This window comes from Silene latifolia, chromosome Y, assembly GCF_048544455.1.
Source record: "Silene latifolia isolate original U9 population chromosome Y, ASM4854445v1, whole genome shotgun sequence".
Lineage (NCBI taxonomy): Eukaryota > Viridiplantae > Streptophyta > Magnoliopsida > Caryophyllales > Caryophyllaceae > Silene > Silene latifolia.
Window position 1 is genome coordinate 213,752,014 of NC_133538.1, and position 72,089 is coordinate 213,824,102.

The 72,089-nt window shown below is 39.7% G+C and overlaps 3 protein-coding genes and 1 non-coding gene across 4 annotated transcripts; 3 read left to right on the forward strand and 1 right to left on the reverse strand.

Moving 5' to 3' along the window:
* The first annotated feature begins 3,265 nt into the window (after positions 1-3,265).
* Positions 3,266-3,338, forward strand: TRNAK-CUU (transfer RNA lysine (anticodon CUU)). Its single transcript has one exon. It is a non-coding gene; the product is annotated as a tRNA-Lys (tRNA).
* Positions 3,339-3,626: 288 nt separating this feature from the next.
* On the reverse strand, positions 3,627-10,079 carry LOC141633768 (protein HHL1, chloroplastic-like). The gene is made up of 5 exons (XM_074446180.1): positions 9,587-10,079; positions 9,364-9,501; positions 9,161-9,247; positions 4,332-4,379; positions 3,627-4,020 (listed from the first exon to the last, which is right to left on the reverse strand). The coding sequence occupies exons 1-5, from the start codon at positions 9,866-9,868 to the stop codon at positions 3,886-3,888; spliced, it is 690 nt and encodes a 229-aa protein (XP_074302281.1). The 5' UTR covers positions 9,869-10,079; the 3' UTR covers positions 3,627-3,885.
* A 5,787-nt stretch (positions 10,080-15,866) lies between these two features.
* LOC141630044 (uncharacterized) lies at positions 15,867-34,052 on the forward strand. The gene is made up of 6 exons (XM_074442933.1): positions 15,867-15,999; positions 31,665-31,960; positions 32,126-32,138; positions 32,286-32,354; positions 32,831-33,047; positions 33,554-34,052. The coding sequence occupies exons 1-6, from the start codon at positions 15,867-15,869 to the stop codon at positions 34,050-34,052; spliced, it is 1,227 nt and encodes a 408-aa protein (XP_074299034.1).
* Positions 34,053-41,226: 7,174 nt separating this feature from the next.
* Positions 41,227-42,352, forward strand: LOC141630046 (uncharacterized). Its single transcript, XM_074442934.1, has 3 exons — positions 41,227-41,519; positions 41,715-41,823; positions 41,957-42,352. The coding sequence occupies exons 1-3, from the start codon at positions 41,227-41,229 to the stop codon at positions 42,350-42,352; spliced, it is 798 nt and encodes a 265-aa protein (XP_074299035.1).
* Positions 42,353-72,089: the final 29,737 nt, after the last annotated feature.

Consider the following 72,089-nt stretch of genomic DNA (forward strand, 5'->3'; position numbering starts at 1 on the left):
GGATGAGATGGGTTGTTTATATGGGTTAATTAGAGAAAAATCCGCCTTAATCATGCTTTGTTGACATGTTTAATTATGTCATGAGATTATTTGTTGGATTAATATTGTAAATGATGAAGTTGGTAGAATTGTTGTTGTGAAATATGTCTTAAATGGTGATTTAGTATGTGGGTATGTTGAGATCTAAGCTTTTGAATGAAAAAGATGAAATCTTTATGTTGAGTTTACCTTATTAAGTCTTATTTATGAAAGTGAGATAATTTATAAGAGTTGTATGTTGTTGATTATTATTTTAATTGTATAATTGAAACTTGAAGGTTGATTTTGTGTCTAACAAGGATGTTGGAGCAACTTTGGTAAAGATGGTGGTGTGGTTGTTGAATTTCTCACTTATGAGGGTGATATTTAAATTCTGGCGCAAATAAGCCGAGGCTCATCTTTGACATACTTTTTGAGAAGTGTCTTTTGTTGTAAAGTTTGAGCTTCAACTCATTGTGGACAACAATTATTTTAAGGTTGTTTTCTTATCAAGTGATTATGTACTTGGTTAAGTTAAGTGTTTCTATACGTTGTTTTCCATGATTTACTTCATATGATTCTTAATCTTGGTTCTAATGCTTATGAAAGGTTCGGGTTTGGTTTGTTTACGTTTCGCCTCGTGTTTCGTATTAGTTAATTCATTTGTTATCGCTTGTTCCATTTTAAGCTCCAGTGACATATAAATATGAAATATAATGTTTATTCATGTTATATAAGAATGAAATGGTATTGTATACTTCATATATGAGTTCTTACTTTTTCATGGTCGAATATAATCTTTATCAAGTTTCAAGTATGAAATGCTTATCTTGAACATTTACTTGTGTTGAGTCGTATTCTCATGGAAATGTCATTATGCTATACATTCTTGCCTGACTTGTTTACGCCTCTCTCGGGCCGTTCTGCCGAGTTTGGTTTACCCGTGCCCTTATCCTCCCCTTTTGTGCCGTTATGCCAAATTCAGGGTACTCGGCTTCCGTTCTATTGCGCGAGTCTTGGATGCGAAATGTTTATCGCATGCTGAATCGGGTAAAGTACATCCCGAGCGTCTAATACCAAGTCTAGGCCGAGACCGTACTATGATCGTCGTCCGGTCGTATCAAGAAACGTTCATCTTGAAGATTCGGTATTAGGCTTAGGCTAGGACCGTATTATATTAACGTCATCCTACCGAGAGGATAATGGTTTCACTTACTCTTTCCGCCTTACTTGTGCCGTTCTGCCAAGTGTTGGTTAACTTATGCTCTTTCCGCCTCTTTCGTGCCGTTCTGCCGAATTCGGGGTACTCGATTTTTGTTCTGTCATCGAGTTTTGGATGCGGGTTGTTCTCCCGCATGTCAAATCGGGTAATTGTGACCTCCCGAGAATCTGGCCAAGTTTAGACTAGGATTATATATATTATCGTCGTCCTACCAGGAGGAATTGAGTCTTAGAGAAGTAACTCTCTTGCTTGATTATGGTCATTGGCATATTTCTTTCTACATGAGAGTTTACGTCTTATGTGGTTGAATGTAAGAGTCTTGGTCCTATCGGACACTAAAGGTGAGATGCAAGCCTTTTAGTTGCGATATGATCGTCGGGATTGATGATCCCATCCTTTCTTATGGTGAGATGAAAGCCATGAGTGCGCATGTGCCGTTAATAGCCACGTCCCGTGCAATGTTTGTTAAAGTATTTCCAAAGTAATGGCTGTGGTTTTCAACTATATGTATTGCGGTGATTGACTACTCGTTTATCTATCTCACATGACTTAAGTACTAGCTAGTTTTGTGTAATTTGGATAGTTGCATATGTCACATTTCATTGGAATTCGTGCTTGTGATTAACTAACCCAATATATGTGCCCTGCTTTACTTCACTTATTTAAATATACCTATGGCATGATCATTTGCTATTATATCTTGCTTTCTCTTATTATTCTAATTAACATGAATGATCCCATGCTTATTTGTTCAAGTGAATTGTATCCCGTATTTATTATGCCTTGCCTTATTTGAGTTCTTTGTTATGTCCATTTTGATATAATGTGGTTGGGAGAACCTTGAGTTACTCACCACTGACTGTGGCGTTCATGTTTACATGAATGACCGGTGATAGTGTTGTTTCTTGCCGGTGAAGACGTGTGAGCTAGCGAGCGTTGTACTTACAACGATTGACCTTCCTCGTTGTAGTTTAGTATTATACATAGTTTTTATATTTGAATTTTATTTAGGGATTAAGATCCCGCTCATCTTGCTAAGTTGTATTTTGTATAAAAGCTTTATTAAAACTCAACTTTTTGGTTTGCATAGTGACTCCACGGTTTTCAATATCAAAGTTTTTTAAAACATCGCTTTTTCCGCTGCAAAGTTTGCATTTTCTTTTCGTAGAAATCCGGGGGTGTCACAGAAGCAAGGCTGAGTGCACCACTCAATCGCTGTTTTCAGAGAGAATTTTTAGAGAGAGAAAGAAGAGAGATTACCAGAATCGTTAACATAACAGTCTTACCAACTGTAACATCTGATAGTTTTCGCTGCAAATTCACGAATCTTATTCTCTGTGTATAGTTTTGTATGTACTTAGTATTATGTATCCAAATGTTGATCGTGATCGAGTGGAGGTAGGAATAATTTGTGATAAGACCTTATTTAGGATTATAGAAATCGACATTTTAATTTTTTATTTTTGTAAATACAATGTGAGTTGTAACAGATTTATAATTTCTAGGTAGAGACGTAGATGACAAAGCATTAAGTTTGGCATGTGAAAGTATGTTTGCACTCGAATTATTCGCACAGTCAAAAATTTGGATACGTCGATATCTGATTTAGCAATTTTATACACCATGTTCACCACATCTCTGAATCACCCATAATCCAATGGTATAGTCCAGGAAGCAATCAAGAGCGTAATTTGTATTTATTTTTTTCATTTGCTTTTATTATTAGTAGAAACGACACTAAAGTGAGTGCATTTAGTTTGCACTCTAAATAATACTCCCTCCTATTTACTATATTTTTCCCCTTTTTTTTGCATAAGAAATAAGGAAATGAATTTGGGCCACACAAAACACACTGACCCACATGCAAATAAATTTGAACCACAAAAATCTTTCAGAAAAGAAAATAGGAAAGAAAACATGAATAATTCATTTTAGGAAATAGGGAAGACAATTGAGGATCGGAAGGAGTATTTTGTTCACTTGAAAAATGTATTTCACTAACAACCATCTTACTAATGCGCGATTGCCTGTCTACCTCAGCTGGTAGAGCGCAAGGCTCTTAACCTTGTGATCGTGGGTTCGAGTCCCACGGTGGGCATTTCGCGTTTTTGTTTATTGGAGTAAGAAACAATATTATGTTCTTGTTACCAATATTTACAACTCGGTTTCGTTGTGTAGTGTGTTATCACGTCAGTCTAACACACTGAAGGTTCCGTTTCAAGCCCGAGCGAAGCCATGTTTTTTAAAATTTTGGGCTGACTATCGTTTTTGTTTGTGATAGTAGCTTTTTTTTAGCATTGATTACAACTTGGTTTTGTTTTGTGGTATAGTTGGTTATAATGTCCAACAACCAAAGGTCCCCGGTCTGAGCCGGAGCGAAGCCACATTTTTCAAAACTTTTTTGACCAACTTTTGAATTACGCATCATTTGGGTTCAGTCAGCATACATCATCCTTTGAACGAGGTAAAAGAGTGAAAAAGGAAAGACATTTATCCATCCATATATCAAAACAGCTTCTCAATTTCATGAAATTACAAATGTCCAATACAGAAAAAGCCTGGATATGACACCTATAATAACCACGCTATGGAGAGAGCCACTCGGGTGTTGTTACCAAGTCCTTGCATTTGTAAACTAAATGCACTCACTTCGATGTTTCTTCTACCTCCTCAGATGACGCTGTGTCTAAGGATGTCAGGTTTCCGAAGGATTCCTTTGCGTCTCCAAAGAAATCTTTGACCTTATCCACCACCGTTTTCAGCTGATCAGGGGTTGGCAACTGGAAAGAACAAGTGACATTACCATTAACAATGATTTCAGCACTTAGAAAACGAAGGGTGAGGAGAAATTCTGACAAAGCTAGCAACAGTCGATATACATTACAGTAAGACCTCTTGGAACATACCAAAGTAACAGAGAGCAAGTGAAAAAACAAATTCTTCACAACCATTCTTATAATGTCTAGTCAACCTTTCACAGTTCACACCATGATTCTAAGCTATCTTGTGAGTAAACATTTTCCAAGTCACGTTGTACTGGCAAGAAAACAAAAGGTGTAGTAGACTTGAGTTAAAATAAAGCCAAAGTTACCTCAATAACGTTCTTTGGAGAAAGAGCAGCTCTTACATTAGTGCCTTCCTGCATTTAGCAAAAGAAGAATCAGACAATTAGTGCGTGTATAAACACATCCTCTTTACTTCATAGACAGGACTGCTTCAAGAGCATTGGATAAATACAAGAGGAGATAACATATATTAAGAATAAAACCGAGTCAATATCATCTACCAAGATCGAGTCAACAACTCCAACAAACTCGAGTCCTAGCTCGAGTCCACTGCCTTAACTTCCTCCTTATTTTACTCTTCCTTTGTTAGTCAAATGTATCCCATTTTTGTGTATTTAGTTAGCTTAACTTTAGGCCTTAGTTGTTGCTCTTTGTAACTATATATATCTGTGTCTTTGTATCCTTTAATCATCACTATTAACCATAACAATTCATCATATACTTTACATGGTATCACGAGTCTAACGATCCCCACGATCAACACGATAAACATTTCTCTTGTGAGTTCCGAATCCTATACACGTCCCTCCTTTCATCCCCAACCTCTCCTTTTCTCAATGGCTCATCAACTCCAACTCGCTAATGCCGCTGACATTTCGTCAATGGCGTTTTCAAATCCGTGCTACCATGAACGGTCTTCAACTATTCTCGTTTCTTGATGGCACTAACCCACCTCCACCCCTAACGATCACCCAAGAACCCGTTGCTCCTGTTGCTCCTGCCACTGCCCCTACCACGACTACCAACCCCACCTACACCACATGGTATCGCCAAGATCAACTCGTTCGTTCTTGGTGCTCTCACGGGCACTCTTTCCTCTCCTATTGCCGACCTTATTGTCAATGACACCACGTCCCATAAAGCATGGTCCAATCTCCTCCGCACATTTGCAAATTCGTCCCGTGGCCATCGTCTTCAAATCAAAGACCGTCTTGAGAATATCTCTCACACCGACGACATGTCCATCACTGATTACATGACGTCGATTAAGGCTTGTAGTGATGATCTTGCCAAACTTGAACATCCTATGGATGTTGACGATATAACTAACAAGATCCTTAATGGTCTTAATCAGGAGAAATATCGCTCGGTCATTGACGCGATTCGTGAGAGAGACAACCCGATTTCCTTTGAGTCTCTCCATGAAAAGCTTATTCAACACGAGCTCCGCCAAGCAAACCACTCATGCCGTCTCCTTTTCTCCATCCGCTAATGCCGCCTCATATCGATCCAATTATCAAAATCGCTCCAATTATCAACCTCCTTATCAAAACAATCAAAATCGACAATCCTACACTCCAAAATCCGCCACCAACAATACACCCAACTCGAGTCAATCCACCTACAAAAATCCGTAGAAAAGACGTTGTCACTTCTGGAATACTGTTGGTCGCGTTACCTCTGATTGTGGTGACCTTAAACGCCTCTATCCGGACGTTGTTTTTCCAACTCGCCAACCCCGTGGTCCTCGTCCTCAAGCGCATACTGGTGCTGCCTCGTCCTCTACTCCACCACGATCATGGGTCGTTGATAGTAGGGCCTCTCATCATATCACGGATGACTTGAATACTCTCTCCCTTCATACACCATATGAAAGCCCCGATGATCTTTATATTGGTGATGGGTCTCCGCTGCATATCTCTCACACGGGTTCATTTACTCTCTCCCCTTCTTCCTCTAAATCTCTAGTTTTCAATAACGTTTTTGTTGTTCCTAAAATATCTCGAAAACTATTTTCCGTCACTCAATTTTGTTTCGACAATAATGCTTATGCCGTATTCTCACATTCTTCTTTTTCTATTAAGGACATAGAGACGGGGGAGCTTCTTCTTCACGGGACACTCATTGATGGAATGTATGTGTGGACCCCTTCCTCGCCCGGGACAATCGTCGTGGCATCATCGTCTCGGTCACCCTTCCAACAAAATTCTTGAAGTTCTTAATTCTAGATTTAATTTTCGCATTTCTATTTCTGATGATTGTATTGCTTAGTCACATTAATAAAAGCCACCGTCTTCCGTTTTCCGATTCCACACTCGTGTCCAATGCTCCACTCGATCTTATTTTCTCTTATTTTCTCTGATTTATGGCAATCACCCGTCCTATCACCTGAGTCATACAAATACTATGTTATATTTGTTCACTATTTCACCCACTATATATGGTTACATCCGCTTAAACAAAAATCCGACATCGCTTCTACCTTTCTCAAATTTCGTGCTATTGTTGAAAAATATTATAATAAACCAATTCACCGATTTTATTCCGAGAATGGTGGTGAATTTAAAAAGATGACAAATCAATTACATATTAATGGTATAACTCATCTTACTTCACCTCCACATACACCCGAGCATAATGGCTTTGCCGAGCGACGTCATCGTCATATTGTTGAAACGGGCCTTGCCTTACTCACTCACGCTTAACTTCCGTCCTCCTTCTGGCCTTACGCCTTCACGACCGCTGTCTATCTTATTAGTAGAATTCCGACTCCTACTCTCCAAAATAAATCGCCTTATCTCATGTTATTCACCAAAGAACCCAATTTAAATAAATTGCATAGTTTCGGTTGTTTGTGCTTTCCCTGGTTACGACCGTACATTGCTCACAAACTCGAACCTCGTTCTATTCAATGTATTTTTATTGGGTATTCTCTCACACAAAGTGCTTATCTATGTCTCGACCCCCTACCTCTCGTGTTTATACCTCTCGTCATGTTCGATTTCTTGATGATCAGTTTCCTTATACCCGTCTCCTACAGCTCGCCTCTCCTCCCACCCCCTAGCCCCGCAGATTGGTTCACTCTCACCGTTCTCGTCCTCAACCCCACTTCATCGTCACCCTCCGTCCCTTCCTCTACCACGACAACTTCTCAATAACCACCCACTGCCCCCACTTCTTCCTCTACTGTTTCGCAGCCCCCGGGCTCGACAACTACTTCCGTTCCCCTACACAATACCCGTCTTTCTAACAACATTCGCAAACCTAATCCTAGATATGCCAAACTCTCCAATTTACCCACTTCTTATCCCACCCCAAACACCGTAAAACAAGCACTTATTGATCCGCTTTGGCGAGTTGAGATGCAAGAGGAATACGATGCTCTTATTCGCAACTCGACATGGACTCTTGTGTCTCCTGCTCATGCCCAAAACCCGTCATTGGTTGTAAATGGGTTTTCCGTCTTAAGTATAACCCAGATGGTAGTCTCAAGCAACACAAAGTCCGTCTCGTTGCTAAAGGCTTCCACCAACGCCCCGGTCTTGATCACTCCGAAACCTTTAGTCCCGTTGTCAAACCCACCACCATCCGTCTTATTCTATCCCTTGCCGTTTCTCATAACTGGACCCTTCACCAAATCGACATTAATAATGCTTTTTTACAAGGTACCCTCACCGAGTCCGTGTATATGGTTCAGCCATCTGGGTTTGCAAATTCCGACACTCCAAATTATGTAAGTTAAACAAAGCTATTTATGGTTTGAAACAAGATCCTCGAGCTTGGTACACCAAAGCTCAAAAATTATTTATTATCTTACGGTTTTCGCAATTCAATTTCTGACTCATCCTTATTTATTTATGATTGCTCTAATGTCCGTCTCTATGTTTTAGTGTATGTCGACGATATCATAATTACAGGTTCCAACAATGCAAGTGTCGAAACATTCATTCATGCCATCTCTCGTCGTTTTTCACTCAAAGATCTCGGCCTGTTGTCATATTTTCTCAACATGGAAGTCGCCCCTACTGCATCCGGTATACACATTAATCAAACGAAGTATATTTCCGACATTCTCACCCGTTATAACATACTTGACTCCAGTCCATCTACCACTCCCATGCTCTCGCATCCGCCTCTTTTCCGTGAACCAAACTTATTACTGATGAAAGTTCCTTTCGAGCCATAGTTGGGAGTTTGCAATATCTGTCCTGACACGGCCTGACATCGCCTTTCCCGTGAATAGACTTGCTCGGTTTCGTAATCCTCCGACATCGACACATTAGTCTGCCCTCAAACGGTTACTCAGGTACTTGAAGGGCACGCTCAATCAAGGAATTCATATCCGCAAGAACACTGCGTTCAATCTTCATGCCTATTGTGATGCCGATTGGGCTGGGGATCAACATGATTATGTTTCGACTACCGGTTACATTGTATTTATTGGCCATAATCCCATTTCATGGTCCTCCAAAAAGCAACGCGCCTTATCTCGATCATCCACCAAACCAAGGCTGAGTTTCGAGCTGTTGCTCACACCACATCGGAGCTGCTTTGGTTGAAATCACTTCTTTCCGAACTCAAGATCTCATTGCCTAAAGCTCCGGTTATATTTTACGATAATTTGGGAGCTACAAATTACTCGACCAATCCTATATTCCATTCTAAAATGAAGCACCTAGCTCTTGCGTTTCATTTTGTTCGAGAACAAGTTCAGCTAGGCACAATAAGAGTTCAACATATCAACGGTGACGATCAATTAGCTGATACTGTTACAAAACCGTTGGCTAGACCACGCTTCACTTCTCTTGCTATTAAGATTGGTCTTACTCTTCGACCGTCCATCTTGCGGGAGCGTATTAAGAATAAAACCGAGTCAATATCATCTACCAAGATCGAGTCAACAACTCCAACAAACTCGAGTCCACTGCCTTAACTTCCTCCTTATTTTACTCTTCCTTTGTTAGTCAAATGTATCCTATTTTTGTGTATTTAGTTAGCTTAACTTTAGGCCTTAGTTGTTGCTCTTTGTAACTATATATATGTGTATCTTTGTATCCTTTAATCATCAATATTAACCATAACAATTCATCATATACTTTACAACATAAATGGAAGTGGAGAGTAGAAACATTACAAGAATCTTGTAGCCGAATCTGAACTCTGTTGCATTCCGTAACATGCGATTCTGTTTCTGTGCTGTCTTAATAGTCTCCTTCTCATCCTGTACAATACTGACTTACTATCAGCAACATGTCTAGTTATTAACATATCTTCCAATTCATATTCAAATTTCAAAAATGATTTAAGCATGTAAGTTAGATGAGCAAAAGCACTTACTCGATAAACCACAGCAGCTATATTCCTGGTAAGTGTGTCCTTGTAGATATACTTGCCCAGAAAATTATCTTTTGCAGCAACCATTATCTTTGCAGTTGTACCACCAGTTACTAGATTAAGCGGGTACCATAGATAAACCTGTTCAATTCATGACTCAATAAAATTCTATTACCTACAAGACTAATATGAAATGACAAAAAGGGAAGAAGGAAAGAAAGCAAACATTGGCAGCACGGATGAAGATGACAAAGCGAGGATTGCCATCATCTTCAATCTTAGGCAAAGGAGGAGGAGTTGGAGGTTGAAATTGACGAGTCATCATTCCCCTTTTACCCTTGGCTACAACTACAAATTGCAAAGGTGAAACTACCCTTTGAGGTTTTTTGGTAATGGAAGAAGAGTGTAAAGAATGCCTGATAATGGAGGTAGCACTTTCATCACTTGTTCTTGAGTTTAACTTCATGGGAAGTCTAATTAAGGGGTTTAATGACATACCCACCTCCATTTTTGGACTAATTGACTTATCTCTTTAATTCTTTGCTTTGGTTTTTGTTCTTGGGATTAATAAGTATACTAAGTTGTGTTGTTGCCATTCTTGTTATCTCTGGAGGTGGATAGCCTGACAACTCACCCAAATTCTGCTTATCCACATTCCACACCCTTTTTAATTTTCTTTGTTTTCTTTTGCACAAATTTTCTGCAATTTTTGAAGTGGTGCATTTTTTTTTTTTTTTCAAATGAGACCGTTCCATTTTCTAAAAAGATAAAAATAAACCGTCTTATAATGTGAGTCTAATGTGAGTCCGTCTTTCTTAAGTTTTTGTGTTTTATAATTTGTAATGCTTAAAACTAAGACATTTTTTTTCCGTAGTTTATTTCGCAGTACACTTTTTTACTCAAAGCATTACCTTTTATACACCATTTTTCATTTGCATATTCGTAAGTAAAAACCAACCAAATTCTCTCAATTGTTAACCTTAAAACCTCTCAAATTAAGCAGATTCATTAATTATGAATGATAACTTGGGGTGAACAAGTTTTTAATCCGTTAATTGCATAATTATGAATCAAATTAATTCCTTTATTTTAATTTTTGGAAATTTTTAAATTTATGGTTCGTGTTATTTACAAATTATTATTCATGTGTGGTTTCGTGGTGCTAGGAATAGGGATAACTTTGTGGGGTGGAGAACGGCAAGGGAGGGTAGCGCAAGCAAACGACGATATAGGTGTCGCGGCAAGAAAGGGCTCGTGTGATGTGAGTTACAGGAAAGGGTGGCAAGAGAAGGAAAGGGAGGGGATGGTGGGGTGAACAGTTTCAAGGGAGAGTGAAAACCGCTTACTAGTGAGTGAGGAGGGAAGGTTGCCTCGCTTAGGGCGAAATATAATAAGGTCCACATTGTTATGACTTTTAGACAATTTCCTTATTATAACTGTAACACCCCCATTTACCAAAGTGTCTTACCAAGGCCTACCTTAACAAATGGAAGTTTTTCCATCTTGGTTGTTCGAGGTAGTACATATCAAAGATATCATAATGAAACGTTTATGAATATAAAATAAAGTTTAAGAAAGTTACAAGTTCCAAAACCCAAAATAAGTACAACTCAACTAAACAAGTGAAAGTCTAAACAACAGCGGAAGCTAAAATGTGATAGTCTCGCAGATGTCTCGTACAATCCCGCAACAAGCTCAAACATCAATACCTGCTAGACATCTCCTCACCATCCCCAAATGGATCACCGTAGGTTTTGCAACAACAGAAAAAGGGGTCAGTCAACTGTACAATAAAACATGCTCTAACAACACAATAACCAACAATCTCAATCCTGTAACAGTATAACTCCAGCCTCCAAGTATCACTATCCGAGCCGTAGCCCAGATCTTCCAGGTAACCCATCGCAACAGGTTACCCACATCGCCAGTGGGAGACCGCAGCCTTCCCACCTCAGTCCCGCTCAGCGCAACGACCGATCCCAGATCATTAATGTGCACATCCCGCTTGTGATGGGAGCCACAAGGGGTGAACATGGAGGTGAAGACCATCTCCCGACAATGGCTTCATAATCAACAACAATAGTACCAAAATAACCAATCTCCACAATAATATCAACAACAAGAATCACACAATAACACATTATTTTAAATCAACCGTACAAAGACTGAGTAGGAAACCCTACCTTATTCGCAATTCTGCAATCAATCACACAATAAGGCTAGAATTGTTCTTCTAAGAAATCTCCACCTAACAATAATAATCAAGCAATTACTAACTATAATCATCAGTACTAGTCATTCTCAAGAACCAACCCAATTAGGGTTTATTGCCAGATGACTTAACGCAAAAGAGTAGAAATTGAGGACTTACAAACTGGTATGCACGCGAACTACGAAAATCCGAACACCAAAATGATAGATACTCGCTTGGTAGTTGATTAGGGTGATTAAGGAGTGAATTAGGTTGTAAAAATGATTATGAAATGTTAATGACGACGGAAATGATAAATATATACTCCTTAATCATTCTAATCAAAACCGTGGAAATAAACCCGTCAGACCAGGTACTCGGTCGAGTACCTGAAGTACTCGACCGAGTTCCTCGCAACTCGGCCGACTGCACCCAAAACAATATCCTGTCTAAAAGCATTCGACGACTTACTCGGCCAAGTACCTCCTACTCGACCGAGTGCACTGTGACCAGAATTTTTTGGTATTACAGTCTTCCCTCCATAAAAGCGAACTTCGTCCCCAAAGTTCACACCATACCTGATACAACCAAACATGACCCAACCTACTAACCATAAAACTCGAAAAGAACACCCAACTCAAAAAGGACACTAACCATAAACTCAACAATAGCCAAACTATGATCACACAACCATACCAACCTCAAAACACATGCCAAAAACACATGCGATTATCTCCTACCCCCCTTAAGAGACAAAGGTTATGACCCCATAACCAAACATTCCAGATAAAAAAGATGTAGATAACACTAATCATAGGGTTGCCACAGCTTATCAAATTTTGGCGCCGTTGCTGGGGAGGCAATAATTTTCTATTTATTTTATTTTAGTTTGTCTCATGTCTCAAGGAACCTGTGTTCATTGAGACCGTTTCTCACATTTCAGTGCTAGTTTTGTTTATGCCTAGGTGTTTCAAGTTTGAGCTCATACCATTTGATCCAGAACCAGAGAGGATTCTTAGAGCTAGACGAAACTTATAGAAGGAGATTTATCAAGCAGAAGACTTGAGTACGCTTGATTCAGCTTACGCCGCTTTTATTGTAAAAAATCAGTCCTTTGAAGAGGATACTTCTACTTCTGCCATTACTACGATCATGCCTACATTAGCTAGCTATTCACAGCCCACCCTTGCATACATTCCTAAAGGATTCAAGCTCCTTACCACAGACAATGGAACTTTTGAGATTCGTCCATCTTACATCAACTTGTGGAGCGAAACATGTTTGGAGGAGGAGCTAGTGAAGACACTGCTAAACATTTGGAGAAGTTCACTGACTACTGCTGCTCCATCCCTTTGACTGCTGGGGTAACCCAGGACCAAGTAAAACGGGTGCTTTTTCCTTTCTCTCTGCGACATGGTGCTGCGGAGTGGCTACGTGATTTGGATATGGAGGCTCATGTTGTTACAGACTGGAATTCACTGGCTCTTGCATTCTACAAAGAGGTATTTCCCTCCGCAGAAGACCAATGCTCTAAGAAGCCAAATTACAAGCTTCAAACAAGGTCCCACTTAAGATCTAAATGAGGCATGGGTTCGCTTCAAGAGACTAGTCCGTTCGGTCCCTCATCATGGTTTTTAGAAGTGGTTCCTTTGCAACCAGTTTTACGACGAGTTGTAAGATGATCATAGAGCTCTCCTTGATTCTTCTGCCAATGGGAGATTCCAGAACAATACTAATGATGATAATGCTTGGAAGTTGATCGAAGAGATTGATACACACACTGCTGAGTATGGTAACCTCAGAGGTAGTACAAGAGGAGGTGGTTCAGATAGTGCGATTGCAGATCAGTTAGAGGCTCTAACTGCACAAATTGTCGAGATGAGGACAGCCCAGTCTTTAGGTTAGCAGCAGACAGTCCATGCTATGGTTCAACAAGAGGTCCCTTGTGAGAGATGTGGTACTGATGGTCATAGTGCAGTGAGGTGTATGAGTACGATAGGGCAAATTCATGCCTTTCAATCTTTCAAGAAAGGTACCCTTTATTCTAATTTCTTCCCTAAAAGGAGTCATAATGTGCTCAATCCTCCCGTACGCAATGCATATATCATTCCTTAAAATCACGTAAATTAGCCACAAGGTACCTTTATCAGGCAAAACCAAAGAGGTTTGAATTTTAATCAGCAACAATTTCAACAGATGCAACCTCATCAACAAGCTCCAAATGATGATATGACGGAACTTAAAGCTATGTTGCAACAGAGTTTGATGATTCAGCAGAAGCAAACAACTAAAATTTCCGAACTTGTGGCTCATAGCCAGATGTTGGACACTCAGGTTACTCAGTTGTCTAGCCAAAACTCGCAAAGGCAACCGGGTGCTGATGCGTGTCTTTTATATAAGGTTTTTACCTCATTTTTTACACGCATTTATGTACTTTTTATGTAGCATCTAGCTACAAATACCCCCGAATATTCTACTTTGGTTCGTTTTATGTAATTTGCAGGAATTAACCGAAGAGGAGTTAAATCAAGCCTAATTTGTCCCAATTGCATGCATTCATGGAGAATAAGGAGCCGGAGCTTGGAATCTAACATTTTGGAGACGCGTGCGTTTCAAAGTCTAGCGTGCCTAAATAGCTCGATCGAGTGGTTTCCTACTCGATCGAATGCTTTATTTGCTCAGGGTTGCTCGATCGAGCAGTTCAAGAAGCTAGTAGAGGAGACAAAGCAAGAAGTGTTTGATCGAGTAGTTTATTTTTACTCGATCGAGAGGATTGGTGCATAGTTGCTCGATCGAGTGGTTTATTTCCACTCGATCGAGTAGTTTGTCCTTCTAAAGACATTTTCCGCCTAATTATTTTATGGGCTTTTGTAATTAGTCCATAGATTAGGTTTAGGATGGATTTTTCGTATAAGACTGAGGAGTGAACAACGAATCGGGGCTCTATCTCTTCTCTTCGTTCGTTTACTCTTTACTCTACCACTCGAGTTCTTGCTCTTTGGATTTTGCTCTTCTTTTATACTTTGCTAATGAGATTTGGATACGATTGGTACTATTGTTCTACTTTAATCTCTTAATTCTTAATCATTTGCTTTAATTCCTTCTTCTCTTTACTGTTATCATAATTACTTTAATTCGATTCTTGTTAGTTTTATTATCATTTTTAGTTTTAATTATCTAATTGTTGTTATTGTTAATTCGATGATGATGAGTAGCTAAATCCCCTCTGCTAAGACTAAAGGGGATCCATAATTATGAAGGGATAGTAATCGATTTATTGGGTTGATGCTGGTTTGGTCTTTGTTGTTTAAATGCTGCAATTAACGGTATCTGTCTAATTGAGTCGACGCAATTAGACATTTATATCTTAGTGATCCTTGACCTGGACCGAAAGGTTGGAAAAGGCGAGACTAGTAGCGAACAATAGGGTATTGTAGTTAGGGCGAAAGCTAAGCTATTCACGCTCTAGGGTGAATTGAGACCGAAAGGAGATATTCACTGCTCCTTAGACCGTATTTGCATTGACCTGAGACCTAGATTTCTTGACCGGATGAATATGGTGAACCGTCTGTCTTAGCTGTTTTCCTCTCCTTGGTTAATCTTTATTCTCTTTTTCTCTCTTCCTTACCCACTTATTAGTTTAGGACATCACAAATAAAAATCCCCCAATTCGGTTACCTTGACGAACTTTGATTAAGCTGACAATTTCCTACCTCTCTGTGGATTCGACCCGACTTCCCTAGCTATATTAGTTAGAGCCAGTTGGTATTTTTGACAGGTACGCGACAGACGTGTCAAATTTTGGCGCCGTTGCCGGGGAGGTGGCGCAATTTTGTTGCTTTAATTAAGTTTGTTTCTCGTCTCAGGGAATTTATTCCTTGAGGCTGATCTCATTTCTGCAAAGTTTTTATTAGTTTTGCAGGCTGTTCGGTTACTTTGTAAGTCTATTTGCTAGAATGTCTAATTCACAGCCATGTGGTAGATGTGGCACGGAAGGGCATGACCCTATTGGGTGCATGGAAAGTGTAGAGCGCGTCCTTGCTTATCAGAAGTAAAGCAAGGAGTTCCTTTTTCTCAGCTGTATGAAGAATTAAAGAATGTCTCTACTCCTTTTACGCCAGCGCCACAACCGGTTTCTTCTTCTGCAAATGAAGAAATTGCTGAAGTAAAATCCTTTGTGATGAGCATATCACAACAGTTTGATGAGAAGTGCAATAGGAAAGAAACGGTCATAGCGTAATTGAGGGAACAAGTCGCGCAGTTAACACTCACGAGTGACCAAGCCAAGCTTCTATCTACATGCAATCCAGTTGAAATGACGAACCTCCAAGTTGGCATTAATCATGAAGAGCCAAAAGAACCGGAAGACGGGGTTCTGATAGCTGAAGATGCCCTGGAGGATGATATGGATGATATGGATGAGTTTTTAGCTGAAATACTTGCTGCGTGTAATCAAGACACTCGATCGAGTGATTTATCTACTCGATCGAGTGAATCAATTTATCCCATCACTCGATCGAGTGAAAATACTGGTCGGTCGAGTAGTGCAGAAATTGAAGATGGTCGATCGAGTGATATTCTTACTCGATTGACTGAATTTGCTGAAGAAATCACTCGATCGAGTGATAAAGATGGTCGATCGAGTATATTTCAGTGTGAAACCACTCGATCGAGTGGTAATTGTGCTCGATCGAGTACCAGAAGTGGCGGAGATCCTATATTACTATCTAATCCCGCTACCGTGTCACCTTCCCCTGCTGTGGAGGTGTCACGCATTGATAAAGGTAAAGAGAAAGTTGCGGGTCCACTCATCATTGCTGAGTGCCCTTCCTAGGTCGTCGAAGGACGCAAAGATCGAGCGACTTGAGACGGTAAGTTTGTGGACGTTGTGAAGAACCTCAGGTAATCTTGTCCTTTTTACGAACTTGTTACTCAGGTACCTACTTACGCTAAGTTTATGAAAGATATTGTGACGCGTAAGAGAAATTTAAGTGAATTTGAGATGATTTCATTTATGGAAGAGTCTAGTAATTTGCTTTTAAATAAAGGTCCACCTAAAATGAAAGACCCGGGCAGACTTTTCTATTACCCGTATTATAGGCAACATGGTCATTGATCGGGCTCTTTGTGATTTAGGAGCCGGTGTTAGCGTCATGCCCCTTCTGTCTGCAAGAAACTGAACATGAGTCATTTTAAAGTGACTAACACTACCCTACAGATGGCTGATAGATCTGTTAGGAAGCCCTTAGGTGTCTTAGAGGACGTGCCTGTGAAAATAGGCAAGCTCTTTATCCCAGTGGATTTCATTATTTTAGATATAGCTGAGGACACCCGGACCCCAATTATCTTAGGAAGACCTTTCCTTTGTACAGCTGGGGCCGTTATTGATATCGGACAAGGGCGTTTGACTCTTGCAGTTGGGAATGACGCGATCACTTTCAGTCTGTCTAGTACTTTGGCTCGCCCAATGATAGAGGATACTTGTTATTCGGTAGATATTATTGACGAGTCTATCTATGATTTCTGGCCGGGTTCTTTTATGAAGGACCCACTAGAAGCCCTTATGCTTTTTGATGAGTGTGCAGATAGCCCAGACGACGATGACGTTGCGTTGGATTTGCTTATTGATGATTTGGATGAGCATGAGGGAGAGCAATTGGAACAAATGATTAGCACTCTTTGCTCCATTGAGGTAAAGGTACCGGAACGTAAGCCTCTCCCTTCTCATCTAAAATATGTTTTATTAGACGATACAGAGCAATATCCAGTCATTGTTAGTGCTAAGCTTAATGATGATCAGCTGACTTCTTTGTTAGCTGTACTTAAGAAAAACAGGAAAGCACTGGGTTATTCATTGGACGATATCAAGGGGATTAGTCCCGATATCGTATGCACGAGGATAGAGTGGAGGAAGATCACAAACCTTGCGAGATGGGGTCGGCACCATTTGAACCGGAAGATGCGAGGATGTTGTGATGGCTGAGGTAATGAAGCTGCTAGATGCAGGTATTATTTATTCTGTCGGTAATTCTAAATGGGTGAGTCCAGTACAGGTGGTCCCGAAAAAGGAGGGACAACTGTAGTTAAGAATGATAGAGATGAATTAATACCTACTCGAATAGTGACTGGTTGGCGGATATGCATAGATTACAGACAGCTGAATGCCGCCACCAAGAAAGATCACTTTCCCCTTCCTTTTATTGATCAAATGGTAGAAAGGTTAGCTTCTCATAAATTTTTCTGCTATTTAGACGGGTATTCCGGGTTCTTTCGGATCCCTATTCACCAGCACGATCAAGCTAAGACTACATTTACTTGTCCTCAGGGCGTTTTTGCTTATCGCAGGATGCCTTTTGGTTTATGTAATGCCCCTGCCACCTTTCAAAGGTGCATGATGGGGATATTTTCAGAGTATATTGAGTCTATTATGGAAGTTTTCATGGACGATTTCAGTGTTTATGGAAGTGATTTTTCTAACTGTCTGTCTAACCTTAAGAAAGTGTTGCAGCGCTGTATTGAGGTCAATCTTGTGCTGAACTGGGAGAAGTGCCACTTTATGGTCAACGAGGGAGTTGTTTTAGGGCACTTAGTTTCTGATAGGGGGATAGAAGTTGATAAAGCAAAGGTGGAAGTGATTCAGCAATTACCGCCTCTTGTTAATGTTAAGGGTGAGAAGTTTCCTTGGTCACACCGCTTTTATCACGGTTTATCAAGGACTTCTCAAAAATTGCTAAACCACTTACACAGTTGCTACTTAAGGATGCCCCTTTTGTTTTTACTGATGAGTGTCTTTCTGCTTTTAACAGGTTAAAGCAGGCTTTAGTCTCTGCGCCGATTATACAGCCTCCCGACTAGGACTTGCCGTTTGAGATAATGTGTGATGCCAGTGACTATGCACTAGGAGCGGTGCTGGGCCAAAGGAAAGACAAAGCTTTGAATGCGATCTACTATGCGAGCCAAACTCTAGATGAGGCTCAAGTGAAGTACACTACCACTGAGAAAGAGCTGCTAGCTATAGTTTATGCCTTAGAGAAGTTTCGTACTTACTTAGTTGGGTCAGAAGTTACTATTTTTACTGACCATGCAGCTTTGAGGCATCTCCTTGCTAAGAAGGAGGCTAAACCACGGCTATTGAGATGGATACTCCTTCTTCAGGAGTTTGATTTGCAGATTAAGGATAAGAAAGGAGCTGAGAACGTTGTAGCTGATCACTTGTCGCGACTGGTGCGACAAGAAGGGGAAGATTCTCTACCTATAGATGATTCTTTTCCTGACGATACTTTAATTGCTGTTATATCGTCTATTGTTAACCAAGAACCTTGGTATGCAGATATAGCTAACTTCGTTGTCAGTGGCAAGCGCGCCCGACCTTTCTTAGCAGAGGAAGCGTTTTACGTATAACGCTAAGCGATTATACGGGATGATCCTTACTTGTTTAAGGAATGTGCAGACGGTCTCTACAGACGATGTATTCCACAGTGGGAGGCCAAAGTAGTCTTGGAAGGCTGTCACTCCTCTTCATATGGTGGTCACCACGGTCCATCGCGCATCGTGGCTAAGGTACTTCAGTCTGGTTTTTACTGGCCTTCTTTGTTTGCTGACGCTAAGTCTTTTGTTTCAGCTTGTGATGCTTGTCAATGATCAGGGAACATTTCAAAGAGACATGAGATGCCACAAAACGGCATCTTAGAGGTTGAGGTCTTCGATGTCTGGGGCATTGATTTCCAAGGACCGTTCCCATCCGATAAAGGTAACGGGTATATCTTAGTGGCTGTAGACTATGTGTCAAAATGGGTTGAGGCAATTGCCTCACCTCATTGTGATGCTAAGACCGTGATAAAGATGTTTAAAAATATCATATTCCCCCGATTTGGTGTCCCTAGGGTCGTCATTAGTGATGGGGGAATGCATTTTAAAGAAAAGAAATTCACTTCTATTCTGTCTAAAGTTGGTGTCCAACACCGGCGTGGTTTGGGGTATCATCCCCAAACTAGTGGTCAGGTTGAAGTCTCTAATCGTGAGCTGAAAGAGATCTTGTCTAAGGTAGTTTCTAAATCACGGAAAGACTGGAGTCTTAAGTTAGATGACACATTATGGGCTTACAGAACTGCCTTTAAGACACCAATTGGTGCATCACCTTATAGGCTAGTTTATGGGAAATCGTGTCACTTACCTGTTGAATTAGAATGTAAGGCTTGGTGGGCAATTCGTGAGCTTAACTATGATCCTAAGTTGTGTGGTCAGAATCGTCTTTTGCAGCTGGATGAGTTGGAAGAGTTTAGGCTTAATGCCTATGATAGCTCGCTCATTTATAAGGAAAAGACGAAGAGATGGCATGACAAGCGAATTCTACCTCGGGAGTTTCATGTTGGGAAAAAGGTGCTGCTGTTTAATGCCCGACTGAGATTATTTCCTGGCAAGCTGAAGTCCAGGTGGAGTGGTCCTTATACGGTGACTGCTGTTACCAAATTTGGATCCGTGGAGCTCGAAAATTCCGAAGGTCATAGGTTCAAAGTAAATGGCCAATATGTGAAGCATTACCATGAGGCGAATGAAGCAAACAATCGTGTTGAAGTCTTGCACTTTGACGAGCTAGACGCGCCAGTTAATTGATGCCAGAAAGGTCGTGCGGGACCTCATAAAGCAGCGCTCTCCGGGAGGCAGCCCGGACTGTTTTATTGTACTCTTGTTGAATCTTTTATTTTTCTTTAGCTTTTTGTTGAACTTCAGACGCTGTTTTACGAACTCTTTATGCCTCCCTTGCTTTGAAATGCGTGTTTTGCAGGTTACTTCACTCGATCGAGCAGTTTTCTACTCGATCAAGCGCTTTTTGAGGTAATTATCACTCGATCGAGTGATATTCTTACTCGATCGAACAAAGCAGAAATCACGTTTACTCGATCGAGTAGTTTTTCTACTCGATCGAGTCCTTCCATTTGCCAGTTACTCGATCGAGCTGTTCCAAGTAGCTCGATCGAGCAGTTTTGTCTTCCAGCGGCTGTTTTACGTCTATTAAGCTACTGCTTGACTTTCTTTGACCTCCCATGTTCATGGTCGGTTTGGGGAGGTCCCTCCTTATGACGTTTTGTAAGTTTTCTGACTCCACTCCTCCTTTTCTTTTCAGTTTGCATTTCTTTCCCTTTTTTTGGTACAATGGGGGCATTGTACGGTTTGGTTTGGGGAGGTATGCATCCATATCTATGTCTGTCTACATGTTCTCTTGCTTTTTCGCTTGCACGTTTAATTATTTTCGCATGCATTGTTGTCTTATTTAATTCAAAAATCATACAAAAAAAAAATTCAAAAAAAATTTAGAAAAAATTTCAAAAATTCAAAAAATTCACGTTTAATTTGAGTCGGAACGTTTGAACTTTGACGCTACATTGAATCTTTACTTGAGCCTTGCATATTATTGACATTTAGTTGGCATGATTATATGCATGATCTACGAGTTTTTGTTTCTCTCTTATCTGAATGAATAGACTTGATTCATCATATCGGCAAGCTACATTACATTCTGAGGTTAGAGCTTTATAAACTGGTGATATTCATGACCGGTTTCATTTAGGATGTGAGTAGTACTCTCTTTAAGGCATGTAACATCAATTTTCATAAGCATGAGTCTAGTCTTCTTAATACCTGCATGCATTCGGTCTGTGGATGGTGACACATGTTAGGAGAGGCAGTCCCCTTTATTTCATTCCACCCATGAGCCCCACATAGCCAAATTGCCTTTTCGTCATATCAGCTACTTTCTATAATACTTCCTACCCTAGCCGAGCTAGCGACAAGCAGTTGTTGGAATGTTTTATTGCAATTTGGTTATTTTGTCTGATTTTCAGAAGATAGTGGAAGAAAAAAAAGGAATGAAAGAAAAAGAATTGTTGAAAAAAAAATGGAACGAAAAAAAAAAAGAATGAAAAAGAAAAAAAAGCGAAATAAGAAAAGAAGAAAAAGAAAGAAAAATCATATGGATAAGAAAAAATTGTATAATGATTTTCACTCCCATGTTCTATCTATACTTTATGGGGAGTTGACAAGTATTGGCGTTTAGTGAGTTTAGTGCATGGAATGTGCACTGTTTCATTTTGTTATATTGAGTATGAAGATGGGATGCAGTTATATTTGGATTCGTTGTTGCTAGCCTGGCTATTAACCCCACATATCCAAATTCATTTTAACCCCTTCTTACCCATTACCTCACTTACCCAAATGTAAGTCCTCGGCATGTGTCTTGGTCACTAGTATGGTTGGAATGCATATGTATGGTTGAAGAGACTTTATTCATGTTAACTGCATGCATGTTCTTATAGGTCGAGTTAGGTGAGTGTCTTTACTTCTGTCTATCTTTCACATATATACACACCTTGTGCCTGATTGAGAGTGACGAGCGGCCCGTGAGAGTCCGATATCTTTTGAATCTTGCAAGGTCGACGGTTCAGTAAGTTTGGAACATTCGTTTAACTCGTTTGCACTTCTCATTTGCCACTTTGTCAGTTATTGCATTAAATTGGTTTAGTGGGTGATTTGTAGCTGATGTGTTGGTCACGTTCCACTGTTATTTCTTAGTTGCATTCATATTTGCTTGGGGACAAGCAAAGGTTTGGTTTGGGGAGATTTGATGCGTGTCTTTTATATAAGGTTTTTACCTCATTTTTTACACGCATTTCTGTACTTTTTATGTAGCATCTAGCTACAAATACCCCCGAATATTCTACTTTGATTCGTTTTATGTAATTTGCAGGAATTAACCAAAGAGGAGTTAAATCAAGCCTAATTTGTCCCAATTGCATGCATTCATGGAGAATAAGGAGCCGGAGCTTGGAATCTAACATTTTGGAGACGCGTGCGTTTCAAAGTCTAGCGTGCCTAAATAGCTCGATCGAGTGGTTTCCTACTCGATCGAATGCTTTATTTGCTCAGTGTAACACCCGCAAATTTTCTAATCTCATTTTTTTTTCACTTTTAAATTATGAGATGTAATTTTAATCCTTCAAGTACGGATTTGATTTAATTATTTAATTAAATTCGTTTTATAATCGGTGTTCGCTCTTGATGCGTAATTTATCCTTTTTGACTCGGAATTTAATTCCGTCAAACCCGTAATATTTTGTAATTGTCTTATACATATATTATAAGATCAAAGTGATCCCTACATAATACACCCACCAGATTTTAGAGGCCATCTAGCTTGCCTCCTACATTTTATTTTATTGCAAAAACAACCCTAATCTATACCATAGTTCGGCCCCTTGTCTTCATAGCTTCCTTATTTTATTCTTTGGGTGAAATTTACCAATAATTGTGCCTTGTTGTCCCTTGCTTTGGCTGGTCACTTGCTCTATTTAAAGGACTCCATTTTCCTCTTCATTTCTTACGTACAAACTACTACAATTCATACTTCAAAGCTCTTGCAATTTGAATCAATTCTTCTACTCTTTTTACTAGTTTACAAGCTTGTTTTCCACCATAATTTAGGAGAAACATATCAAGAGAATTCATCCTATTCCTTTCCTTCAAAACTCTAATTGTTATTGGTAATCTCTTCTTTGGTAAGAATAGTAATAATAATAGTCAAGGTAGTTTTATAGTCATCATAGTTTTATTTCATATACTTAATCGTGACATATGGAGCAATATACCATATGTGTTTTTATTTTATAGGTTATCAAGAAGACTCTGAAGAAGACGAGTATTTAATCGACTCGGACCTTGACAACTAAGGTAACAAAGGACGTTACTCGGTGTTACCATATATTTGTTGTAGTTCTTTGGTATTAAGAACTTTGACATTTAGAGGACTTACTAATAATTTGGACTATAAATTGATAATAACTAATTTCGAAATTATGAGTAAAATGGCTATAAATTACTTTTCTGGAACATTTGACATATTATAAGTCACCATGAATTTTTATAGTAATTGTTTTGCATTTAAAGTATTTATTTCGTATTTTACATTATTGTTGCAATTCTTGCAAATATAGTATACTTGGATTTGTTTTAATTAGTTTTAAAATACTTATACTAATTAACAATTTATGAAATTTTAATATAAGGCTGAGACATTATATATTAAGGTTGTGTTAAATTTTTAGCCCTCGAAACCTTCATTTCGTAATTTAAAGTAAATTGGAAGTTTTAGTCAAAACCGAAATTTGTTGATAAACGATTCGACAAATCTGTTTGTAAAATTTATATCCCCTGTTTATATTTCGAATATTTAAAAATGTTGTGAATAAAATCCTGTTATTTTCAAGTCTAGGATCTACACAAAAAATTTCATAACATTTGGACGTGTGGTTTGATCAGAAGCAAATATTTGTGAACATCTATCCAGAATACAACAATTCTGTCTTTAGCTCAAAGTTTAATTTGAAAAACATATTTATCCTTCGAAACATAAGCTCATATTTTTCATGAATAAACTTTAGGATGTCTAGTATCCTGTAAAATTTTAATTTACCTCAAAATATATTCTAAAAGTCGATTTATAAATTAAGACATTCTGGTTATCATTTTATGACTAATTTCGCAAATCAATTTATATACCCCTGCTACTTTCGTCATTACAAGTTTATCAAAGAATAAAAGTTGTAGCTAAAACCTTCTGGAAACCATGAAAATTGACCTTGCATCATTTCTATTTTTATATATTTAATTATGAATTTTACCGTAAAACATTACATTTTTGTAAAATCTGTTTTTATGACTAAGTCTCAATAAAGGCCTAATTAATACATATCTTCATAAAGTACTTTCATTTAGACTTGATTTAAAGTATAAAGCAGTAGCTTTATCATATGTAAACTTCGAAATCATTTTATACCTTATAATTATACAGTTAAAGTTTTCACTCGAGATAATAAAAGAGTAAGTTCACTTACAAACCTTGAAATAAGATACTACCTTTTGGGTATTTTTGAGTTTGGAATATTTGGAGGGAAGGCAAGGAATAATAAACTGAGGTATACTATTTTCTTACCCCCATTTGATTTGTTACCCCGGGGCTGAGCAGGGTTCCGTTGGTACAGATTGTCGTAGAGTCATGTACATGTACTTAGACCGGGGCTGAGCAGGGTTAGATTATGGTTTGTGACTAGTGGGTTGGATCGAGCGGGGTCCCCAACAATTAGCACATGGTAGGTGAGCGGGGTCTACGGTTTTTAGCGATATTGCCGGACATGTTAAAATCTAAGCCTGAACTATATTATTTCCATTCTGTTGTTTGAGGAATTTTGCTGTTAAGCATGCAGTACGATTTGTTCTGATCGTAATTTTGATATCATATTTTAATTACTTTTGTTATAATACTTCAATCTATTTTGATATATTATTTCTTCTATACCATTTATATTGTGTAACATGGCTGGGAGAACGTCTAGTTACTCCCATGATTTGTGGTCATTATGTTTATAACATGACAGGTATTCTTATGGATGGGATATCAGTGTGAGAGCTAGCGAGTAGTCTGAAGATCCTACTCTGTTCTTTTTTTTTTTTCCTTTATGTTTTCAGTTGAACACTTGAGGATTTTTTGTTTTAGCCCTTTTTCTAGGAAAGTGGCATTTGTATTTGACCGAGCTTTGCAAATCTTCATAATTGAGAATTTTATATTCTCAATTTTTATCAGTTAAACTTTTATCATTGTGTTATTAATCCCGTTGGTGATTCCGCCATCGTTTTGCACTATAAATCTAGTGCAAAAGCAAGGAAATCACTGTCGAACGGGATTAATAAATACGCTGATAAAAGTTTAATCGATAAAAATGAGAATATAAAATTCTCAATTATGAAGATTTGCAAAGCTCTCATTAAATACAAATGCCACTTTCCTAGAAAAAGGGCTAAAACAAAAATCCTCAAGTGTTCAACTGAAAACATAAAGGAAAAAAAAAAAAAGAACAGAGTAGGATCTTCAGACTACTCGCTAGCTCTCACACTGATATCCCATCCATAAGAATACCTGTCATGTTATAAACATAAACTAACGATAAATGGGGGAGTAACTAGACGTTCTCCCGACCATGTTACACAATATAAATGGTATAGAAGAAATAATATATCAAAATAGATTGAAGTATTATAACAAAAGTAATTAAAATATGATATCAAAATTACGATCGTAACAAATCGATCGCATGCTTAACAAAAAATTCCTCAAACAATGTAATGGAAATAATATAGTTCAGCTTAGATTTTAACATGCTGGCAATATCGCTAAAAACCGTAGACCCCGCTCACCCTACCATGTGCTAATTGTTGGGGACCCCGTCACCAACCCACTAGTCACAAACCATAACTAACCCCCGCGTTTCAGCCCTGGCCTAAGTACATGTACATGACTTACGACAATCTGTACCAACGGAACCCGCTTCACCGGGGTAACAAATCAAATGGGGGTAAGAAAATAGTATACCTCAGTTTATTATTCCTTGCCTTCCCTCCAAATATTCCAAACTCAAAAATACCCAAAAGGTAGTATCTTATTTCAAGGTTTGTAAGTAAACTACTCTTTTATTATCTCGAGTGAAAACTTTTAACTGTATAATTATAAGGTATAAAATGATTTCGAAGTTTACATATGATAAAGCTACTGCTTTATACTTTAAATCAAGTCTAAATGAAAGTACTTTATGAAGATATGTATTATTTAGGCCTTTATTGAGACTTAGTCATAAAAAAAATTTTACAAAATGAAGCGTTTTTTGGTAAAATTCATAATTAAATATATAAAAATAGAAATGATGCAAGGTCAATTTTCATGGTTTCCAGAAGGTTTTAGCTACAACTTTTATTCTTTGGGTGAAATTTACCAATAATTGTGCCTTGTTGTCCCTTGCTTTGGCTGGTCACTTGCTCTATTTAAAGGACTCCATTTTCCTCTTCATTTCTTACGTACAAACTACTACAATTCATACTTCAAAGCTCTTGCAATTTGAATCAATTCTTCTACTCTTTTTACTAGTTTACAAGCTTGTTTTCCACCATAATTTAGGAGAAACATATCAAGAGAATTCATCCTATTCCTTTCCTTCAAAACTCTAATTGTTATTGGTAATCTCTTCTTTGGTAAGAATAGTAATAATAATAGTCAAGGTAGTTTTATAGTCATCATAGTTTTATTTCATATACTTAATCGTGACATATGGAGCAATATACCATATGTGTTTTTATTTTATAGGTTATCAAGAAGACTCCGAAGAAGACGAGTATTTAATCGACTCGGACCTTGACAACTAAGGTAACAAAGGTGTTGTAACACCCGCAAATTTTCTAATCTCATTTATTCACTTTTAAATTATGAGATGTAATTTTAATCCTTCAAGTACGGATTTGATTTAATTAAATTCGTTTTATAATCGGTGTTCGCTCTTGATGCGTAATTTATCCATTTTGACTCGGAATTTAATTCCGTCAAACCCGTAATATTTTGTAATTGTCTTATACATATATTATAAGATCAAAGTGACCCCTACATAATACACCCACCAGATTTTAGAGGCCATCTAGCTTGCCTCCTACATTTTATTTTATTGCAAAAACAACCCTAATCTATACCATAGTTCGGCCCCTTTTCTTCATAGCTTCCTTATTTTATTTTTGGGTGGAATTTACCAATAATTGTGCCTTGCTTTGGCTGGTCACTTGCTCTATTTAAGGACTCCATTTTCCTCTTCATTTCTTACTACAAACTACTACAATTCATACTTCAAAGCTCTTGCAATTTGAATCAATTCTCCTACTCTTTTTACTAGTTTACAAGCTTGTTTTCCACCATAATTTAGGAGAAACATATCAAGAGAATTCATCCTATTCCTTTCCTTCAAAACTCTAATTGTTATTGGTAATCTCTTCTTCTTTGGTAAGAATAGTAATAATAATAGTCAAGGTAGTTTTATAGTCATCATAGTTTTATTTCATATACTTAATCGTGACATATGGTGCAATATACCATATGTGTTTTTATTTTATAGGTTATCAAGAAGACTCCGAAGAAGACGAGTATTTAATCGACTCGGACCTTGACAACTAAGGTAACAAAGGACGTTACTCGGTGTTACCATATATTTGTTGTAGTTGCTTGTATTAAGAACTTTGACATTTAGAGGACTTACTAATAAGTTGGACTATAAATTGATAATAACTAATTTCGAAATTATGAGTAAAATGGCTATAAATTACTTTTCTGGAACATTTGACATATTATAAGTCACCATGAATTTTTATAGTAATTGTTTTGCATTTAAAGTATTTATTTCGTATTTTACATTATTGTTGCAATTCTTGCAAATATAGTATACTTGGACTATTTTAATTAGTTTTAAAATACTTATACTAAATTAACAATTTATGAAATTTTAATATAAGGCTGAGACATTATATATTACGGTTGTGTTAAATTTTTAGCCCTCGAAACCTTCATTTCGTAATTTAAAGTAAATTGGAAGTTTTAGTCAAAACCGAGTTGTTGATAAACGATTACGACAGTCTGTTTGTAAAATTTATATCCCCTGTTTATATTTCGAATAATTAAAAATGTTGTGAATAAAGTCCTGTTATTTTCAAGACTAGGATCTACACAAAAAATTTCATAACATTTGGACGTGTGGTTTGATCAGAAGAAAATATTTGTGAACATCTATCCAGAATACAACAATTCTGTCTTTAGCTCAAAGTTTAATTTGAAAAACATATTTATCCTTCGAAACATAAGCTTATATATTTCATGAATAAACTTTAGGATGTCTAGTATCCTGTAAAATTTTAATTTACCTCAAAATATATTCTAAAAGTCGATTTATAAATTAAGACATTCTGGTTATCATTTTATGACTGATTCTGCAAATCAATTTATATACCCCTACTACTTTCGTCATTACAAGTTTATCAAAGAATAAAAGTTGTAGCTAAAACCTTCTGGAAACCATGAAAATTGACCTTGCATCATTTCTATTTTTATATATTTAATTATGAATTTTACCGTAAAAATTTCTGCATTTTGTAAAACTGTTTTTATGACTAAGTCTCAATAAAGGCCTAAATAATACATATCTTCATAAAGTACTTTCATTTAGACTTGATTTAAAGTATAAAGCAGTAGCTTTATCATATGTAAACTTCGAAATCATTTTATACCTTATAATTATACAGTTAAAAGTTTTCACTCGAGATAATAAAAGAGTAGTTTACTTACAAACCTTGAAATAAGATACTACCTTTTGGGTATTTTTGAGTTTGGAATATTTGGAGGGAAGGCAAGGAATAATAAACTGAGGTATACTATTTTCTTACCACCATTTGATTTGTTACCCTGGGTGAGCGGGGTTCCGTTAGTACAGATTGTCGTAGAGTCATGTACATGTACTTAGACCGGGGCCGAGCGGGGGTTCCGTTATGGTTTGTGACTAGTGGGTTGGTGAGCAGGGTCCCCAACAATTAGCACATGGTAGGGTGAGCGGGGTCTACGGTTTTTAGCGATTGCCAGCATGTTAAAATCTAAGTCCGAACTATATTATTTCCATTCGTTGTTTGAGGAATTTTTTTGTTAAGCATGCAAAGACGATTTGTTCCGATCGTAATTTTGATATCATATTTTAATTACGTTTGTTATAATACTTCAATCTATTTTGATATATTATTTCTTCTATACCATTTATATTGTGTAACATGGCTGGGAGAACGTCTAGTTACTCCCCATCGATCGTGGTCATTTATTATGTTTATAACATGACGGGTATTCTTATGGATGGGATATCAGTGTGAGAGCTAGCGAGTAGTCTGAAGATCCTACCCTGTTCTTCTTTATGTTTTCAGTTGAACACTTTGAGGATTTTTGTTTTAGCCCTTTTTCTAGGAAAGTGGCATTTGTATTTGACCGAGCTTTGCAAATCTTCATAATTGAGAATTTTATATTCTCAATTTTTATCGATTAGACTTTTATCATTGTGTTATTAATCCCGTTCGACGGTGATTCCGCTTTGTTTTGCACTAGATTTATAGGGGGATTACAGTTGGTATCGAAAGCATCGTTGCTCCCAACGCTCACACATTGATCCGTAGGATTATGCCTAATAAATAATTTAGTGAGAGATGGGTAGAAACCAATAAGGACTTGGATGCTAGTTTATCATTTTTTGCAAATCGTGCTTAGCATTGACTAAGTGTTAACGTTCTTTTAAGATGGCCGGACGCGGACGTGGACGTGGACGTGGATGTCAACAGGAAGAGATTCCGGATCGACAAAGAATCAACCAAGCGATCGTCAACTCGCTTAATCATCGACCAACAGGATCGAAGACTTGGCCCCTCGCGGTAGAGGAAACGGTGGACGGACGAGAGTTCGATTTTCCCGAGTGCGGACAGATGGCGAAGAGCAGATTGACCTTCTTCAAGGGTGTCATTGACCCCGAGGCTCGAGGCCGTGGATCGACGGATGGAGCGACAGTTTGAAATGCGAGGTCCCAAACCAAAGACATGGTGAACCGGCCGTCCATTATCTCGCAAGGTGAAGCCGACCATTGGTGGAGGATTGTTGGTTCCGCAGCCGCACTAGCACCTGGGTTCGGATGGACCGAATTCGTCACCATGCTTGAGAGAAGATTTTACCCTGAAGAACTAAAACACCGGAAGATCGAAGAGTTCATGGAATGCAAGCAGGGGAAACCTATCACCCAAGACTTCACCGACCTTTTCAACGAGTCTTGCGCACTTTCCGAGGAGCCGCTCCCGATGAGGCCCGAAGGGTTTTCTATTATCGCAGGAAGTCGAAAAGCGAGGTCACTCATTTGATGCCTAAAGACACGGATACCGTAGAGAAGATCTACAATGTCGCCTTGCTAAATGAGAGATCCTTAGCTCGAATCAAGGAGGAGGTGCCCCGTTAATGTACCATCTCGGAAGAGGCCTTTTTCTTCTCCTACTTATTCTCGCTCCCAAGAGGAATAAATCTCCGGAGGTTCGGACCTAAGAAACCTCACTTTACCTCCCGACCGCCTCGGAAGAAGACGATGAAAAGAAAGACTTCGTGAAGAAGGATGCCGTTTGCTATTCTTGCGGTGACCCTTATCATCCTGGGCTTACTTGTGGTGGTGACCCTATTGTCTGCTTCAAGTGCAATGAACCGGGTCATAAAGCTAATGAGATGCCCGAAGAATGATATCTTGGTACATCAATTGTTAAGACTGCCGCCGCCACAATCGCAAAGACCGGAGGTCTTTGCTCGCCGTAAAGGTCGTATATTTGTCCGAGCCGAGCTGATGCCGAGGCTAACCCGGATGTGATTCCGGTACGTACCTTGTTTTCGGACGTCATGCTTTTATTCTGTTTTGACACCGGTGCATCTATATCCGTCATATCCTCTAAATTTGAAAAAGCATCCTGGTATCCATTCTGCCGAGCCCGTTCCCATATCTTTACCTTCCGGTGAAGCTATATCTTGTGTTAAGGCATATGTTGACGTGCCTATTCTCATCATTTGGTGAGGTCTTTCCCACCACTCTTTTGGACTTCCCTCCGGGTGAGTTCGATGTGATCCTTGGTATAGATTGGTGGCCCTTTATGACGCTCGTTTCCGGTCCGAGATCGGAAGATTTCCTTGAAGAGTCCCCTGCGGTAGCCGAGGTTACCCACCATGGTGGTAGACGTCGGGGAGGGTATAAAGATCGTTCGCGCTTGAAGGCCGTGAGTCTACAAAGGAAGGGTTGTCAAGTGTTTCTATGCTCTGTTTCCTCATCCGCCGAGTTACCCGAGCTTAAGGAGGTTCGTATCGTGAACGAGTACCCCGATGTTTTTCCCGAAGACTTACCTGGTATTCCTCCCGAGCGAGATGTTGAGTTCTCTATCGATCCGTGTGCCTGCATGGTCCGATTGCTAAAGCCCCGTATCGTATGGCCCCTATTTGAGTTACGGGGAACTACGGAAGCAGTTGGATGAGATGATCGAGAAGGACTTTATCCGCCCTAGCTCCTCGGCTTGGGGTGCCCCTGTCCTCTTTGTGAAGAAGAAGGATGGTTCTATGCGGTTGTGCATCGACTACCGAGAGCTTAACCGTGTTACGAGAAAGAACAAGTACCCTCTACCCCGTATCGATGACCTTTTTGATCGGTTGAAGGCGCTTCCGTCTTCTCTAAGATCGATCCGAGATCCGGCTACCATCGAGATCCTGTACGAGAGTCCGATATTCATAAGACCGCCTTTTGCTCAAGGTATGGTCACTATGAGTTCAAGGTTATGCCTTTCGGTTTAACCAACGCCCCTGCGGTGTTTATGGATCAGATGAATCGTACCTTCCAAGAATTCCTTGACAAGTGTGTGGTGGTCTTCATCGATGATATTCTGGTCTACTCTAAGTCCGAAGCGAACATGTTGAACATCCGAGGATTGTTCGGGCATCCTGACGAAGTAGTGGTATGCAAAGTATTCGAAATGTGAGTTTTGGCTCCGAGGTAGCTTTTCTTGGCCATGTTATCTCGAAGGAAGGAATTAAGGTGGATCCTGCAAAGATTTCTGCTATCTCTGATTGGTCTAGTCCATCTAATGTTGGTGAGATTCGTAGTTTCTTGGGTCTTGCAGGCTATTATAGAAGGTTTGTTAAGGATTTTTCCAAGTTAGCCCGTCCGATGACTCAACTTCTAAAAAAAGAATCCAAGTTTCTATGGTCCGAGGCTTGCGAAAAGGCGTTCCAAGAGCTCAAGAAGCGTCTTTACTTCGCACTGTGCTAACTTTGCTGAAGACGGTGTTGGCTTCAATGTGTTCCGTGATGCTTCTAAGCATGGGTTAGGCCGTGTGCTAATGCAAGAAGGTAAGGTGATCGCCTATGCATCTAGGCAGTTGAAGGTTCACGAAGTAAACTACCCTACCCACGACTTGGAGTTAGTCTGGCGTGGTTCATGCTCTTAAGATTTGGCGTCATTACTTGTATGGTGTGAAGTGTAAGGTTCACACGATCACAAGAGCTCGCGTCATATTTTCACGAAAAGGATTTGAACGCAAGGCGAGAGACGCTGGATTGAGTTGGTGAATGACTACGATCCGGAGTCGTTGTACTATGAAGGAAGAGCTAATGTTGTTCTTTGATGCTTTGAGCGGAAGAATGTTCATTCCCTTATCCCTTGCTCGCTTTACCCGAAGCTCGGTTCGCGAGTTCGAGAAAATGTCCATTGGCGTGGTCCTCAATGATCCTGCCGTTTGTGTTAACTCCTTGGTGGTGAACCCGACCTCTTTCGGAAATCCGTGAGAAGCAGTTGGTTGACTCTTTTGTTCGAGATCCGTGTGAAGATGGGTCTTGGGAAAGTGTCGACTTTGCTAATGACTCCGGTGGAGCTTTGAAGTTTAAGGGTCGTTGGGTTGTACCCAAGGATGATGATTTGAGAAAGAAGATTTTCGATGAGGCTCATAAAACTCCTTTCTCAGTGCATCCTGGTGGCGACAAGATGTACAAGGACCTAAGGCTTCACTTCTGGTGGCCGCATATGAGAGATGAGCTGTCGCTTATGTGAGTAGATGCATGACTTGTCAACGTGTCAAGTTTGAGCATAAGAGACCTGGAGGTTTGTTGCAACCACTACCAATTCCCGAATGGAAATGGCAGTGTGTGGCTATGGATTTCGTAATGGCCCTACCGAGGACCGTATCTCGGTAGGAATGGTATTTGGGTTGTGGTGGATCGTTTAACCAAGAGTGCTCGCTTCATCCCGATTCGCGATACTTGGAGTTTGGAGCGGCTTCTTTGAGACCTACGTTGCCGAGGTGGTACGACATCATGGTGTTCCCTTGGAGATAGTATCCGATCGTGATCCGAGGTTCATTCTAAGTTTGGAAGGCTCTGCAGAAGGCTTTAGGTACCCGGTTCTTTGATGAGCACTTTGCTTTTCATCTTTGCTCGATGGTCAATCCGAGAGAACAATCCAAACCTTGGAGGATATGCTCCGTGCCTGCGCTTTGGATTTTGGGAAACCGGGAGAGACATCTACCTTTGGTTGAGTTTTCATATAACAACAGTTATCACGCTTCAATCAAGATGGCTCCTTTTGAGGCTCTTTACGGACGTCGTTGCCGTAGCCCTGTGTGTTGGGATGAACCTGGAGATGTGTTGGCCCTTGGACCAGATGTGATTGCTGCCACTATCGATCGAGTTCAGTTGATCGAGTCCCGTATGAAAGCGCCCAGATCGTCGAAGTCTTATGCCGATGTTCGCCGTCGACCTTTGGAGTTCGAGGTTAGTGATTTGGTTTTCCTGAGGGTGTCTCCAATGAAAGGAGTGAAACGGTTTGGAATTAAAGGCAAGCTTAGTCCTAAGTTCATAGGACCATATCCGATCGTTGAGAGAGTTGGCGAAGTGGCTTACAAGCTCAAGCTACCCGCTTCGATGGGTAAGACTCACGACGTGTTCCATGTATCCCAGCTGAGGAAGTACGTAAGTGACCCCGCGCATGTGATCGAACCAGAAGTTTTAGAGATCGAACCGGGACGACCTATGAGGAGAGACCGATCCGGATAACTGATAGGAAGGAAAAACGCCTTAGGAATAAAGTGGTGCCTTTAGTGAAGGTTCTCTGGCGTTGCAACCGCTTCGAGGAGGAGACTTGGGAGACCGAATCTTCTATGCGCATTAAGCACCCTCACCTCTTCGATTAAGGTAATCTCGTTTCCCTATCAACACTCTTTAACTCCTTTCAAGTTTCGGGGACGAAACTTTTTCTTAGTGGGGGAGGTTGTAACACCCGCAAATTTTCTAATCTCATTTATTCACTTTTAAATTATGAGATGTAATTTTAATCCTTCAAGTACGGATTTGATTTAATTAAATTCGTTTTATAATCGGTGTTCGCTCTTGATGCGTAATTTATCCATTTTGACTCGGAATTTAATTCCGTCAAACCCGTAATATTTTGTAATTGTCTTATACATATATTATAAGATCAAAGTGACCCCTACATAATACACCCACCAGATTTTAGAGGCCATCTAGCTTGCCTCCTACATTTTATTTTATTGCAAAAACAACCCTAATCTATACCATAGTTCGGCCCCTTTTCTTCATAGCTTCCTTATTTTATTTTTGGGTGGAATTTACCAATAATTGTGCCTTGCTTTGGCTGGTCACTTGCTCTATTTAAGGACTCCATTTTCCTCTTCATTTCTTACTACAAACTACTACAATTCATACTTCAAAGCTCTTGCAATTTGAATCAATTCTCCTACTCTTTTTACTAGTTTACAAGCTTGTTTTCCACCATAATTTAGGAGAAACATATCAAGAGAATTCATCCTATTCCTTTCCTTCAAAACTCTAATTGTTATTGGTAATCTCTTCTTCTTTGGTAAGAATAGTAATAATAATAGTCAAGGTAGTTTTATAGTCATCATAGTTTTATTTCATATACTTAATCGTGACATATGGTGCAATATACCATATGTGTTTTTATTTTATAGGTTATCAAGAAGACTCCGAAGAAGACGAGTATTTAATCGACTCGGACCTTGACAACTAAGGTAACAAAGGACGTTACTCGGTGTTACCATATATTTGTTGTAGTTGCTTGTATTAAGAACTTTGACATTTAGAGGACTTACTAATAAGTTGGACTATAAATTGATAATAACTAATTTCGAAATTATGAGTAAAATGGCTATAAATTACTTTTCTGGAACATTTGACATATTATAAGTCACCATGAATTTTTATAGTAATTGTTTTGCATTTAAAGTATTTATTTCGTATTTTACATTATTGTTGCAATTCTTGCAAATATAGTATACTTGGACTGTTTTAATTAGTTTTAAAATACTTATACTAAATTAACAATTTATGAAATTTTAATATAAGGCTGAGACATTATATATTACGGTTGTGTTAAATTTTTAGCCCTCGAAACCTTCATTTCGTAATTTAAAGTAAATTGGAAGTTTTAGTCAAAACCGAAATTTGTTGATAAACGATTGAGTCTGTTTGTAAAATTTATATCCCCTGTTTATATTTCGAATAATTAAAAATGTTGTGAATAAAGTCCTGTTATTTTCAAGACTAGGATCTACACAAAAAATTTCATAACATTTGGACGTGTGGTTTGATCAGAAGAAAATATTTGTGAACATCTATCCAGAATACAACAATTCTGTCTTTAGCTCAAAGTTTAATTTGAAAAACATATTTATCCTTCGAAACATAAGCTTATATATTTCATGAATAAACTTTAGGATGTCTAGTATCCTGTAAAATTTTAATTTACCTCAAAATATATTCTAAAAGTCGATTTATAAATTAAGACATTCTGGTTATCATTTTATGACTGATTTCGCAAATCAATTTATATACCCCTACTACTTTCGTCATTACAAGTTTATCAAAGAATAAAAGTTGTAGCTAAAACCTTCTGGAAACCATGAAAATTGACCTTGCATCATTTCTATTTTTATATATTTAATTATGAATTTTACCGTAAGGTGTTTCATTTTTGTAAAACTGTTTTTATGACTAAGTCTCAATAAAGGCCTAAATAATACATATCTTCATAAAGTACTTTCATTTAGACTTGATTTAAAGTATAAAGCAGTAGCTTTATCATATGTAAACTTCGAAATCATTTTATACCTTATAATTATACAGTTAAAAGTTTTCACTCGAGATAATAAAAGAGTAGTTTACTTACAAACCTTGAAATAAGATACTACCTTTTGGGTATTTTTGAGTTTGGAATATTTGGAGGGAAGGCAAGGAATAATAAACTGAGGTATACTATTTTCTTACCACCATTTGATTTGTTACCCTGGGTGAGCGGGGTTCCGTTGGTACAGATTGTCGTAGAGAGTCATGTACATGTACTTAGACCAGGGGCCGAGCAGGGTTCCGTTATGGTTTGTGACTAGTGGGTTGATCGAGCGGTGGTCCCCAACAATTAGCACATGGTAGGGTGAGCGGTGGTCTACGGTTTTTAAAGATATTGCCAGCATGTTAAAATCTAAGTCCGAACTATATTATTTCCATTCTCGTTGTTTGAGGAATTTTCTTTGTTAAGCATGCAAAGACGATTTGTTCCGATCGTAATTTTGATATCATATTTTAATTACGTTTGTTATAATACTTCAATCTATTTTGATATATTATTTCTTCTATACCATTTATATTGTGTAACATGGCTGGGAGAACGTCTAGTTACTCCCCACTGACTGTGGCTGTTATGTTTATAACATGACAGGTATTCTTATGGATGGGATATCAGTGTGAGAGCTAGCGAGTAGTCTGAAGATCCTACCCTGTTCTTCTTTATGTTTTCAGTTGAACACTTTGAGGATTTTTGTTTTAGCCCTTTTTCTAGGAAAGTGGCATTTGTATTTGACCGAGCTTTGCAAATCTTCATAATTGAGAATTTTATATTCTCAATTTTTATCAGTTAGACTTTTATCATTGTGTTATTAATCCCGTTCGACAGTGATTCCGCCACTGTTTTGCACTAGATTTAATATATAATGTCTCAGCCTTATATTAAAATTTCATAAATTGTTAATTAGTATAAGTATTTTAAAACTAATTAAAACAGTCCAAGTATACTATATTTGCAAGAATTGCAACAATAATGTAAAATACGAAAGGGTCCCCAACAATTAGCACATGGTAGGCTGAGCAGGGTCTACGGTTTTTAGCAGTATTGCCAGCATGTTAAAATCTAAGCCTGAACTATATTATTTCCATTCTGTTGTTTGAGGAATTTTGTTGTTAAGCATGCAGTACGATTTGTTCTGATCGTAATTTTGATATCATATTTTAATTACTTTTGTTATAATACTTCAATCTATTTTGATATATTATTTCTTCTATACCATTTATATTGTGTAACATGGCTGGGAGAACGTCTAGTTACTCCCCATCGATCGTGGTCATTATGTTTATAACATGACAGGTATTCTTATGGATGGGATATCAGTGTGAGAGCTAGCGAGTAGTCTGAAGATCTTACTCTGTTCTTTTTTTTTTTTTCCTTTATGTTTTCAGTTGAACACTTGAGGATTTTTTGTTTTAGCCCTTTTTCTAGGAAAGTGGCATTTGTATTTGACCGAGCTTTGCAAATCTTCATAATTGAGAATTTTATATTCTCAATTTTTATCGATTAAACTTTTATCATCTTTGTGTTATTAATCCCGTTCGATGCTGATTCCGCCCACATTTTGCACTAGATTTATAGGGGATTACGGTTGGTATCGAGCATCGCTGCTCCCGACGCTCACACATTGATCCGTAGGATTATGCCTAATAAATAATTTAGTGAGAGATGGGTAGAAACCAATAAGGACTTGGATGCTAGTTTATCTGTTTTTGCAAATCAGTGCTTAGCATTGACTAAGTGTTAACGTTCTTTTAAGATGGCCGGACGCGGACGTGGACGTGGACGTGGATGTCAACAGGAAGAGATTCCGGATCGGTAAAGAATCAACCAAGCGATCATCAACTCGCTTAATCACCGACCAACAGGATCGAAGACTTGGCCCCTCGCGGTAGAGGAAACGGTGGACAGCGAGAGTTCGTTTTTCCCGAGTCGCCGGACGGATGGCGAAGAGCGATTGACCTTCTTCAAGGGTGTCATTGACCCCGAGGCTCTAAGGCGTGGATCAGACAGATGGAGCGACAGTTTGAAATCTGCGAGGTCCCAAACCAAAGACATGGTGAACCCGCCGTCCATTATCCGCAAGGTGAAGCCGACCATTGGTGGAGGATTGTTGGTTCCGCAGCCGCACTAGCACCTGGGTTCGGATGGACCGAATTCGTCACCATGCTTGAAAGAAGATTTTACCACGAAGAACTAAAACAGGAAGATCGAAGAGTTCATGGAATGCAGCAGGGAAACCTATCACCCAAGACTTCACCGACCTTTTCAACAGACTTGCGCACTTTGCTGAGGAGCTGCTCCCCGACGACGCCCGAAGGGTTTTCTATTATCGCAGGAAGCTGAAAGCTGAGGTCACTCATTTGATGCCTAAAGACCTGGATACCGTAGAGAAGATCTACAATGTCGCCTTGCTAAATGAGAGATCCTTAGCTCGAATCAAGGAGGAGGCTGCCCCTGTTAATGTACCATCTCAGAAGAGGCCTTTTTCTTCTCCTACTTATTCTGCTCCCAAAAGGAATAAATCTCCTGGAGGTTCTGGACCTAAGAAACCTCACTTTACCTCCCGACCGCTCGGAAGAAGGCGATGAGAAGAAAGACTTCGTGAAGAAGGATGCCGTTTGCTATTCTTGCGGTGACCCTTATCATCCTGGGCTTACTTGTGGTGGTGACCCTATGTATGCGCTTCAAGTGCAATGAACCGGTCATAAAGCTATGAGATGCCCGAAGAATGATACTTGGTACATCAATTGTTAAGGCCGCGCCGCCACGATCGCAAAGACGGAGGTCGCTCGCCGTAAAGGTCGTATATTTGTCTTTGAGCCGAGCCGATGCCGAGGCTAACCCGGATGTGATTACCGGTACGTACCTTGTTTCTGGACGTCATGCTTTTATTCTCGTTTGACACCGGTGCATCTATATCCGTCATATCCTCTAAATTCGCCGAAAAAGCATCCCTGGTATCCATTCCGCCGAGCCCGTTCCCATATCTTTACCTTCGGTGAAGCTATATCTTGTGTTAAGGCATATGTTGACGTGCCTATTCTCATTTGGTGAGGTCTTTCACACCACTCTTTTGGACTTCCCTCCTGCGGGTGAGTTCGATGTGATCCTTGGTATAGATTGGTGGCCCTTTATGACGCTCGTTTCCAGTGTCGAGATCGAAGATTTCCTTGAAGAGTCCTGCGGAGCGAGTTACCCACCATGGTGGTAGACGTCGGGGAGGGTATAAAGATCGTTTCGCCTTGAAACCGTGAGTCTACAAAGGAAGGGTTGTCAAGTGTTTCTATGCTCTGTTTCTTCATCTGCCGAGTTACCCGAGCTTAAGGAGGTTCGTATCGTGAACGAGTACCCGATGTTTTTCCCGAAGACTTACCCGGTATTCCTCCCGAGCGAGATGTTGAGTTCTCTATCGATCCGGTGCCCGGCACTTGGTCCGATTGCTAAAGCCCCGTATCGTATGGCCCCTATTTGAGTTACGTGAAGGCGCGGAGCGATTGGATGAGATGATCGAGAAGGACTTTATCCGCCCTAGCTCCTCGGCTTGGGGTGCCCCTGTCCTCTTTGTGAAGAAGAAGGATGGTTCTATGCGGTTGTGCATCGACTACCGAGAGCTTAACCGTGTTGAAGAAAGAACAAGTACCTCTACCCCGTATCGATGACCTTTTTGATCGTTGAAGGGCGCTTCCGTCTTCTCTAAGATCGATCCGAGATCCGGCTACCATCGATCCGTACGAGAGTCCGATATTCATAAGACCGCCTTTTGCTCAAGGTATGGTCACTATGAGTTCAAGGTTATGCCTTTCGGTTTAACCAACGCCCCTGCGGTGTTTATGGATCAGATGAATCGTACCTTCCAAGAATTCCTTGACAAGTGTGTGGTGGTCTTCATCGATGATATTCAGGTCACTCTAAGTCCGAAGCCGAACATGTTGAACATCCGAGGATTGTTTGGGCATCCCGGAAGTAGTGGTATGCAAAGTATTCGAAATGTGAGTTTTGGCTCTCCGAGGTAGCTTTTCTTGGCCATATTATCTCGAAGGAAGGAATTAAGGTGGATCCTGCAAAGATTTCTGCTATCTCTGATTGGTCTAGTCCATCTAATGTTGGTGAGATTCGTAGTTTCTTGGGTCTTGCAGGCTATTATAGAAGGTTTGTTAAGGATTTTTCCAAGTTAGCCCGTCCGATGACTCAACTTCTAAAAAAAGAATCCAAGTTTCTATGGTCCGAGGCTTGCGAAAAGGCGTTCCAAGAGCTCAAGAAGCGTCTTACTTCGCACTGTGCTAACTTTTGCTGAAGACGGTGTTGGCTTTAATGTGTTCTGTGATGCTTCTAAGCATGGGTTAGGCTGTGTGCTAATGCAAGAAGGTAAGGTGATCGCCTATGCATCTAGGCAGTTGAAGGTTCACGAAGTAAACTACCCTACCCACGACTTGGAGTTAGCTCTTTGTGGTTCATGCTCTTAAGATTTGGCGTCATTACTTGTATGGTGTGAAGTGTAAGGTTCACACCGATCACAAGAGCTGCGTCATATTTTCACGCAAAAGGATTTGAACGCAAGATGAGACGCTGGATTGAGTTGGTGAATGACTACGATCCGGAGTCGTTGTACTATGAAGGAAGAGCTAATGTTGTTGCCGATGCTTTGAGTAGGAAGAATGTTCATTCCCTTATCCCTTGCTCGCTTTACCCGAAGCTCGGTTCGCGAGTTCGAGAAAATGTCCATTGGCGTGGTCCTCAATGATCCTGCCGTTTGTGTTAACTCCTTGGTGGCTGAACTCGACCTCTTTCAGAAATCCGTGAGAAGCAGTTGGTTGACTCTTTTGTTCTGAAATCCGTGTGAAGATGGGTCTTGGGAAAGTCTGTCGACTTTGCTAATGACTCCGGTGGAGCTTTGAAGTTTAAGGGTCGTTGGGTTGTACCTAAGGATGATGATTTGAGAAAGAAGATTTTCGATGAGGCTCATAAAACTCCTTTCTCTGTGCATCCTGGTGGCGACAAGATGTACAAGGACCTAAGGCTTCACCGGTGGCCGCATATGAGAGATGAGACTGCGCTTATGTGAGTAGATGCATGACTTGTCAACGTGTCAAGTTTGAGCATAAGAGACCTGGAGGTTTGTTGCAACCACTACCAATTCCCGAATGGAAATGGCAGTGTGTGGCTATGGATTTCGTAATGGCCCTACCGAGGACTCGTATCGGTAGGAATGGTATTTGGGTTGTGGTGGATCGTTTAACCAAGAGTGCTCGCTTCATCCCGATTCGCGATACTTGGAGTTTGGAGCGACTTGCTGAGACCTACGTTGCCGAGGTGGTACGACATCATGGTGTTCCCTTGGAGATAGTATCCGATCGTGATCCGAGGTTCGTTCTAAGTTACGGAAGGCTCGCAAAAGGCTTTAGGTACCGGTTCCGATGAGCACTTTGCTTTTTCATCGCTGCGATGGTCAATCCGAGAGAACAATCCAAACCTTGGAGGATATGCTCCGTACCTGCGCTTTGGATTTTCGGGAAACGGGAGAGACATCTACCTTTGGTTGAGTTTTCATATAACAACAGTTATCACGCTTCAATCAAGATGGCTCCTTTTGAGGCTCTTTACGGACGTCGTTGCCGTAGCCCTGTGTGTTGGGATGAACCTGGAGATGTGTTGGCCCTTGGACCAGATGTGATTGCCGCCACTATCGATCGAGTTCGATTGATCCGATCCGTATGAAAGCGCCCAGGATCGTCGGAAGTCTTATGCCGATGTTCGCCGTCGACCTTTGGAGTTCGAGGTTAGTGATTTGGTTTTCCTGAAGGTGTCTCCAATGAAAGGAGTGAAACGGTTTGGAATTAAAGGCAAGCTTAGTCCTAAGTTCATAGGACCATATCCGATCGTTGAGAGAGTTGGCGAAGTGGCTTACAAGCTCAAGCTACCCGCTTCGATGGGTAAGACTCACGACGTGTTCCATGTATCCCAGCTAAGGAAGTACGTTAGTGACCCCGCGCATGTGATCGAACCAGAAGTTTTAGAGATCGAACCAGACCTGACCTATGAGGAGAGACCGATCCGGATAACTGATAGGAAGGAAAAACGCCTTAGAAATAAAGTGGTGCCTTTAGTGAAGGTTCTCTGGCGTTGCAACCGCTTCGAGGAGGAGACTTGGGAGACCGAATCTTCTATGCGCATTAAGCACCCTCACCTCTTCGATTAAAGTAATCTCGTTTCCCTATCAACACTCTTTAACTCCTTTCAAGTTTCGGGGACGAAACTTTTTCTTAGTGGGGGAGGTTGTAACACCCGCAAATTTTCTAATCTCATTTTTTTTTCACTTTTAAATTATGAGATGTAATTTTAATCCTTCAAGTACGGATTTGATTTAATTATTTAATTAAATTCGTTTTATAATCGGTGTTCGCTCTTGATGCGTAATTTATCCTTTTTGACTCGGAATTTAATTCCGTCAAACCCGTAATATTTTGTAATTGTCTTATACATATATTATAAGATCAAAGTGATCCCTACATAATACACCCACCAGATTTTAGAGGCCATCTAGCTTGCCTCCTACATTTTATTTTATTGCAAAAACAACCCTAATCTATACCATAGTTCGGCCCCTTGTCTTCATAGCTTCCTTATTTTATTCTTTGGGTGAAATTTACCAATAATTGTGCCTTGTTGTCCCTTGCTTTGGCTGGTCACTTGCTCTATTTAAAGGACTCCATTTTCCTCTTCATTTCTTACGTACAAACTACTACAATTCATACTTCAAAGCTCTTGCAATTTGAATCAATTCTTCTACTCTTTTTACTAGTTTACAAGCTTGTTTTCCACCATAATTTAGGAGAAACATATCAAGAGAATTCATCCTATTCCTTTCCTTCAAAACTCTAATTGTTATTGGTAATCTCTTCTTTGGTAAGAATAGTAATAATAATAGTCAAGGTAGTTTTATAGTCATCATAGTTTTATTTCATATACTTAATCGTGACATATGGAGCAATATACCATATGTGTTTTTATTTTATAGGTTATCAAGAAGACTCTGAAGAAGACGAGTATTTAATCGACTCGGACCTTGACAACTAAGGTAACAAAGGACGTTACTCGGTGTTACCATATATTTGTTGTAGTTCTTTGGTATTAAGAACTTTGACATTTAGAGGACTTACTAATAATTTGGACTATAAATTGATAATAACTAATTTCGAAATTATGAGTAAAATGGCTATAAATTACTTTTCTGGAACATTTGACATATTATAAGTCACCATGAATTTTTATAGTAATTGTTTTGCATTTAAAGTATTTATTTCGTATTTTACATTATTGTTGCAATTCTTGCAAATATAGTATACTTGGACTGTTTTAATTAGTTTTAAAATACTTATACTAATTAACAATTTATGAAATTTTAATATAAGGCTGAGACATTATATATTAAGGTTGTGTTAAATTTTTAGCCCTCGAAACCTTCATTTCGTAATTTAAAGTAAATTGGAAGTTTTAGTCAAAACCGAGCTGTTGATAAACGATTTACAAATCTGTTTGTAAAATTTATATCCCTGTTTATATTTCGAATATTTAAAAATGTTGTGAATAAAATCCTGTTATTTTCAAGTCTAGGATCTACACAAAAAATTTCATAACATTTGGACGTGTGGTTTGATCAGAAGCAAATATTTGTGAACATCTATCCAGAATACAACAATTCTGTCTTTAGCTCAAAGTTTAATTTGAAAAACATATTTATCCTTCGAAACATAAGCTCATATTTTTCATGAATAAACTTTAGGATGTCTAGTATCCTGTAAAATTTTAATTTACCTCAAAATATATTCTAAAAGTCGATTTATAAATTAAGACATTCTGGTTATCATTTTATGACTAATTTCGCAAATCAATTTATATACCCCTGCTACTTTCGTCATTACAAGTTTATCAAAGAATAAAAGTTGTAGCTAAAACCTTCTGGAAACCATGAAAATTGACCTTGCATCATTTCTATTTTTATATATTTAATTATGAATTTTACCGTAAAATTTCGTTTCATTTTGTAAAATCTGTTTTTATGACTAAGTCTCAATAAAGGCCTAATTAATACATATCTTCATAAAGTACTTTCATTTAGACTTGATTTAAAGTATAAAGCAGTAGCTTTATCATATGTAAACTTCGAAATCATTTTATACCTTATAATTATACAGTTAAAGTTTTCACTCGAGATAATAAAAGAGTAAGTTCACTTACAAACCTTGAAATAAGATACTACCTTTTGGGTATTTTTGAGTTTGGAATATTTGGAGGGAAGGCAAGGAATAATAAACTGAGGTATACTATTTTCTTACCCCCATTTGATTTGTTACCCTGGCCGAGCAGGTTCCGTTGGTACTGATTGTCGTAGAGTCATGTACATGTACTTAGACCGGGGCTGAGCAGGGTTCCGTTATGGTTTGTGACTAGTGGGTTGACTGAGCAGGGTCCCCAACAATTAGCACATGGTAGGCTGAGCAGGGTCTACGGTTTTTAGCAGTATTGCCAGCATGTTAAAATCTAAGCCTGAACTATATTATTTCCATTCTGTTGTTTGAGGAATTTTCTTTGTTAAGCATGCAAAGACGATTTGTTCTGATCGTAATTTTGATATCATATTTTAATTACTTTTGTTATAATACTTCAATCTATTTTGATATATTATTTCTTCTATACCATTTATATTGTGTAACATGGCTGGGAGAACGTCTAGTTACTCCCCCATCGATCGGGTCGTTATGTTTATAACATGACGGGTATTCTTATGGATGGGATATCAGTGTGAGAGCTAGCGAGTAGTCTGAAGATCCTACTCTGTTCTTTTTTTTTTTTTCCTTTATGTTTTCAGTTGAACACTTGAGGATTTTTTGTTTTAGCCCTTTTTCTAGGAAAGTGGCATTTGTATTTGACCGAGCTTTGCAAATCTTCATAATTGAGAATTTTATATTCTCAATTTTTATCAGTTAAACTTTTATCACTGTGTTATTAATCCCGTTCGACAGTGATTCCGCCACTGTTTTGCACTAGATTTATAGGGGGATTACACTCAGGGTTGCTCGATCGAGCAGTTCAAGAAGCTAGTAGAGGAGACAAAGCAAGAAGTGTTCGATCGAGTAGTTTATTTCTGCTCGATCGAGAGGATTGGTGCATAGTTGCTCGATCGAGTTGTTTATTTCCACTCGATCGAGTAGTTTGTCCTTCTAAAGACATTTTCCGCCTAATTATTTTATGGGCTTTTGTAATTAGTCCATAGATTAGGTTTAGGATGGATTTTTCGTATAAGACTGAGGAGTGAACAACGTAACTGGGGGCTCTATCTCTTCTCTTCGTTCGTTTACTCTTTACTCTACCATCAGTTCTTGCTCTTTGGATTTTCTCTTCTTTTATACTTTGCTACTGAGATTTGGATACGATTGGTACTATTGTTCTACTTTAATCTCTTAATTCTTAATCATTTGCTTTAATTCCTTCTTCTCTTTACTGTTATCATAATTACTTTAATTCGATTCTTGTTAGTTTTATTATCATGTTTAGTTTTAATTATCTAATTGTTGTTATTGTTAATTCGATGATGATGAGTAGCTAAATCCCCTCTGCTAAGACTAAAGGGGATCCATAATTATGAAGGGATAGTAATCGATTTATTGGGTTGATGCTGGTTTGGTCTTTGTTGTTTAAATGTCGCAATTAATCGTATCTGTCTAATTGAGTCGACGCAATTAGACATTTATATCTTAGTGATCCTTGACCTGGACCGAAAGGTTGGAAAAGGCGAGACTAGTAGCGAACAATAGGGTATTGTAGTTAGGGCAAAAGCTAAGCTATTCACGCTCTAGGGTGAATTGAGACCGAAAGGAGATATTCACTGCTCCTTAGACCGTATTTGCATTGACCTGAGACCTAGATTACTTGACCGGATGAATATGGTGAACCGTCTGTCTTAGCTGTTTTCCTCTCCTTGGTTAATCTTTATTCTCTTTTTCTCTCTTCCTTACCCTCTTATTAGTTTAGGACATCACAATTAAAAATCCCCCAATTTGGTTACCTTGACGAACTTAAATTAAGCTGACAATTTCCTACCTCTCTGTGGATTCGACCCGACTTCCCTAGCTATATTAGTTAGAGCCAGTTGGTATTTTTGACAGGTACGCGACAGACGTGTCAGGTGCATTGCCTTCTTAACCAGGTAAACCACATGAAACGGTAAATGCTATCAACCTAAGAAGTGGTTTTACTTATGACAGACCGTAGATGCCTAGAGATGGTGGTGATTTGGTTATTGAAGAATTGGATGGTAATGTTAATGACAAGATTGCTGATCCGTTACTTATTGCTGATGATTCGACTTCTAGTACTACTAAGAAGTCAAATTCTGATAAAGATAAGAAAGCTGCTGAGCCACCAATTAAGATCAAGCTCCCATTTACGGCCCGACAGCTGAACACCAAGATTGAGCAGTAATTCGGGAAGTTTTTGAAGCTTGTCAAGAATCTCCAGGTATCCATTCCATTCATAGAACTCATTACTCAGGTACCTTCTTATGCCAAGTTTTTGAAAGAAATTTTGACTCAAAAGAGAAATTTTGATGAGGTGGAGACTATTGCCTTTACTGAGGAGTGTAGTGCACTCCTACAAAACAAGTCTCCAGCTAATTGGTTAACCCAGGTAGTTTCTCTATCCCCTGTTATATAGGCATCCATACTATAGATAATGCATTATGTGATTTGGGTACTAGTGTCAGTGTCTTACCTTCGTCTTTAGCTAAAAATATAGGTTTGACTGAGTTTAAATGCACCAATATAAATGTTCAGATGGCAAACCGTTCCATGTCATGTCCTTTAGGGATCCTAGAAGATGTCCTTGTGCGGGCTGGGAGGTTCTTTATACCCGTTGACTTTATTGTTTTGGACATTCCTGGGGATACCCATACTCCCATTATTTTAGAAAGACCATTTTTGCACATTGTTGGTGCAATTATTGACGTAGGAGCGAGGACTCTGACATTTAAGGTGAGGAGTGAGAAATTGACATACACCCAGTCCAGTGTCCGTAGGGCACCTATGCAAGTTGTATCATGCCATGTTGTTTCTCCTGTAGAGTCTAATAGGGTAGCAGATATTCCCGCAGTTGAGTTATGTTTTGCTGTTGCTATGACACCTCCGCCCATATTGGGAGCGAGATGGAGGATCATTCTGTTGTTCCTCTTTCTCCAAGACATGACAGGTTGAGCTACCACAAGGATTCAGGAGGTGGACCTGGTGCATTGGGTGTAGTTTCTAAAGCTAGCGATGTTGATTATGGCGGAAGGATAGGAGATTCCATGCCGCGAGCGAAGGGGCGCCCGAGGGCTATGTGTAGTGAGGTAGCTTGTGCGACGGTATGCCCTTCTGTTTCTGAAAACAAGGTAAAGTGGTGGCTTATGGCCAAGATAAAGAATGCTGAGAGTACTTCGTTAAGTCAGCAGCCATGCCGTGGGCTGTTCAGTTGTTTTGGCAAATGAGGTGACAAAGGTTGTGCGGGACCATATAAACTAGCGCTGACCGGGAGGCAACCCGGATTGTAAAAGCTTTGTAATGTGTGCTTAGTTTTAATTCATATGTTTAATCATGTTTCCTTTATTTCATTTTCTTTTAGTTTAGTATAATTTCATATGAATATAATTTTGGAAAGAGACTAAATCTTTGTAAGAGTTTCACGCAGGTCCTTATATGCGTGTTAGAGTTGATTGGCAGCAGCTGGCAGCAACCTCCCTATGTTTGTTGCTGGTTTGGGGAATGATGTGACCGAGTCGTTGTCCACTCAATCAAACATATTTATAATCTCAACAAATAACTAGTTAGTGGTTAAGTCGAGGTCGATCCACGGGACGGTGTGCTTTGGGTTCTAAGGCCCTGTTCTTTCTGGCTTATTTTCAGCCCATTTCGATTCAAATTCACTCTATTCGATTCGATTCAGATTCAGCTCGATTCGATTCGATTCAACTCCATTCGATTCAGGTCGATTCGATTCAGCTCCATTCATTCATTTTCACTCATTTCGCTCCATTCGATTCGATTCGATTGATTGATTCGATTCAGATTTAGTTCAGCTCCATTAAGTTCAGCTTATTTCAGCTTTACTCATCTTAAATTTAATAGTTATTATTAATTTTGTTATCAATAATACTATTTTTTTAATATTATTATTCTTTATTATTATTATTATTATTATTATTATTATTATTATTATTATTATTATTATTATTATTATTATTATTATTATTATTATTATTATTATTATTATTATTATTATTATTATTATTATTATTATTATTATATTTAATAATATTGTTAATAATAATGTTAATAATAATTTATTTTTTTATAATTACTATTATTATTATGAATATTATTATTAAAATGAATAATAATGTTATTAATGTTAATGTTGTTGTTGTTGTTGTTGTTGTTGTTGTTGTTGTTGTTGTTGTTGTTGTTGTTGTTGTTGTTGTTGTTGTGAATAATAATGTTATTAATGTTAATATTAATAATAATAATAATATTATTATTATTATTATTATTATTATTATTATTATTATTATTATTATTATTATTATTATTATTATTATTATTATTATTATTATTATTATTATTATTATTATTATTATTATTATTGTTGTTGTTGTTGTTGTTGTTGTTATTGTTGTTATTATAATTATGATTGGTATTATTATTAAAATTAATAACATTTATTATTAATATTATTGATGGGGCACGCTCAACCGACTTGACCCACTAGACAATACGGGGTCATAAAAGTCAACATGCTTGCAAACATGGTTACAGATTCGCTTGATACCCTACAAATCACGAATCGTTAAAAGCGAATTCTATCAAATTGATTACTAAAAATACATATAACGCATTTTCTATAAGCGAATCGCGAATCGGTAAGGCGTATTTTTAGCGAATATGGTAACCATGCTTTCCAAGCCATCATTTGAGGTACACATAGAAACTTATCAATGCTTCATTATTGACTAGCCAATGGTAAAATAATTCTCACCAACAACTTCCTCTCTCTAGAAGTAAGACTACTCGAGCTACTATGAGAGGGCACGGGAACCTTAGCTTCAAGCAAGGTCTCAACTATCCACCAGTATCGTAAGACATCAGAGAAGGACCTATTACGAACCCTTTGAGGCCCTATTTATTACGCGTAAAAGATCCATCCGGAGAGAGCAAGCATAGGTTCGAGGTGCCATCGTCTGAGAGGAGCGCGTTGACCCGACCCGGATTCGAGCAACTCTTACTTGAGTGTTTTTATTCGAAACAACTATTTTTACTAATATCATTATTAATATTGACATTATTATTTATTATTGTTATTAAGAATATTATTAGTAAAAAATTACTATTTTTTCATTATTATTGTTTAGGTATTTTTACCAAAGTCGATTAATTAGGGTCAATGTAGTCTTACTCGTTAGTTGGTTGTATAATCGTTCGTATGTCAATAAATAAATAGAGAAATAAAGTGCGTAATGTAAACTGACACGTAAGATTTTGGTGACGCGGAAAACCCAATGTGGGAACAACCGCGGGAGGGACGGTACCCTGCCAAGTATTGCACTATATGAATTGGAGGATGATTACAATCATGGCACAAAGCTAATCCTGCTGGCCCTAGGTGTCAGGCCTGCAAGATCCTAGATGAACGTATATTTGAGTATGATATGTCGAGGTGTGATCTTGAATGTGGATGTGCGAATATGGTGTGTTGAATGTCCTTCTTGATTCGCTTCCTTGGCTATTTATAGGGCAAGAACCCTAGATATGTCCTACTCCGAATATGGAAAGGGAATATAATTTCCATAAGGACTCTTTCCAAACCCAGACTCCCTTGCCAATTCTCCCTGATCTCCCTAACTTCTCCATATCTTCTCCCTAACTCCTATTTCCTTAATCCTGGCATTCTCTATGATGGGCTCCTGATCTACCTTGAACCCGTTCCCCCTTTCTCCATCCGCGGGCTTCTTTCCTCCTTATCACTCCTTCCATAGCTTTCATTTTATTAAGTGGGCCTCCTTTGTTGTGCTAATTTTAGCCCAAACAGTTTGCCTCAAATTTCTTGTGAAGTACGCTTCTAGATATCGAGCAAGGAATTTACGTAATCGAATGCTAAAAACCCTAAGCCGTCTTTTACACTCCTTCCCATGCAATCCATCATGTCAGCCGCCCTACTCCTCTTTTCTCGCACCCGACTCCCTCTCTCCTCTTTATAACTCCATTAAACATAAAAATACTTAATTATCGGTCACATTAATGACCTCCACCTCTGGCACCTCCTCTGCATGCTGACCCCTTGTTTGTGTACCGCTTTTGACTTGCACATCCACAAAGTGCCATAGCTTCCCGAGCTCGTCAACAAAGACCTTGGGGCATTCCAAAGATCTTCACTAGCGACTTTCTCGGCCCCAGTAGAGAATTCACCTCCCCAACTTCAGGCATCAGCGCACTCAGATCAGGTTGGGTGGGGTAGAGCATCTCCAGCTGTCTCTCCTCCTCCTCTATAGCTTGCTGGGTGGGAGCCTCCTTAAGAGCGGCACGCATCCCGCTGATTTTTCCCCGCCAAGTAGCATAGGCGACAACATTGGTGGCCAGGGAGATCAGCTCACTGATCTTCTAATCATAGCGCTTGAGGGAGTCCGAGAAGGTACTTCACACCTCCTAAGTACGGGCCAGCTGATCAGTTCCTTCCTTCAGCTTCTTCTTGGTGACAGCAAGCTCAACCTTCAATTCCACCACGCATTCCTTCAGATCAGACCGCTGCTGCGCCAAGTCGGCAATTGTCCCCTTCCGCTCTTGGTTTTTGGCGTTGGTGGCGCAACTGGTGGTCTGCACTATGTTGATCATCTTCCTATTGTAGAGTGCAAACTGGAGGTTCTAGGGCAGGAACAGTCAGAAGTCAGCAAAAAAAATCAAAGGGTAAAATAAAAAAAAACAGGTAGAAGACGAAGATCATTCACCATGAAGGCGTTGTGCACGTCATTCTCAGCCATCTCCTCTTGAGAAAACTCTGAGAATGTCTCCTTTAGAGGAGAGAAGAGCAGTTGGACGATCTCTGGCCAGTATGGTACCTTGTCCACATTCCCAAAACCTTCTGGGAAGTGAGCAATAGTGCCTCCGCTAGCTGAAGCACGAGGACTGACAGGAGGAGTAGGCGGATGGCGAGACAACGGATCAACCTCTGAGGGCTCAGGTACAGCAGAACTAGAATGCGTAGGATGAGTCTGGAAGGAGGCAGCAGGAGCACTCCTCTTGGAGGCGGATGCCACGTCAGGACTGGCAGAAGGTCTCTTTCTTTTTGCACTTTGGAGGATGATTTCTAAAGGATCAACTTTTGAGCCTGCAGGCAGATGTAGTCTCAGGCGTCAAGACAATTAAAACGTTAACAAAAGCTGCAAATTGAAACGATTATGGGAAGCTTACCAGAAGACATGCTGTGAGCTGACTGAAGAGGGTTGGAAGAGGAAGCAGGTGAAAAACCAGAAAGCAGATCAGGAAACTTTCTCTCAGATTCAGGGATACTGAACAATTTGCTGCAGGCAGGGATCTTGGCACCGATGCGAGTCAGGTCACAGGGGCCTGCAAGAGGACGATGAAGTAAGCTAGTAAGCAGCGAGATAAATAAATCAGGTGACAGGGAGGCTACTTACTCGAAGTAATGACCCATTTCTCGAAGATGTAATCAGCAGGCGGCTGAATGGAGTCCTTTCTCACGAAGAAGAAGTCCTCAAACCATTTCTCATCTCGGGATTTGGACACATGCCTGAAGGCAGCCTCTCCACGTCCCCGAAATGAGAACTGGCCCCTACCCAGGGACCTGATGTTGTACATATAGGCCAGATCGCCCAGGGAGATGGAATTACCAGCGGCCAGGGAGTAGAGGAGAACCCTCCAAACAGCGGCAGAAATTTGTGCCATGGCGAAATTGTTCGTAAAGATGAAATCTTGGATGAGTTTGGGAAAAGGAAAACGAAGGCCATATTTAAACGGGTACAGGTAAAAACAAACCTATCCGGGACGAAGGGCATCAGCTTTCTGACCCGGTTCAAGGATGGCAATAAACACACCGTCACCAAGACCAAGCATGCCCTTGATCGTGGGAATATCAGCAGAAGTCAGGGCGGAGTCACAGTCGTGGGGATAAGTGAAGAGTCCCCGAGAAGGAAAAGTTGGGTCAGGATTGCGATCAGCGGGTACAGGGGTTGATGAAGATTGACGGGTTTTACCCATGATGAAGAAAGAGGAAATAGAAATTAAAGGAGAAAAGGGGAAGAATACCTGGTGAAAGAGACGGTGGAAGATGGAATAGCAGAGTCGGCGAGGTGAGAGGAGAGGGAAGTTTAGGGTTTAGGGAGAGTGAGAGTTTTTAGAAATGATTTGGAGTTAATGGAAGTGAAAGGTGGGGGTTGGGGTTATAAAGAAGAGAGATGGATTAGGGTGCGAGAAAAGAGGAGGTGGGGGACTGACGTGATGGAGCTGCATGAAAAGGAGTGTAAATGACGGCTTAGGGTTTTAGCATTCGATTACGTAAATTCCTTGCTCGACACCACGAAGCGTGCTTCACAAGAAATTTGGGACAAACTGTTTGGGCTAAAACTAGCACAATAAAGAGAAGGCCCACTTGATAAAATAATGGATTGTGGAAGGAGTGATAAGGAGGAAGAGAGCCCGTGATTAAATAAAGCGTGGAGAAAGGGAATGGGCCGGCACGCACGCAGGAGAAAACTGAAGCCCATCAGAGGAGGCGTCTGGGATTAGGAAAGGGGGAGTCAGGGAGATGTCATGGAGATCAGGGAGAATTGAGGGAGACGACCAAATATGGAAAGAGTTATTGTGGAAGTTATATTCCCTTTCCATAATCAAGGTAGGACATGCCTAGTGTTCTTACCCTATAAATAGCCAAGGAAGCAATCGAAGAAGGGGAGACATTCATTCATACACACATCCACATGCATACATCTGAGATCTCATCAACACGATACCTCGCGTCAGCAAGACTAGCATTACTATACAATTGTAATCATCCTCCCATTCGAGAATAGTGCAGTATTTGGCAGGGTACTGTCCCTCCCGCGGTTGTTCCCACATTGGGTTTTCCGCGTCACCACATCTTACGTGTCAATTTATATTTTCGTACTTAATTTCCCTATTTATATGTCGACATATGAACAATCATTCAATCAACCAACGAGTAAGACCACATTGACCCGAATCAACTAATTCGGTAAAAAATACCTAAACAAGCATCATATAACTTAGAGCACCGAAGCTAGGACTTAAAGCTCTAAATAAAGCTTGCTTTTTTGATATATAGAATAGCACCTCTATCACTGCAGCTCTTTTGGAAAAATTTCAGAAGGAATTGGTGGACCATCCTGGTGATCTAGAGCTGATGCAACAGGAGATGGTAGTGGCTAATAAATTGAGGGACCTGACGACAGCCAGGGATAGTTTTCTGATTCAGAAAGCAAAGATCCAATGGTCTCTTGAAGGTGACTTGAACACTGCTTATTTTCATAACTCAATCAAAAGAAGAATGATGCAAAATAAGGTACTAAGCATTGAGGATAAGGATGGTAAGAACTGTACTGAGGGGTCTCAAATTCAGCAGGCTTTTTTGGACTATTATTTGGAACTTTTGGGATCTCAGAAGAGCACAATCCCTGTTAATGATAGGGTAGTCAGAATGGGGGAGTGCTGCAATCCAGCTCATTGGGAGGAGATGAATAAAGATGTCACAGCAGAGAAAGTTAAACTACACTTGTTCAGTATCCCCAAGGATAAGTCCCCTGGACCTGATGGCTTTACTAGCCAATTTTATAGGGATACTTGGGACATTGTTGGCAATGAGGATTGTGATGCTGTGTTAGATTTTTTTGATAGTGGTAAGCTGCTCACCCAAATTAATGCCACTATGATCACTCTCATACCTAAGACTGACAGATCAGCTAGTGTAAAACATTTTCGACCTATTGCTTGATGTAATGTCATTTACAAGACTATTTCGAAGATTTTGTGTGCTAGATTGGTTGTGGTTCTTCCTGACATTATAAGTAGGAACTAGGGTGCCTTTATTTATGGAAGAAGTATATTAGAAAATATCCTTATATGCCAGGATCTGGTGAGGATGTATAATAGAGGTACTGCCTCTCTTAGATGTATGTTTAAAATGGATCTTCAAAAAGCCTATGACTCCATTGAATGGAACTTTTTAGAGCAGATGTTGACAGCCTTGAACTTCCCTGCAAAGTTTAAACATTTGGTTATGATTTGTGTGAGGACACCTTACTTCTCACTTCATTTGAATGGCTCTCATTTTGGATATTTTGCTGGAAAAAGAGGTTTAAGGCAAGGGGACCCCATTTCACCCTTGCTCTTTACAATTTGTATGGAGTACTTGTCAAGGGTCCTGATGTATGCAACTCGGAAATGGCATTTCAGATATCAGCCCCTTTGTAGGAGCCTTAAATTGATCCATTTACTGTTTGCAGATGATCTGTTACTCTTTTGTAGAGGGGATGCTCGATCAATTATGATATTGCTTAGAGCTTTTTCTACCTTCTCTGCCACTTCTGGATTGGTTTTGAATGTGACTAAGTCTGAGGTAGTTTTTGCTGGGGTTACTGCTGACCTGAAACATGATATATTACAAATCTCAGGCTTCCCAGAAGGATGTTTACCTTTTAAATATCTTGGCATCCCTATCCAGTCAGGTAGACTCACAAAGCAGGATTGTAATATTTTGGTGGAAAGGATTGTAACTAGGATAAGAGGGATTGGGGCTAGGAAGCTTAGCTATTTTGGCAGGCTAATTCTGATTAATTCTATTCTCAATACTCTTCATAATTACTGGGCCTCCATTTTTCTGATTCCTAAAATGATCATCCGGAGGATAGTTGCTATATGCAGGAATTATTTGTGGGATGGGGGCACTGAGTATCACAGGGCTCCTCTAGTGGCTTGGTCCACTATTTGCTGCAGCAAGAAATCAGGAGGATTGGGTGTGAAAGATGCTGAAAAATGGAACATTGCTACTGTTGGAAAGCTTGTGAATTGGATCTACACTAAGGCTTATAGACTCTGGGTTCAATGGATTGATCACTGAAGGGGTCTGACTAGTCTACTTATGTGCCTTCTAGTGACTCCAATTGGAATTGGAGGAACATTTGTAAGATCAGGATAAAATTGAATGCTGGTTTTGTGAACAATTGCTGGGTAGCTGATCCTAAGGGCTACTCAGTTGGGTCTGGTTATACATGGATACAGGATCAACACCCACCTGTGTCCTGGTATTCTGATGTCTGGGATAGATGGAGTATCCCTAAGCATCCTTTTATAGCTTGGTTAGTCTATCATAAGGCACTCAATACCAGAGAGAAGTTATATGCTATTGGAATCTGTGAATCTATGGATTGTGTGCTGTGTGAAGTTGGCATTGAAACACATTCCCATCTTTTTTAAGAATGTTTATATAGCAAGCAAATTCTGGGACAGATAGAGATGTGGCTGCAACTTAAATTGTATTCTGATAGAAGGTATTCTCAATTGCAGGAACATTTATTTAGAGCTTTAAGTCCAGGCTTCAGTGCTTTCAATTTTTTAACAACAAAGAACATTTTAGTCCCCTGGTAAACCTGACACCAGACTCTCTTCACACAATCTTAAAAAAACTCAGATTTCCCCCACATGTTAAAGTATTTAAAGCTTTTCCTTCCACCCATGTCAGCTTTCTTGTTAACAATCGTGCAAGGACAGTGGTCAAACACTCCTTCAGGGTGGAAATGAGCCAAATAGTCACCAAATTCCATCATCCATTCATTATTACCCATCACCCTATCAAGCCTACTGTATACTCTGTCCACTGGGTTCTGCTTGTTAGACCACGTGAACATAGCACCAGTAGCTTCCAAATTCTCAAAACAACACAGAGATACACACTCCTGAAAATGTTGCATTTCAGCTTCAGAAGTGTGTCCTCCTAGTCTCTCCACAAGGCTCAGCACAGTGTTAAAATCCCCAGCCCAGAGCCAAGTCCAATACAAGTCAGGGCAATATTCTTCAGGAAGTTCCAAAGCTCAACTCTCTCATATAAATCATTATGAGCATAGATCATAGTAAGTAGAAAACTTTTATCATCAGTCCTAGAAATCACCCTCATGTGAATATATTGAGCATTATAAGCTAGGATATTAACTATGAATAGCTCAAGTTTCCACAAAACCCAAATGCGACCTCCTTTATGCCAGCTACTATTTGTAGTAAGACTCCAACTTTCACAAAGAGAGGTATTCTTATTCAAAAGATTCCTTGGCTTTATTTTAGTTTCCAATAATCCAAATAACCCTACACCATTATTATGCATAAACCATTTCACCAATTTTTGTTTATTAAGATCATTTAATCCTCTCACATTCCAGAAGCCCAGATTATGCTTGAGATGGCTGAGAGGGGGGATCTTTACCATTCTGTATCACTCCCCCTAGGAGTAGTGCCATTTAAAGCATCTAAGAAAGAAAGAGGTCCTTTTCTACCAGATGCTATTATCTCAGTAAATCCTCCTTGCTTATTAATTTCATGATATGCATAGCAAGAGTAGTAACACTAGGTCCAACCAGAGGAGGGAAACCCTTAGGAGAAAACACAATTGAGCGTTTAGCTCGAGGGGGATCCATCTGTTTTTGCACAGGCCTCCATTCTTGTTTCTTCTTTTTCTCAGGAGGAGGATTTGGTTTTCCTTTTGGGTGAACTTTAAGTTTAGCCTTCCTACACTGTTGTTTATCATGGCCAAATCCCTTACAACCCTCACACGAAACAGGTCTCCATTTATAAGTCACCTGGACAACCACCACATTCCCATGTTTATCAAGGAATCGGACCTTGTCTGGTAAATGTTGGTCCATCTTCAGCTCTACCAAAACCCGAGCATAACTCAATCTCTTTTTTTCAGCAGTAGCAATATCCTTTCTAACAAAATTACCCATAAGTCCTGCAATGGGCATTAAATAATCCCCTCAGAACTTCAGAGGAATTCCTGTTAACCTCACCCAAACAGGGACCATATCAATTTTCTCCTTCACAAGGTCCACATCTACACTCCAAGGCTTAATCACTATAGGCTTGTTATCAAAAAAATAGTATCCAGCATTCAGTAGAGAAGACATCCCAGCAGCCGTAGTAAACCTGACTAAGAAGACGCCATTCTCCATGAATGAAACCCTTTATATACCAAACTCAGACCAGGCTTGATACACATAATCTTCAACAACTTCCATAGGAGGGTTAGTCCCTAAAATATAACAATAAACAGATTGATTCCAGAAGTCTACCTCAGATTTAATGTCATCATGAATGAACCTCGGTAACTCCATCTGTTCCTCCTCCTCAACAATAGTCTCCATAACTATGTTTTTACCTCCCTGACGAAGCATCCATCCAGAGTCTTGTTTTTCAGGCTCACCCTCATCAAGATTAAGAACAGGGAACCATCGACCTTGCAAGACCATCTATGTCGGACTCTCACGGGTCACTCATCTCTCATTCAAGCACAAGGTGAGTACAAATTTTGTAAGAGAGAAGGAAAATAGTCATTCACCTAACTACGACCTACAAAAGCATGCATGCAGTCTAACATGATAGATATCTCTAGCTACCGTACATATATATAATCCGACCAAACGAGGTCCATAACATACGCCGAGGACTTACATATGAATGTGAGGTGAGGTAAATGGGTAAGAAGGGGCAAAACAGTTTGGATATGTGGAGGTAAAAGCCAAGGTAGCACCGATCATAACAAAAAGTAGCCATATTCCACTTATTAACCCAACAACAAAAATTAAGCACAATGCCAAGTATGGCATAAACTAACAACATCAAATAATATAGAAATGATAAATATAGGAGTAATAAGAGAATTCTATTTTTTTTTCATCTTTTTTTTTTCTTTGATCTCATTTTTTTTTTCTTTTCTCCTTTCTTTCTTTCTTTTTCTTAACTTTTTCACTTTTTTTCTATTTTTTCTTCACCTCCATTCTAACATAAAAGCATTCTTCATAAATTGACCACAACAAGACTTCCAAACTTACCAACAAGACTAATTTGATAAGGGTAGGCCATATAGGAATGTAGTTGAATAAATGGGTCAAAACAAAGCAAATCTGGCTAATGTGAGGCTAATAGGGGTAAAACATAAAGGAAGGGTCGCCTCTCCACATGTGTCACCGCCAAAAACTCGAGTGTATGCAGGCAATAAGAGACAAATTTCATGCTTATACAAATTGATGTTACATGCCATGTAAGGAGTAATACTCACATCCTAAATAAGACTGGTCATGAATGTCGCCGGTTTATAAAGCTCTAAACCTTAGAATGTATAAGTAGTTTGCCAACATATAGGTTAAGTCTATTCGTTTGGTAGAATTTATCAATAACTCGTAGACAAAGCAAATGAATTTCTCAAAATAAGGGTGTCACAGGATGCAAGGCTTAAACGAGTTAGCAAGAGTATAAAAGCAATGTCATCATTGTTATATAACCACTTCGACTCAACCTAAGACTCTACCTAAATGGAAACTAAATGCAAAACATGTTTTTGTATATTTGTTTTTGGGTTTTTTTTGTTTTTTTGAAATAGATGCATGCAGAAATGCAAGAAATATGCATATAGATGCAACACAGACATATGTATACCCTTCCCAAACCAAAACACAAAATACCCGCATTGTCTTCAGCAAACAATCAGTAGCATCAACATATAGGGGATGGGATATACTAACAAGATGAATGCAAATGAATATAAATTAGGAAAAGAGAACTCACAATTGATGCAAAATGGACCTTCCTGATGTGACTCCTATTTACGCACATTTAGTCCCCTAACTAGCCTAGTTCCTACGCTTTTTAGTAGGTATTAGGGTCGTTTCTTGTCTTTAGCCTCCTTCTATGCATATTCTATGAAGTTTGGTGTTCTTTGTAGGAGAAGAGCACTAACTTGATTAGATGGAGTGAAGCGGAGCTAATTAAATTTATAGCATACACCGACCAAGCACCAAAGAGAAGACTAACACCAAAGGCCTAAGTCAATAAATCAAGTGAAATGGGCAATGATGAAGACCCCCACGACCCCTCAATGATCCCCATGGATCTTGAGGCAGTCACGAAAAAAGGAAGCCAAGCTAACCCTCGATCCGGGCGTCCCGAGCTTAGACCGAGCGTCCTAAGACTCAGATCGAACGTCCCAAGCTCGGGACGGCGTCTCTCTCTTCTATGTGAGCGTCCAAACATAAAAAACTCGTGAGGCTCCTTGAGGACTTGCAAGGCACTAATCTTCATCTTTGAGATCTAATCGTCATTTAAGCCCTTATTTAACCTAATCCTTGTACTACTATATATACCCCTCTTGTATTTAGAGAAAATAAGTCCTCTTAGATTAGAAAGAAGTCCTCTAAGTAGGGATTAAGCTTTCTTAGATTAGATTAGGAGTAGATTAAAATATATTAATCTTAATCATTCGACAAATTGCACTTTAATCCTTCCTTAATTATTGTTCAAGATTTCTTATTGGGTAATTGAAGATTATTGGGTTATTATTTGGAGAATTGACAATTCTTCATCAATCAATCAAGTTCTCTTCTATTATTCTTTCCTTTCCATTTGTTCATCTTAAGATTGGTATAATTCCTTTACTCTTTACTTTATTGCTTATTGTTTTACTCTTCTATCATGTTTATACTTGCTAAGATGATTGGCACCATTATTAACATGTTTTCCATGATAATGAGTGAGTAGTTTCTGATACGTGCATTTTGTATAGTCTTTTTAGCCTATTTTAGCACGTATTTCTTTGTATTTTCGTACTGTTTATATTGCATTTTGCCCCCGAATTGGCTACTTTGGTTCGTTTTGTCCGTTTTGTAGGAATGAACGTAAAAGTATTGGAATCGTACCATTTTCGTCCTTTTTGCATGCATTTTGAGGAGACGGGATTTTTCAAAGTGAGATCTTGCATTGGGATGCGTGAAGGAACGGTCTACGGAGCAGTCGATCACGAGTTTGAGCTATTTTGGAGGAAGAATACTCGATCGAGCTATTCTGTTGCTCGATCGAGTGGTTTCTATGGCTGAGGTTGGTCGATCCAGTAGTATTATGCTCGATCGAGAAGTGCTGGAATTAGGAGTTACTCGATCGAGTAACAATTTTGTTCGATCGAGTAGATTATTTGGAGAAATGCTCGATCGAGTTTTTTCAGACTACTCGATCGAGTGGTTTTGGCTTTCATGGGCTTTAATTAGTCCGTGAATGTGTTTTAGCTTATGGACTTAGTAATTTTTTTATTTAAGCGCATAATAACTAGGTCATTAGGATCATTTCTATTAAGTTTTATCCTACTTTTCATCTTTGACAAAAAAGACTGTGTTGCTTTTTCTCTTTCACTGTAACTTTGTTTTCGGGGTTATTAGCTCGAATTTGTTTATTCTTTACGCCGGATTATTGCGATTGTAATCTCTTTCTCCCTTTTTAATTTTAATCTTTCATTTATTCATCTTAATTACTTGTTTTGCTCTTCCTTAATTTATGCCCTAATCTTTGTTTATGCATTTTAATTACTATTTCATCATGCTTATTATTAGTTGTTTCAATATTGTTATTATTGACAACATTAGCGATATGAGTAGCTAAATCATTTCATGTTGGGATTAGGGGATCTGTGGTAGAAATGTGACGATGTAGTAAATAGGTTAGATGAATTACTTGTGAGATTCTGTCCCCTTAGCAATATAACTGTATTTACCGACTTAGTTGAGTGCACGCTTCTGAGTCACCATTTTAATCTGGTTAAATTTAATCCTAGATCGGAAGATTGGACTAAATAGACCTGCTATGAACAGTAGACTACCCTGACGAGGACGGAAGTTAAGTTAGTGGGAATCTAGGGTAGAAAGTGGACCGGAAGGACCTTTCCATATTCGTCTCGCAGTAATTTATCTAAGTTGTTTACAGTTGAGTCACTGGCTCCGTAGTGAACCGAAATCCTAATATGTCCCCTCTTTATTGATAGTTTAATCTCATTTTTTGCATTTATTGCTCTTTCCTTGCTTCTCTTCCTTTTACACTTTTAGTTTAGAAAACCAATTACAAAACCCCCCCATTTGTGACCAAATAGGCGGACCTTTACAGATATCTTGCCTCCCTGAGGAGATCGACCTGACTTCCCTAGCTATATAGTTAGTTTAGTTAGTTATTTTTGATAGGTATACGACAGCCCTGTCAAATTTTGGCGCCGTTGCCGGGGAGGCAATTGCCCTATCTCTCTTTGTTTCGTTTATTTTATCCGTCTCAGGGAATTTTTATTCCTTGAGGCAGTTCTTATTCATTTTCTTTCAGTGTTGTGTATGCCCATGTCACACAGGTTGGAGTTAGTTTCAACTGATTCTGAACCAAAGAGGTTGTTCAAGCATAGACTCCGTCTGCAAAGCGAATCACGAAAGGAAGCCTTGAGTACTTTCGAACCCGAACTTCAGCATTTCCTTTTTACAGAAAATCCATCATTTGAAGAAGTCACTTTCAGTTCTGTAAACCAACCAGTAAAGATGCCGAACATTGCCAGTCATTCGGAGCCTAAAGCATCATCAATTCCAAAGGGTTTCAATCTCCAGACTGAGGATGGGAATAAATTTGACATCCGTCCTTCCTATATCAATCTCGTGGAGAGAAATCTCTTTAGAGGTGTGGCAGGTGAAGACCCGAGGAAGTATATAGAGGTCTTTACGAACTACTGTTCTACTATCCCCGCCACAAAGGGGGTAACTCAAGACAAGATTAAGGAGGTTCTGTTTCCTTTTTCTTTGACTGACTCAGCCAGGGAGTGGCCGACTGATTTGGACCGTACGGCCGCGGGGGTCACAAACTGGGAGACCATTGCTCTTGCTTTTTATAAGAGATATTTCCCTCTGCATCGCACTAATCAGCTGAGGGCCAAGATTACAAGTTTCAAACAGCCACCGGATGAAACTTTCTATGAAGCTTGGTGCCGTTTCAAGAGGTTGGTGAGGTCTATTCATCACCATGGTTTTGATCTGTGGTTTCTGTCCAATCAGTTCTACAATGGGCTATACAATGATCACAGAGCCATACTTGATGCATCATCCAACGGAAGATTTCAAAAGAACACCGACGATGATAAGGGATGGGCTCTTATTGAAGAGATGGCGACCCACTGTGCTGAGTATGGAAACCCGAGGGATGGTATTAGAACAGTTCATGCAGTCGATAAGGAGAGCAGGAGGTAGATCCGGACTTCACGGTGACGGTGGAGGACGTGTGTGACAGTGACGAGGAGGCTGGCGAGTAGCTGCTGGTCTACTCACTTCCCCAGTTTTCTGGTTGGTTTGGGGAAATTCGTGTTTTGTATGTTTATTCTCGCTCTTTTATTTATTTTGTCTCCTTTTTATTTTATTGTTTTTCATTCTTTATTGGTTGTATATTTCCGTTCCCCTATATATATTTGCTGGTGTATGCTGGAGGACAACGAGGGCGTTATCCGTTTTGGTTTGGGGATGGTATTGCATTCTTTTGAGTTTACATTTGCATTTGTTTTGCATTCACGTTTATTTATTTCAGCTTGCATTGTTTATTTATTTCATTAAAAATCAAAAAACCAAAAAAAAAAATTAGAAAAATTTCAAAAATTCAAAAATTCAAAAAAATATTCACGTTTATTTTTGCATATAGGTTGAGTCGGAACGGTTGATTTCCGTGATGAAACTGCACTATAACTAGTCATTTTACTTGAGCCTTGCACTTCCGTTGATGGTTATTAGCTTTGTCATACGCATAATCTACGAGTTTTTGTTCAAATATAGTTGACTGTTTAGACTTGACCTGATAAATCGGCAAGCTACTTATAATTTTTGAGTTTTAGAGCCCATAATTGGGGACATTCATGACCAGTTCATTAGGGATTGAGAGTAGTACTCCTTGCATAGCATGTTCATCATTTTTGCACTTTTATGACATTCGATTTCTTGTCAAATGCACACATTCGGGTTTGTGGTCGGTGCACATGCAGGGAGGTGCTTGCAAATTTTCCCCTTTTCTTATATTTTTCACCCATTTAGCTCCACTTAAGCCAAAACTTACCTTTTTGGCCCATTAGCTACATCCCAAACTGAGCCTGCCTAGTCAAGCTAGTTTAGCAAGTCTTTTGTGGTATGATTTTCCGTCTGCAGTTCGGCCCGTATCATTTTGATTGGAGTTGGTGTAAATAAAGGAAGGGAGAATGAGAATGAAAAAAAAAAATTGAAAAAAAAATTGAAATTGAAAAGAAAAAAAAAGAAAAACGTGAAAAAAATGAAAAAAAAATGAAAAAAAAAAGAAGAAATCACGTTGTTTAGTGAAAACCAGGAAGTATGAAAGTTGGAAATTTTGAGCTGGTTTGATTTTGAGTTCGTCTGTGTTCACTTTTATATTGTGACGGTCTCACTCCTCCGTTTTATTCCATATTTTTGAGGAGATAGTGTATATGATTAGTGAGCTGTGTGCCAAATGAAGGGCACTTGTACTTTATTTTTCAGTCAGTTGAGATTCGGACGGTCTTATATGGTCCTGTTTAGAAGCTAGCCTGGCGCTTTTACCTCCACATTACCATAACTTGTTTTGCCTTCTCTCACCTGAGCCTCACAATTCCCATATCATTTGTAAGCCCTCGGCTGTGACGGACATTATTGGTTGGAGTGTGTGCATTAGTACTTGAATCGTCTTTCATTTTTGTTGCATGCATGCTATGTAGGTCACAGTTAGGTGAGTGACTGTTTCTCTTTCTCTCTTTCACATATATTATTCACCCTTTGCTTCATGAGAGAAGAATGACCACGAGAGAGTCCGATTTTGTTGGTCTTGCAAGGTCGATAGGTCGGCTATGTTTCTAAACAACTTATAACTCGTTTGCGTATTGACTGCATAGCTATAACTGTTAATTTTTGTTGCATTAAATTGGTTTAAGTAGAGAAGTTATGTTAGCTCTGAGTTTTCATTTCCATTCCATTAGTTGAATTTTTGTTTACTCGAGGTAGAGTAAAGGTTCGGTTTGGGGAGATTTGATACGTGCATTTTGTATAGTCTTTTTAACCTATTTTAGCACGTATTTCTATGTATTTTCGTACTGTTTATATTGCATTTTGCCCCCGAATTGGCTACTTTTGTTCGTTTTGTCCGTTTTGTAGGAATGAACGTAAAAGTAGTGGAATCGTACCATTTTCGTCCTTTTTGCATGCATTTTGAGGAGACGGGATTTTTCAGAGTGAGATCTTGCATTGGGATGCGTGAAGGAACGGTCTACGGAGCAGTCGGTCACGAGTTTGAGCTGTTTTGGAGGAAGAATACTCGATCGAGCTGTTCTGTTGCTCGATCGAGTGGTTTCTATGGCTGAGGTTGGTCGATCGAGTAGTATTATGCTCGATCGAGAAGTGCTGGAATTAGGAATTACTCGATCGAGTAAATATTTTGTTCGATCGAGTAGATTATTTGGAGAAATGCTCGATCGAGTTGTTTCAGACTACTCGATCGAGTGGTTTTGGCTTTCATGGGCTTTAATTAGTCCTTGCACGTGTTTTAGCTTATGGACTTAGTAGTTTTTCTATTTAAGCGCATAACAACTAGGTCATTTGGATCATTTCTATTGAGTTTTATCCTACTTTTCATCTTTGACAAAAAAGACTGTGTTGCTTTTTCTCTTTCACTGTAACTTTGTTTTCGGGGTTATTAGCTCGGGTTTGTTTGTTCTTTACGCCGGATTCTTGCGATTGTAATCTCTTTCTCCCTTTTTAGTTTTAATCTTTCATTTATTCATCTTAATTACTTGTTTTGCTCTTCCTTAATTTCTGCCCTAATCTTTGTTTATGCATTTTAATTACTATTTCATCATGCTTATTATTAGTTATTTCAATATTGTTATTATTGATAACATTAGCGATATGAGTAGCTAAATCATTTCATGTTGGGATTAGGGGATCTGCGGTAGAAATGTGACGATGTAGTAAATAGGTTAGATGAATTAATTGTGAGATTATGTCCCCATAGCAATATAACTGTATTTACCGACTTAGTTGAGTGCATGCTTCTAAGTCACCTTTTTAATCTGGTTAAATTTAATCCTAGATTGGAAGATTGGACTAAATAGACCTGCTATGAATAGTAGACTACCCTGACGAGGACGGAAGTTAAGTTAGTGGGAATCTAGGGTAGAAAGTGGACCGGAAGGACCTTTCTATATCCGTCTCGCAATAATTTATCTAAGTTGTTTACAGTTGAGTCATTGGACTACCGTAGTGAACTAAAATCCTGACATGTCCCCTCTGTATTGATAGTTTAATCTCATTTTCTGCCTTTATTGCTCTTTCCTTGCTTCTCTTCCTTTTACACTTTTAGTTTAGAAAACCAATTACAACCCCCCCCCCCCCCCCCAATTTGTGAACAAATAGACGGACCTTTACAGATATCTTGCCTCCCTGAGGAGATCGACCTGACTTCCCTAGCTATATAGTTTGTTTAGTTAGTTATTTTTTATAGGTATACGACAGCCCTGTCAGTTTCCTAACTACGGATTAGTGGGGAATTAGGGGAGTTAATTCCGGGAAAAATTTATGCTTACTGAGATCATATGAATGTTTGCTTATTGTTTTCCAACTTATGTACATGTCATGTTTGATGAAATGCTTGATTGACAACCTAGCATGTTTCTCTTATCCTTTCAACAAGACTTGTAAGACATAAACCAACTCAAGGCTTGTTAGATCATGCATATAGTTGATTAGGAAGAATTAAGTCGATTGTAGGTGTTGTAAAGTCTTGACCGACTCGGCTCCGGGACCCAAACCTTCCTGGGACTCATTTATGTTATCTCACCATGAATAGGGAAAACCAAGTCGACTTATAGGTGTTGTAAAGGCTTGACCGACTCGGCTCTGAGACCTAAGTTTCCCCTAGAAATTGTAAGAGACACACTAAATTGATTCCAAATAATAATAATTGCTTGCATCCACATGATTCATTTATTATGCCATCTCACCATGATTTCCCTATGATCCCATGATTCCCTAGTACTTTAATCAATTGTTTACATCTCCATTTCTATTTACTTATCTTATTTTTTTCAATTGTTTACATTTCCTTGTAGTAGCTTAGAACACAACTTTTACCCAAATCAATTGTGACACTAGCATACATTGAGATAGATAGACTTAGGCCCTGTTCTTTCTGGCTTTTTAGAGCTGAATTAAACTGAATGGAGCTGAACTGAACTGAACTGAACTGAATGGAGTTGAGCTGGACTGAACTGAACTGAATAGAGCTGAGCTGAACTGAATAGAGCTGAGCTGAACTGAACTGAACTGAATAAAGCTGAATTGAGCTGAACTGAATTGAAATAATCATATTAATATTAATAATATTAATAATAATAATAATAATAATAATATTTAATATTATTGTTATTATCAACTATAATAATACTAATATTCATAGTATAATACTATTTATACTAATACTAAAATTTTTAAGAAAAAAATTATAATATTATATATGAATAATCATAAATTATAATTGTTTGGGCTAAAATTAGCAAAACAAAGGAGGCCCACTTAATAAAATGAAAGCTATGGAAGGAGTGATAAGGAGGAAGGAAGCCCGCGGATGGAGAAAGGGGGAACGGGTTCAAGGTAGATCAGGAGCCCATCATAAAGAATGCCAGGATTAAGGAAATAGGAGTTAGGGAGAAGATAGGGAGAAGTTAGGGAGATCAGGGAGAATTGGCAAGGGAGTCTGGGTTTGGAAAGAGTCCTTATGGAAATTATATTCCCTTTCCATATTCGGAGTAGGACATATCTAGGGTTCTTGCCCTATAAATAGCCAAGGAAGCGAATCAAGAAGGACATTCAACACACCGTATTCGCACATCCACATTCAAGATCACAGCTCGACATATCATACTCAAATATACGTTCATCTAGGATCTTGCAGGCCTGACACCTAGGGCCAGCAGGATTAGCTTTGTGCCACGATTGTAATCATCCTCCAATTCATATAGTGCAATACTTGGCAGGGTACCGTCCCTCCCACGGTTGTTCCCACATTGGGTTTTCCGCGTCACCAAAATCTTACGTGTCAATTTACATTACGCAATTTATTTCTCTATTTATTTATTGATATACGAACGATCATACAACCAACCAACGAGTAAGACTACATTGACCCTAATTAATCGACTTGGGTAAAAATACCTAAACAGTTTGGCGCCCACCGTGGGGCATTGTGGTCGTCAATCGTTGATATTCTAAATATACAATGGAAAAGCAAGCATCTGAAGCTGTGTCAGGGAGCAGGCAACCATCGCCACCACCACCGTCTACCCAAAATCCAACATCAACAGTGGCCTCGCAGGCTCCCGGACACACCTCAAGAATCATACCGACAACAAAAGCCTCTCTACCTCCCAGGACTCCTGCTGTCGTGGCCCAGACCAGGTCAGATAAGGGAACATCAAGTTCAGGCCTCACTCCGGCACCTAGTCCCACACAAATCTTACTCACTGGCGTGGAAAATCTTCAAAAAGCTATGGAAAACATGAGAGAAGACCAAAGGAGAGCAGATGCTGAAGCAAGAAGGAGAGACAGAGAGCTCGGGGCACGATTGATATCCTAAAACGGCGATCTGTCACTCCAAAGTAAGTGGGACGGTGAAGGAAGATCTCCTTTGGTAGATCGACACGGGAGCATCGGCAAGCAGCGATACCAGTGAACTAATAACAAGATTAGATTTGGCTACGATCGTCGGATGGAAGAATAACCCCACGAGGGTTAGGATACCTCACACAGGATAGTGGTAGCCAGAAGCCAACTGCATAGGGACACAAGCAGGTGGCCTCCCGTCAAGCCCCATGAACAATCGATCGACACCGTAGCAGGATCTCGAGTCAAACCAGCAAGTGAACCGCGGCAGAGGGGACAATCGTTACTACAACCCCTTGGTCACGGAGCCTATCGAATCTTCAAAACCCGGATTACGAGGAAATATGCAAACAGTATGACGGACCGGATTCAGCAAAAGTATAACCAATCAGCAGACTTGGAACTAAAGGAGATCTTTGGCAGGGTCCCTGGGTGACCACCCCCACTCGAGAAAGCGACTCTGAAGCGATTCGCCGATTCACTATTCGTGGACACCATATCCATCACAGCCATGCCAAAGGGATTCACAAATCCAAATATGCCTCTCTTCGACGCAAGACAAAGAGATCCCTTTGATCATATCACCAAGTATAAGCGAGAAAATGATGACGGTAACGGACTATAGGGCAAGTCAAGGAGGCTTCCATTTGCAAAGGATTCGGGTCCACCCTAACAGACCAAGCACTTCGATGGTTTGTGAGCCGCCCAGCAGATCGATATCTACATTTTCGAATTGGTGAACGCATTTACTCAACAGATTCAGCGGCGAGAAAGCCACGAAGCACGCGGGAGACCTATACGAGAATCATCCAAAGGGGAGAGAGCATTGGAGAATACAATACTAGGTTCAACAATTAGAAGGTAGCGATGACGAGAATGTGATGTCTCAACAAAGAGTACAAGCCTTCGAAGAGGCCTCCACCACGACTCCGACCTATACAAGCGATTAACCATGCATCCATGCCATAGTTTCGAGGCAAGACAGGAGAGGTTTGCGTAATCAGGTTGGAGGAAGATGTCTCGGCCCAGAGCGACTGCTAAGCGCGCCTAGTATCTCTAGTACCTCGGCCGTGGAGAAATCAGGAAGAAAGCAAACCACCAGCAAGAAGGATGAGAGGTACAGACCATACGGTAGGGGAGTCAACAGAATTGAAGAAAATCAGCTACTCCCCACTCTAGCAGAATATGGATTCACCACAGGAATCAGAGGAATCTTGAAGGCACTCAGGGAGATGGGAGATGGAGTCAGGTGGCCCAACCCACCAGTAGGAGATCAAGCATGGAGGAAGGGGCAAGAAGAAGTGCGAATTCCACGGGATATTGGGCACAACACTGAGGATTGCTATACATTACGAAGAGAGATCAAGCGCCTGTACGAACAAGGAAAGCTGAGCCACCTATCACCACGTGGGGGCAAGCAGCAAGATAAGGTAGGCTCCGCCAAGCCGGCAGACCCACCCACATACACCAAAATCATAAACATGATAACAGGCGGCTCAGACTTAAGCGGGCTGACATATTCAGCAGCTAAGAGACATGCTACAGAGACCAAAGGAGATAGGCCACCAATTCGTGCGAGAATTTTCACGTGACTGACAAAGCGTGATCGGCTTTGATGAAGGAGATGCATACGATGAGCGAGAACATCATGTCGCACTTATTACACCTTATCAATGGCCAATTGCACAGTTAGAAAGGTCTTGGTAGACACAGGAAGCTCGGTCAACTTAATCATGCTGAAAACTATAGAAAACATGGGATTCAGCGAGAAGGATCTACAGAAGAAGACTATTCCGCTAGTAGGCTTCAGTGGAGAAACAACCAACTCGCTAGGTGAGATAGTCATCCCCACCTATGTGGGGGGAGTCAACAAGCGGTCAGTGCACGGTTATAGACGGCCCCTCTACTTACAATGTCATCTTGGGAAGACCATGGTTGCACCAGATGAAGGCAGTCCCCTCAACATACCACCAGTGCATAAAATTCCCCACACCATGGGGAGTAGAAATGATAAGAGGAGATCAGAAGGAAGCTAGAGGCTGCTATAAGAAAGCACTCAAGTGCACCGCCCCCCCCCCCCCCTCCTCCCCGCATAGCAATTACAGAAGCAGCCTATCCAGGACGAATACATCGAACCTCCAGCAGAAGAGCTGGATCAAATCAACCTCGATAAGCTGCACCCAGAACAAACCGTGCTCATTGGAGCAGCATGCACAGGAAGCTTAAGACAGTAGCTAGTCAAGTTCTTACAGGATAACATGGATTGTTTTGCATGGTCACACGATGATATGATAGGAATAGATCCGTCCATCATAACACATAAGCTTAGTGTGGACCCAAAGTGTAAGCCCGTCCAATAGAGAAGAAGGAAGTTTGCAGCGGAGAGAAATAAGGTAATCAACCAGGAAGTAGATAGCCTGCTGGCAGCAAAGAAAATAAGAGAAGTAAAATATCCAGAATGGATGTCGAACGTAGTGGTGGTGCCTAAGATGAATGGGAAGTGGAGAGTATGTGTGGACTTCACCGATCTCAACAAAGCATGCCCTAAAGATCTATTCCCGCTGCCTCATATTGATGCAATGGTGGACGCAACAGCTGGACACGAGATGTTAACATTCCTGGACGCATGGAGTGGATACAATCAGATCAAGATGGATCCTGCAGATCAAGAGAATACGGCATTTATGTCTGAAAGAGGAATATATTGCTACAACGTCATGCCATTCGGCCTAAAGAATGCAGGCTCCACATATCAAAGGTTGGTTAACAGAATGTTCAAAGAACAGATAGGAAGAACAATGGAGGTGTATATCGACGACATGGTGGTGAAATCAGAGAAGGCCAAAGATCACATGCGGCATCTGGCAAAAGCATTCAGCACCCTCAGGGAATACAAAATGAAGCTAAACCCATCTAAATGCACCTTCGGAGTATCTTCTGGCAAATTCTTGGGCTATATCGTAACTCAAAGAGGGATAGAGGCCAGCATCGAGCAGATCAAAGCCATCTTGCAGCTGGAGTCACCTGAGAAGCCTAAGGATGTTCAAAGACTAGCCGGGAAGGTAGCAGCCCTGAACAGGTTCATTTCAAGATCTTCAGATAAATGCAGGCTATTTTACGACGTACTAAGGAAAAGCCAGAAGTTTGAATGGACCTCTGAGCACGAGCAAGCCTTCAGAGAGCTGAAGCACTACCTCAGCAGCCCACCGCTGCTGTCAAAGCCAAAGCCAGGAGAACCATTATTTCTATACCTAGCCGTCACAGAAGTGGCAGTGAGTGTTGTCCTGGTCAGAGAGCAAGAAAAGGAGCAGAATCCAGAATACTACGTGAGCAAGTCTCTGTTGCCGGCAGAGACCAGGTACACATCTCTTGAAAAGTTAGTACTAGCATTGGTAGTAGCATCTCGCAAACTGCGCCCCTATTTTGAGTCCCACATCATACATGTCGTGACCAATTACCCGCTAAAAGCTATCATGAGGAAGCCTGAACTGTCAGGCAGAATGTCGAAATGGTCTATACACCTCAGTGGGTATGACATTCACCCCAGAACAACAATCAAATCACAAGCACTGACCGACTTCGTATCAGACTTCAGTCCTGCCATCCAGAATCTGGCAGATACAGAGATCCTCACCTTAAAAGGAAGCAAGTAGACAGAAGTCTAGCAGATGCATATTGACAGAGCCTCCAACCAAAGGGGGGCAGGCGTAGGATTAATCCTGCGGTCACCACAGGGAGACCCGATAGACAAGCAAGTAAGATGTGAATTCAAGGCAACCAACAATGAAAAGCAGTATGAGGCCTTGATATTAGGAATAAAGCTAGCTTTGGAGTTAGGGTGGGCACCGCTCATATCCAGTGACTCTCTATTAATAGTCAACCACGTGAATGATGAGTTTATAGCCAGAGATTCGAAGATGATTGCATACCTAAAAGTAGCAAAGGAACTAAAACAGAAATTCGAAACTTGCAAGCTTAAGCAGATCCCCAGAGATCAGAATGTGGAGGCAGACGCCTTAGCAACTTTGGGGGCAACATTTAAACCAACAGAGCTATCCAGCATTCCAATAGCACACATGTTGGAACCGTCTATTCAGAAGGCGGACGAAATAGACAGAGGTGAACTGGAGGATCCAAAGAACGAGAA

Bases quoted from the DNA above. Each gene is read 5' to 3' on its own strand.
- LOC141633768 (XM_074446180.1), bottom strand. From the start codon at position 9,868: ATGGAGGTGGGTATGTCATTAAACCCCTTAATTAGACTTCCCATGAAG. The intron at 9,502-9,586 runs GTTTGCTTTCTT...TGAATTGAACAG, and splicing joins TCTTCATCCGTGCTGCCAAT to GTTTATCTATGGTACCCGCT. The intron at 4,380-9,160 runs GTAATGTTTCTA...TGCTAAATGCAG, and splicing joins GATTCGGCTACAAGATTCTT to GAAGGCACTAATGTAAGAGC.
- LOC141630044 (XM_074442933.1), top strand. From the start codon at position 15,867: ATGACGAACCTCCAAGTTGGCATTAATCATGAAGAGCCAAAAGAACCG. The intron at 32,355-32,830 runs GTAAGGTGATCG...ATCCGTGTGAAG, and splicing joins CCGTGTGCTAATGCAAGAAG to ATGGGTCTTGGGAAAGTGTC. The intron at 33,048-33,553 runs GTGAGTAGATGC...ATATAACAACAG, and splicing joins AGAGATGAGCTGTCGCTTAT to TTATCACGCTTCAATCAAGA.
- LOC141630046 (XM_074442934.1), top strand. From the start codon at position 41,227: ATGACTTGTCAACGTGTCAAGTTTGAGCATAAGAGACCTGGAGGTTTG. The intron at 41,520-41,714 runs GTTCGTTCTAAG...ATATAACAACAG, and splicing joins GTATCCGATCGTGATCCGAG to TTATCACGCTTCAATCAAGA. The intron at 41,824-41,956 runs GTGATTGCCGCC...GTTTTCCTGAAG, and splicing joins TGTTGGCCCTTGGACCAGAT to GTGTCTCCAATGAAAGGAGT.